Source organism: Heloderma suspectum, chromosome 3 (genome assembly GCF_057233095.1).
Source record: "Heloderma suspectum isolate Gila_16-S chromosome 3, 16-S_ref, whole genome shotgun sequence".
NCBI classification, from domain to species: domain Eukaryota; kingdom Metazoa; phylum Chordata; class Lepidosauria; order Squamata; family Helodermatidae; genus Heloderma; species Heloderma suspectum.
The window spans coordinates 292957509-293029597 of NC_139460.1; the positions used below are offsets into that span (position 1 = coordinate 292957509).

At 45.2% G+C, this 72089-nt stretch overlaps 1 protein-coding gene across 1 annotated transcript; it reads left to right on the top strand.

Moving 5' to 3' along the window:
* The first annotated feature begins 1419 nt into the window (after positions 1-1419).
* AADAC (arylacetamide deacetylase) lies at positions 1420-52325 on the top strand. Its single transcript, XM_084842045.1, has 5 exons — positions 1420-1625; positions 42642-42864; positions 45677-45746; positions 48543-48714; positions 51499-52325. The coding sequence occupies exons 1-5, from the start codon at positions 1488-1490 to the stop codon at positions 52105-52107; spliced, it is 1212 nt and encodes a 403-aa protein (XP_084698171.1). The 5' UTR covers positions 1420-1487; the 3' UTR covers positions 52108-52325.
* Positions 52326-72089: the final 19764 nt, after the last annotated feature.

A 72089-nucleotide genomic window follows, 5' to 3' on the forward strand; every position in this document is an offset into this window, starting at 1 on the left:
AGTTAGCCTAGCCAGATAGCCTCCCTTTCAAACTGTGGGCAACTTTCGGTGATCCCATTTGAATCCCCAAGAGGCATTCCTTTGATCTGCAACTTTCTCAGCGTAGCCTAACAATGCTTGATTCCCAGCACAGACACCTGTAGTTTAAGGCAAATAGAGCTCCACTTCCCAGGCACATCTGAGACTCTGATAGTGGGCGCTATTTGTAGTGGGCCCTATTTAGTGTAGTGGGCGCTATTTGCGTTCCTTTTTTATTCGCCATTTTAGCCTACGTAAATATTTACGTAGGCTAAAACGGTGAATCAAAAAGGGACGCAAATAGCGCCTGCTATGCTATTTGCGTTCCCCTTTGTTTTCGCCATAATAGTCTACGTAAATATTTATGTAGACTAAGACGGAGAAAAATAAGGAACGCAAAAGGCGGCGGCCGTAGCCACCGCCATTTGCATACGCGTTTTTTTTTTTTTTTTTTTTACCCAGAGCCCTCTGCGGCCGGAAATCAGTCTGCGGACGGCTCTGTCCTGTCCTGGGCTGGGCTGGGCCTGGCTGGCTGCTCCGCGGAGCCGCCGCGGAGCACAGCCGGCCGTCGAGGATTCCGGGGGGGGAGGAACGGATCGCCTTCCCCCTGTTGAGGATTCCGGGGGGAGGGACGGAACACTTCTCCCCCACCATAAACATAATCCACGGAAAGGTAAGTGACTTTCGTACATCCTTACATGTTACATGACTTTGCAAATGTATAGAATTGCTTAAGAAGGTCTTTCTGCAGGAATCCAGAATCATTAAGTTCAAAAAGATGAAGCAGCATTACTTCAGGACTTACCAATAATCTAATTGAGCTTTTAACAGGAAATCCTGATTATGTTACCGAATGTTAAAGGTCGAGTGACTGCCAATACAACAGAAGCATATAGGTATTGTCTCATAAAGCTTTTATTGTAGTTTACTAGAGCGAGCATGATATAAACTTTTCTACCCACCCTTGGGTTGTAAATCCTGCCATACTGGTTTCTCTCATTTGCTCTCTTCCCCACCTTGCAATCCACATTCCCTTTTTTGCTAAATGAAGGAGGTTCCCAGAACAAATTAGTTTCAAAATCATAATTTGCATATTTTCTCAGTTTAATTTCCCCAATCAGCTTCAAGCCTTCAGAATCAGGAGAGCGATTCTGCCTGACAGAACTAATAACTGCAATTTTTTTCTTTTGTTTTGCTTTGATATTGAAACTTAAGCACTGAATAATAAAGCCAAGTCAACTAATCCTGTTGCTGGTGACTGAATGCATGCTAAAGGATTACATGTTCTTTTGGCCTCTGGCATAAAAGCATAATTTTTTCCCTAGCAATCAAAGGAGAGCTGACCTCTTGGGCATGATCTGTATGTAACAGCTGACTAACTTTGTTGCTGTCAGCTGACTTGTCACTGTTAAGACTGGTTGAGACTATTCAATGGGAGTCAGTCTTGAACGACGTGAGTATAGTAAAAGATGGGAAACAAATCACTGTACCTTCTGATTGCTTCTATTTTGGTTGCGTATTACATTTACAGCCCCATTCCAGAGAATGTGGAGGAACGCTGGAAACTGATGTTAATCGGTGCTGGCTTTAGAACTGTAGGACATGTGGTAAGTTTAGACATTTATTTATTCTAGGCATCTGCACCTGAGATTGCTCTGATTCAAAAGATGTATGTTTAGGGAATTCAGGCAACAAGGAACAAAGAAAGAACGCAGAAGATTGGGATTATGCAAAATTAGACACCAGGTATTATGACACTAAACAAATTAAAAGATATACTAGAATGTATATGTTTATATCTCTCTCTGGACCTAAATGTTCTATAAAAACGAATATAAAAGGAAGGGAAGCTACCTGTTTGTTAGACTGTATAGCTTTACGTGATACTGCAGTCTGTTTGCTCTCTTAATTCTAGAGCTGTTTTAGAAATATGAGCGTCCCACTTTTGAGGCAGAGAAATTCAAAGCAGTCTTTGATAATGGATATAATTACCACGTTTCCCATTTTATACACATGCTTTACTCTGCATGAGTGTTGCTATAAATAAACAGTGCTAATTCTAGAAGTAATCAATCAAATGTAAAGCTCTTAGAATTTTCCTCAGCACTGATGTAATTTCTAATTGAAATCTTGTGTGTGTTGGAGAGGGGAAGTAACTCTGCTAATATGCGACATGCCAGATGCTGCAATTATGGCTATGCAGCAATGGAGTATAGGTTTAAATTACTTTTCTCTTATGTATCTGTTTGAGTTACATACATTTACCATTTTCACCAGCTTGGTATAGTTTCCCACTTCTCAACTGATAGTATGTGGAAGTTGTTGAGCATTTTGCCTCTGAGTTATATCTTGTTCACATATGCAAAAAAGAGGATCTGATTGTTGTTGTTGTTCAGTCGTGTCCAACTCTTCGTGACCCCATGGACCATAGCACGCCAGGCCTTCCTGTCCTGCGCTCTCTCCTGGAGCATGCTCAAGTCCATATTCATTGCATCAGTGATGCTATCTAGCCATCTCATCCTCTTCTGTCCCCTTCTCCTTTTGCCTTCAGTCTTTCCCAGCATCAGGGTCTTTTCCAGAGAGTTTTCTCTTCGCATTAGGTGGCCAAAATATTTGAGCTTCAGCTTCAGTATCTTTCCTTCCAATGAGCACTCAGGCTTGATTTCCTTTAGGATGGACTGATTTGACCTCCTTGCAGTCCAGGGGACTTGTAAGAGTCTTCTCCAGCACCACAGTTTGAAAGCATCAATTCTTCAGCACTCAGCCTTCCTTATAGTCCAGCTCTCACAGCCATATGTTACTACTGGGAAAACCATAGCTTTGATTAGACAGACCTTTGTCGGCAAGGTGATGTCTCTGCTTCTTACTATGCTGTCTAGGTTTGCCATAGCTTTCCTCCCAAGGAGCAAGCGTCTTTTAATTTCATGGCTACAGTCACCGTCTGCGGTGATCTTGGAATGGATGCCAAGAAAATAAAATCTGTCACTGCTTCCATTTCTTCCCTTTCCATATGCCAGGAAGTGATGGGGCCAGATGCCATGATCTCAATTTTTTTAATGTTGAGTTTCAAACCACCTTTTGCACTTTCCTCTTTCACCTTCAACAAGAGGCTCTTTAGATCCTCTTCACTTTCTGCCATTAGGGTGGTATAATCTGTGTATCAGAGGTTGTTGATAATTCTCCTGGCAATCTTAATTCCTACCTGTGATTCATCCAACCCGGCGTTTCTCATGATGTACTCTGCATATAAGTTAAATAAGCAGGGCGACAATATGCAGCCTTGTCGTACTCCTTTCCCAATTTTGAACCAATCGGTTGTTCCATGTCTGGTTCTTACTGTTCCTTCTTGACCCTCGTACAGGTTTCTCAGGAGACAGGTAAGGTGGTCTGATACCCCCATCTCTTTCAGAATTTGCCACAGTTTGTTGTGATCCACACAATCAAAGGCTTTAGCGTAGTCAATGAAGCAGAAATAGACGTTTTTCTGGAATTCTCTTGCTTTCTCCATGATCCAGCGAAAGTTGGTGATTTGCTCTCTAGTTCCTCTGCCTCTTCGAAACCCAGCTTGTACTTCTGGTAGTTCTCAGTTCGCATACTGCTGAAGCCTAGCTTGTAGGATTTTGAGCATAACCTTGCTGGCATGTGAAATGAGCACAATTGTACTGTAGTTTGAACACTCTTTGGCATTGCCCTTCTTTGGAATTGGAATGTAAACTGATCTTTTCCAGTCTTGTGGCCACTGTTGAGTGTTCCAAATTGGTTGGCATATTGAGTGCAGCACTTTAACAGCATCGTCTTTTAGGATTTTAAATAGCTCAGCTGGAATACTGTCATCTCCGCTAGCTTTGTTGTTAGTAATGCTTCCTAAGGCCCACTTGACTTCACTCTCTAGTATGTCCGGCTCAAGTTCAGTGACCGCACTATCATGGCTATCAGGGACATTCAGATCTTTCCTGTATATTCTGTGTATTCTTTCCACCTCTTCTTAATCTCATCTGCTTCTGTTAGGTCCCTGCCTTCTTTGACCTTTATCATGCCCATCTTTGCACAAAACGTTCCCTTGAGATCTCCGATTTTCTTGAAGAGATCTCTAGTCTTTCCCATTCTATTGTTTTCTTCAATTTCTTTGCATTGTTCATTTAAGAAGGCCTTCTGGTCTCTCCTTGCTGTTCTCTGGAACTCTGCATTCAGTTGGATATATCTTCCCCTTTCTCCCTTGCTTTTCGCTTCCCTTCTTTCCTCAGCTACTTGTAAAGACTCCTCAGACAGCCACTTGGCTTTCTTGCATTTCTTTTTCTTTGGGATGGATTGAGTTGCTGCCTCCTGAACAATGTTATGGACCTCCGTCCATAGTTCCTCAGGCACTCTGTCTATCAGGTCTAATCCCTTAAATAAATTTATTTATTTATTTATTTCATTTCTCTACTGCCCAATAGCCGAAGCTCTCTGGGCAGTTCACAAAAATTAAAACCAAACAACACACAATAAAACAATTTAAAATATATAGAACATTAAAACCACAATATAACAATACAACCACAATAAAACCTAGCAGCAGTGCAGGGGTTTAAAATACAGATTTTAAACAGCAAAACTAAAAATTTAGAAAGCTAAAATGCTAAAATGCCTGGGAAAATAAAAAGGTCTTCACCTGGCGCCGAAAGGAATACAATGTAGGTGCCAGGCGAACCTCACTAGGGAGCTCATTCCAGAGCCGGGGTGCCACAGCAGAAAAAGCCCTCCTCCTAGTAGCCACCCGCCTCACTTCCTTTGGCAGGGGCTCACGGAGAAGGGCCTCTGATGATGACCTTAAGGTCTGGGCAGGCACATATGGGAGGAGGCGATCCTTCAGGTAACCTGGCCCCAAGCCGTTAAGGGCTTTGAATGTTAACACCAGCACTTTGAATCGGGCTTGGAAATGCACTGGCAGCCAGTGCAGCTGAAAAAGTACTGGCGTAATATGAGCTCACAGGCCAGTCCCTGTTAACAATCTTGCTGCCCTATTTTGGACCAGCTGAAGTTTCCGGACCGTTTTCAAAGGCAGCCCCACGTATAACACGTATAAATCTATTCCTCACCTCCACTGTATATTCATAAGGGATATGATTTAGGTCATACCTGAAAGGTTTAGTGGTTTTCCCTACGTTCTTCAATTTAAGCTGAAATTTTGCAACAAGAAGCTCATGATCTGAGCCACAGTCAGCTCCAGGTCTTGTTTTTACTGACTGTATGGAGCTTCTCCATCTTTGGCTGCAAAGGACATAATCAATCTGATTTCGATATTGATCATCTGGTGATGTCCATGTGTAGAGTCGCCTCTTGTGCTGTTGGAAAAGAGTGTTTGCTATGATCAGCGTGTTCTCTTGGCAAAAATTAGCCTTTGTCCTGCTTCATTTTGTACACCAAGGCCACGCTTGCCTGTTATCCCGGTTATTTCTTGACTTCCTACTTTAGCATTCCAATCCCCTATAATGAAGAGGACTTTTTTTTTTGGTGTTAGTTCTAGAAGGTGTTGTAGGTCTTCATAGAACCGATCAACCTCAGCTTCTTCGGCCTCAGTGGTTGGGTCATAGCCTTGAATTACTGTGATGTTGAATGGTTTGCCTTGGATTCGTACTGAGATCATTCTATCGTTTTTGAGATTGTACCCCAGTACTGCTTTTCCCACCCTTTTGTTGACTATGAGTGCTACTCCATTTTTTCTAAGGGATTCTTGCCCACCGTAGTAGATATGATGGTCACCTGAATTAAATTTGCCCATGCGTGTCCATTTTAGTTCACTGATTCCCAAGATATCGATGTTCAATCTTGCCATCTCATGTCTGACCACCTCCAGCTTACCTTGATTCATTGATCTGACATTCCAGGTTCCTAAACAATATTGTTCTTTACAGCATCAGACTTTCTTTTCGCCACCACACACATCCACAGCTGAGTGTCCTTTCGACTGAGGCCTAGCCACTACACTCTTTCTGGCGCTACTTGGAAATACCCTCTGCTCTTCCCCAGTAGTATATTGGACACCTTCCGACCTGAGGGGCTCATCTTCCGGCGTCATCTCTTTTAGCCTTGTGATACGTTCCATGGGGTTTTCTTGGCAAGAATACTGGAGTGGGTTGCCATTTCCTTCTCCAGTGGACCACATTTTGTCAGAACTCTCCGCCATGACCTGTCCATCTTGGGTGGCCCTGCACGGCATAGCTTATGGCTTCACTGAGTTACGCAAGCCCTTTCGCCACAACAAGGCAGTGATCCATGAAGGGGGAGGATCTGATACCTGCATTTAATCACCATCTATAAAGCATCAGAGAGGTATGGGAATCCTAAAGTGAGGATTTATTTCTTTGTGCTCATTTATTTTTCTTTTGCTTTGCCTGCTGATTTCCAACCAATGCAATAAACACTGAACAGCTATTTGCATGCTGTTGAGAGAACAGCTTTCTGAGCACTTGCTGAGGTGTGCAAAAGAGCCACTCTGGAGTTGCATGTGCAGTGTGGCGTCAGCTTTCATGTGATGGCCTGGGTTCCTGGAGTGTCTGCCCTATCTCAGGAGGTCATGAAAACATACCCTTAGGAAGTGGAAAACAAAGAACCTAGCAAGGAGTGACATGGCAGAGTAAGCAAGAAAAGGCCAATTCAAAGCAAGGCAGGGGGAATCAATACATAGCCAGGCAGAGGATATTTGTATAGGTAGGTGTATGACAAAATAAACTAAGGAGAAGTAGTAATAACTGACCTGGAGGTGGAGGCGGGATAGGTACATAGGGGTTAGGTGGGATTGCCAAATTCCATATGAACAGAGAGTGCCTGTGTTTGGAATAGTTGTGTTAAAAGGAGAATTTTGGTAGGTGCTTTCCCTATATACTATATACTATGATGGAAGAAGCAGTATGTGTCAGAGTTCTCTTTCCACTAAGGCACAAGAGCCATAAAGGGCATAGCAACTCTAGGGAACAAGCGAAAGAGGGTCCAGTTCCACTATGGGACAGAACTCCTGTTCCTTTAGGGAGAACTTTGACAAGTCCAGCTTTTCCTATCATAACTCTTGCTGTCTCTTTAACCTTGACTATTGAATTAAGGCTCCACATATTGGAAATGTGTTTTTTAACATGGGTTATGTATCTGCATGGCAGTGTTCTTAACACAGGCCTGCATGTGGGGTTCTTCTAGTCTAAGGAGGAGTGATTCTGAAGGCTGAGCTTACCTAAGGCTACTTAAGATACAGGACACAGTTAATTTGTTATGTTTGAACACTGTGGAAGCCCTTTTCATATTTATTTTTTAAATATCGCAAGCACAATGAAGGCATGTGCGGGGAGAGGGACAGTGGCATCATGGTAGCAGATTTAGGGATGGACAAATCTCTCAATTTCTTTTTCTTTCAGTTTCTCACTTTTCTAATTTTACGTTCAGCTTGTCCTAAACTTGGAGAATTTTTCCAACTCAACTTGGGTTTGTCTTGAACTTTTAAAAAACATATGCACAGAAATGTATATACATTTCTCCTAATATGTGCATTTTTATACACAATTTTGCTTAAAATACACATTTTTGCAAGCCGTTTCCCTAAAATAGTGCATTTATGTGCATATTTTTTATTGGACAATCCCACTGCACAATTCAGAGAGGAGCGAATTTTGAAGGATAGCTGAGTTTTGGTTCACATATAGATTCAAAAGTGCAAAATTAGGTAAGTTCACATTAAAATGCCAACAGAACAAATTTCTCCCCCATCCATTATGCAGCTGTATTCAAAGAGGGGTCTTCATGCATTTGGCAGCCTTGCATTGGCCATGCTGGTTGGGGATGATGGGAGTTGTAGTTAAGACATCTGAAGAGAAGACTGCCAAGCAAACATCAAGCCCTGCCCTTAATCTTTGCCCCAGTCATCTTGTACACTGACAGTTTTGTAGCTAAAGTGTGAATACCTGTTCCTCAGGTATTCTATAGGCAAGGCACTAAAGTCATAGATCACTGGGACAAAAGGAACGGGTTGTTCCTGCCCACTTGATAAAACCACTTGTCACATTGCAGGGAGAGGCTACTCATTGTAAAAACTGTGTATGTGTACACCTGCAAGTTTGCTTTGTTCCAAAGCTGGCTCATCCTAAGCATGTTTATTCAGAAGTAAGTCTTGCTGAGTCCAATAGAGGTTACTTCTGGCTGAGTATGCTTGGGATTGCAGTCTTTCCCTCTCTTGAAGGGTGTCTCTGTGCATGACTAGTTTCTTTTGCCAAAAAATGCACATTTGTTTCTCATTTATTGTGCGCAGTCCTCAAAGGCAAGCTTCAGCCTATGGGGTGTTGGCACTTCTTGCATTTCCCAAAGAATCAAAGGGTGATATATCTCCTGCCTGGGAAATTGTTGTATGCAAAGCAGCACATTCATTGTTGCTGTGGTTGCACAAGCATGACAGGCGCCTGTGATGTCCTTGGGAGGAGCCCTTAGGCTCCCCATGTCTTCCAGTCTCCTCAAAATTATTAGTAAGCTAAGATTATCCATGCAGCTGGCTTAAACCTGTCTCTCTCATACAAAAAGGCTAAAATGGCCCACCAATTTGCATAGCTTTGCCATTTATAACAGGCTGGGTCTTTTTTTAGGGCTGTGTTTGGACCCCCTGATCGGACTTGGAGGCCACGTCAGAGCTTCTGAGACAGGCCCAACTTGCTTCGGGCTGATTCAGCAGGCCCCTGACTGGCCTCAGCCTACGAAGATGAAGTGAGATTTGAACATCTGAATCCCACTGTCCCCCAACACGCCGCCCAGCCCCCAGCTCCTTCCCTGGGCCCTTAGGCTTGTTCCATGTGTGTGTGTGGGGTGCCACCGGGGGAGCCACTGCCACTGGCACTGCTGGGGGGAGCTGCTGCTGACACCAGAGGAGCCACTGCCAGGGTCGCTGGCACAGGGGAGCCACCGTTGCCGCCGCCACGGGGGGAGCCATTGCTGCCACCAGCTCCTAAAGCCCTCTGGACATATGCCAGCAGCTGTCTTGTCGTTCGGGGGATGTGGGGAGCCATTTTTAAAATGGCAGCTCCCTGTATTTCTCAGAACCATGTGGCGTTGCTATGTAATTGCATAGTGAACTATCTACACCTTCTCTATGTGTAGGATGAATGGAGGGGGGAGTCAGATGAGCCAGACCACACCCCAGATTTCACATGCTACTGACCCCACCCCTTTGTCACCCGTAAGTTCAACACAACTTCTTGAAATGGCTGCTTACGCACTTGAATGCACATAGACAATCAGGGCTCCTGACTGAGTGAGGTTTCTATACATGTTTCACTGTAGCTGTTCAGAGGTTTCACATGGACACCACCTTCATCCTGCCAATCAGTCTTGACGACAGCAATCAGTATGCAGAAGCCAGTCTGAAATTTGGAATTCAGCTGAAGGCCTCAGTCAGCAAATTGTGCTGGGAGAACAAGTTGTGTCATTTTGTTGTTGACATTTCTGTAGCACCCAATAACCAAAGCTCTCTAGGCAGTTTACAAAGATTATGCAACCCCATGCATGTTTAGACAGAAAAAACGCCTACGACTCCCAGCATGCCCCAGCCAGCAAGGGATTGTGCCCTTAGATGCACATTGCCCGAGCCCCATCTTCGCAATCAGGTGTCCTCCAGATGTCTTGGACTACAGCTCCCATCAACCCCAGTCAGCAATGGTAAATGGTCAGGTATTATGGGGGTTGGTCCACAACAACTGGAGGGTACCAGGTTGCTTTCATGTTCCCTAAAGGATCCTTTTAAGTGTGATGGCAACCACCATCTTGAGGCATAAAGGACTGTGGGGTAAACTGGTTGTGTGTACAGATGTAGTCTATCCATATTGCATTGTTTGTAGTCGATGGTGCATCCCCCATATACATTGGGATGTGCAGTTGAATGACAAGGAATGTGACATGGCTAGAGAGCATCACAAATGTACAGCGAAGTGTACCCTTTCCCCAACAACATGCCATCTTTTCTTACACGCCCTTTGATCACAAGTTCTTGATAATGCGTGCCGAGGTGACATCAGGAAGTGTTGCCAGACAGGCCTATGGTTTAACCATCACTTTTTTCTAAGCCTTGTCACATGGATTCTGGACTCTAGGATTGCTGGCAATTCTTCCAGGCCTTGGATTGCAAAGCAACTCTTTCTCAGTGCTGAAACAACATGCCTGATGTTGGACAAATGTTTTCTATGCTTCGGTTCTTGTGTGTAAATAAGATTGTTTCATTCATTGATGTTGCCTGTGCTACCAGCAGGATGATCTAGGGATGGCGGAGAAATCTGGCCCCCTGGAGTCCGTGGCAGAATGGACTACCCCCCTGCCACCCCCCAAAATCCCCCTGGGACAGAACCTACCTGGTGGTGGCTGGTCCAGGTCGCCATCTTCGTTCCGCAACCATCCGCCGCTAGGCTGCGGAACAAAATGGAGTCTGGCGTAGGGGACGCCATTTGCATCCCTGCCGTTGGCCGTGATTGGCTATGTAAATATTTACGTAGTCTATCACGGCAAAGAGCAGGGACGCAAATGGCGTAGCGGACACCATTTACGTCCCTGCCATTGGCCATGATTGGCTGCGTAAATATTTACATAGCCAATCATGGCCAACAGTTAAAGCTAGTGCACCAGCTGTGACTGTTCCTGAGCATCCAGGCTCAGGGTTGAATCCAGAAGTACACCCAAGCTATAAACTTGTGTCTTCAGGGGGAGTGTAACCCCATCCAGCACAAGCTGAATCTCTGTTCCGTGATCTACCTTTCAACTGACCAGGAGCACCTCTGCTTTGTCTGGATTAAGCTTCAATTTATTTGCCCTCATCCCGTCCATTACTGCTGACAGACACCCATTTAGCAGTGGCACAGCTTCCTTGGAATTAGATGGAAAGTAAAAGTAGAGTTGGGTGTCATCAGTATACTGGTGACACCGAACCCCAAAACTCTGGACAACCTCTCCCAGTGGTTTCATGTATATTTTAAATAGCATGGGGGGAAAAATAGAACCTTGAGGAACTCCACAGGCTAATGGCCAGGGAGTTGAACAGAAGCCCCCCAGCACCACCTTCTGGGTCTGCCCCTCCAAGAAGGAACGGAGCCACTGTAAAACAGTGCCTCCAAGCCCCATCCCAGCAAGACAGCCCAGAAGGATATCATGGTCAATGGTACTGATAACTGCTGAGAGGTCCAGCAGAATCAACAGGGACACACTCCCCTGTCTAGTTCCTGGCATAGGTCATCCACCAAGGCGACCAAAGCTGTTTTTGTCCCGTAACCGAGTCTGAAGCCAGATTGAAATGGGTCTAGTTAATCTGTCTCATCAAGGAATCCCTGGAGTTGGGAGGCCACCACGCGCTCCAATATCTTGCCCAGAAATTGAATACTGGAGACTGGCCAATAATTATCCAATATGGTTTGGTTCAGGGAGGGCTTTTTAAACAGAGGTCTGACCATCACCTCCTTCAGACAGGCTGGAACTTTGCCTTGACTAAGGGAGGCATTCACCACTCCACTTACCCACTTGGCCAGTCTACCTCTGGCTGCTTTTATGAGCTGGGAAGGGCAAGGCTCTAGAACACAGGTGGTGGCTCTCAACTCTCCCAGGATCCTGTCCACATCCTCAGGCTGTACAAATTGAAAAGTATCTAACAACACTGGACAAGCAGGGGCCACAGTTACATCCACTGGGTCTGTATCAACTATAGCATCCAAGTCAGAGCAGATCCAAGCGATTTTCTCGGCAAAGTGCTCAGCAGGCTGCTGAGAGGTTTAAATTCTCCTCTTGTGGGCTAGTGAATAAAAGACCCCTGACCACTTGAAACAGCTCCACTGGATGGCTCTTTGCAGACGCAATAGTGGCAGAATTTTTGTTGTTGTTGCCTGTATTGCCACAGAGTAGGCCTTCACAGAGTAGGCCTTCGAATAGGCTCTAGCCTGTGCTCGATCGGATTCACTCTGAGTTTTCTGCCAACATCGCTCTAGTCATCTTCTCATGTGTCTCATCGCCTCCAGCTCTCTAGAAAACCAGAGTGCTGCTGTGGCTCTATTTCATGAGAGAGAATGCTAAGGAGCAATTGTGTCCATGGCTCTGGTTGTTTCTCCATTCCAGAGATTGGCCAGGGCTTCAACAGAATCATCTGCCAAGCTGAAGCAACAGGAAAATCCGCAACAGCCATCAGGAAACTATTCGGATCTATCAGCCTCCTGGGGCAGACCATCTTAATCAGCCCTCCACCCCTGCAGAGGTTCCAAGTGCCAGCAAGTCTAAACCCCACCAGGTAGTGATCTGTCCATGGCAACGGAACTATACAGAGTTCCTCCACTTTCAGATCACTATCAACCCCATCCAGCTCAGAAAACGAGGTCCAGAGTGTGCCCAGCAGCATGGGCGGGGCCAGATACCTTTTGGGACAGACCCATGGTTGTCATGGTGGACATGAAGTCCTGAGCCACTCCCAACAGGGCAGCCTCAGAATGGATGTTGAAATCCCCCAGCACGGTTCTCCAACACCAACCTCGAGACTACCCCAGCTAGCTCAGGAAGGGAAACTGTTGAGCAGCGGGGTGGACAGTACACCAACAGAATCTCTATTCTGTCCTGGGCACCCACCTTCAAATACACATACTTGAACCCAGCAGACTGTGGGATAGGGCACCTGGTCAGGGGGGTCGAATCCCGATAGACCACTGCCACTCCACCTCCCTGCTCCCCAGGTCTTGCCTGCTGCTGGACAGAGAATCCTGGAAGGCAGAGCTGAAAGAGATTACCCCTCCCCACTTCATCCAACCAGGGCTGGATCTACACTTACCGCCTTTTTTCGCTTCCAATGAGGTTTCACCGCTCACCTTTCACACTATGCATTAGCCACCTCGAATTGGAACTGGAATTTCCCACTTCCATGCTCCCACTTTCAATACCCTAATATCCCAGTATTTCCCCTTAATGTGCTCTGATCTTCCGCCTTTGCTACTGTTTCTGGTTGTAGTCCCCTTCCCCGCATGTCCATATATGGCAGTGTTTGTATTTCTCTCCTGTCCAATCACAGCTCTCGACGGCCCCATGTCTTCTTCTGGCTACTGATTGCATCACGTCCTCAGCAGCCCCCGTTTCCTCAGCAACAAGCAAAGGGCTGGATGTGCGCATGCTTGTCTGATCTTGGAAGCTAAGCGGGGTTGGTCCCGGTCAGTGCTTGGATGGGCGACTACCTGGGAATCAGGCTTCCTGCCCTGAGCAGGAGGTTGTTGTATCCCTCCAAATAAGATTAAGTTTTACTCCCCCCTATCCCCCGCTCTGGATGTTTTGTTTTGTTTTTAATTCAGGTGTTATCGTCGCAGAATCGGGGCTTCTCCGCAATGTTTTTTTTCCTAATTGAGGTATGATCTTCGAAGCTTCCACCTTGTGAAGCTTCACAGCTTCGAAGCTTTGAAGATCATGCCTCAATTAGAAAAAAAATTGCAGATAAGCCCCGATTCTGCGAGGATAATGCCTGATTTTTTTTTTAAAAAACATCCAGAGTGGGGGATAGGAGCTGGTAAAACTTAATCTCATTTGAAGGGATACAACAACCCCCTGCTCAGGGCAGGAAGCCTGATTCCCAGGCGGTCTCCCATCCAAGCACTGACCAGGGCCGACCCCACTTAGCATCCGAGATCAGACAAGCGCATGCAGGAAAAGGGCAGGAAAACAGCACAGCACTCGAGTGTGAACCGAGCTCACGCATTCGATGAAGCACTGCAATGGGGAAAATGGGTGAGTGTGAATAATCACATTTTAATGCGAGAGCGTTTAACCCGATGGGACACCGAATTCATTGCGATAGCGGGCGCAATGTAGATCGGCCCCAGGTCTCTGTAATACAGGCCAGGTTGGTGTGTTCATCCAGGATCAAGTCCTTCTTAGCAGTTGTTTTACCATTCACCAACCTGGCATTCAGCAGGCACAGTTTCAACCCAGGGGGTCTGTTGCCAGGGCCATCCAGGTTATTTGAGTTGGGAGACAATTTGGGGACAGTCAGCACTCTATTGTTATACATTCTGCCTTTAGAGTGTGACTGTCTTCCCCCTCTGTATCTGCCTCTGCCCTGTAGAACTGTGACGGCTGCTCCTTGGCTCCCGACACCTTCTCCCTTCTTTAAAAAACCCATCTCTACTGCAGGCTGTCCTGTAGGCCACACTGAGGCAAACAGTCCCCCTCCCTCCTTTCAAGCAGGGGGACAGGCCCTCACCCTTGTGTTCCCCCAAAATGGTTCCCCCAAAAGGGAGGTTGAACCCCAGCAAGGTAGCAGCAGCAGAAGCACTGGGTCTTACTTGCCTTGCAACACTGTAGAGCTTCCTCCCCTTTGCAAGCAGTGATGGAAGGTTGTTGGGATACTAGGCCATTCCTATGCTGAAATAACAACCATGTCATCCATGTAATTTCTTTTAGATTTATTTTCTTCCTCCCATTGCTGTGGAATTTATCTCCCCCTTAGCCTATGAATGAAAAATCAGATTGGAGACAGGGAACTTTTGATCTTAGAAAGGACTGGAGGATAAAAGGTTAATGGATGTTCCCTGCCCCCCCTTTCAGTCAAAAACAGCTGAGGCCAGGCTACTTTAGGGTAAAAAAACATAGAAAAAAGAATGACAGCACTCCACTTAATCCTGTAGTTTGAGCCTGAGTTTACTGAAGAATTAGGAGTTATTTCTACAAGTTTCAAGAGTCACATTTGGGCATTATCTTCTCAAATGATTAACATAACCTGAGGGAGATAGTGGGGCAACACCCTCAGGCCCCACCAACCTTGCCACCCTCACCATTCATGGTTTGTGGGGGAGAAGGACTAAACAGGGGAGCTTGGTCATGTCTCCACCCATAGGCTCCCCCTGTGATGTAGAAGTTCGCAAGAGTTCCGACCTTCTCCCCCCAAAGTGTGGATAGCAGGGGGTAAGACTGGTACATCACAATGGTGAGGGTGGGATAATGCCCCCAGAGGGCTAAATTCTCTTTTGATGATATACTTTGGGCTTGTATTGTCAATTTGCATCCCACTACAGGGCCAGACTGATTGTTTTGTGCCTTACAGAGATGATGGATTATAAATTCCATAATTCCTAACCATTGGCCATGCTGGCCAGGAAGCACTTTGCTGAGGACTCCCTCAAGCCTGCACAGAACATTCGGTGCCTTTCCTCCTCATAGAAAGCTGAATATGAGCCAACAATGTGATGTGGCTGCAAAAAAGGCAAATGCTATTTTGGGCTGCATTCATAGAAGCATAGCTTCCAAATCCCGGGAAGTACTAGTTCCCCTCTACTCAGCACTGGTTAGGCCTCATCTGGAGTACTGTGTCCAGTTCTGGGCACCACACTTTAAGAAGGATGCAGACAGACTGGAAAAGGTTTGAAGGAGGGCAACAAAGGTGATCAGGGGACTGGAAACAAAGCCCTATGAGGAGAGACTGAAAGAACTGGGCATGTTTAGCCTTGAGAAGAGAAGACTGAGGGGAGATATGATAGCACTCTTCAAGTACTTGAAAGGTTGTCACAGAGAAGAAGGCCAGGATCTCTTCTTGATCATCCCAGAGTGCAGGACACGGAATAATGGGCTCAAGTTACAGGAAGCCAGATTCGGGCTGAACTTCAGGAAAAACTTCCTGACTGTAAGAGCGATATGACAATGGAACCAATTACCTGGGGAGGTGGTGGGCTCTCCCACACTGGAGGCATTCAAGACGAGGCTGGACAGCCATTTGTCAGGGATGCTCTGACTTGGATTCCTGCATTGAGCAGGGGGTTGGACTCTATGGCCTTGTAGGCCCCTTCCAAACCTACTATTCTATGATTCTAAGCTAAATTAGACATTTTGCAGGGACAGAAATCTGGGAACCCAGTTCTCTAAGACCTTAAAAGTGGCAGGGAGGGAGCTCAATCTGGAGGAAAGCAGCAGCAAATGTCAGAGGGGTGTTTACATTTCCCCCCAGTAGTGACTTCTCCCCTGTGCTTCCCTTCTGCAACTGTCCTTCTCCCATCTACAGCAAGCATGACAGTTTGGGAGAGGCAGCTGTGTGAACAGGGTTTAGGTGAGAAGTGGCAGGTGATGGAAGGGTTCAGAAGCCCTTCCCAGATCTGGGTCTGTTTCGGAGCATCTGATTTGGCCCTGAGTTAACCACAACAAACCTTCCATAGCCCTTGAACAAACACCATAAGAAAACAGTTCAGCTGCTGCAGCTTCTTTCAAATGCAAACAGCTGATTAGGAGTTCATTTTATGCTTATCTCAGCGACTCATACTATGTCAAGAAGACAATAAACATAATGAGATAAAGCTCCTTCCCAAGACAAAAACACAGACACCTGGTCAGAGCCATAATCAGCCTTCCTCAACCTGCTGCCCTCCAGATGTTGTTGTTGTTGTTCAGTCGTTCAGTCGTGTCCGACTCTTCGTGACCCCATGGACCATAGCACGCCAGGCCTTCCTGTCCTGCGCTCTCTCCCGGAGCGTGCTCAAGTTCATATTCATTGCATCCGTGATGCTATCTAGCCATCTCATCCTCTGCCGTCCCCTTCTCCTTTTGCCTTCAGTCTTTCCCAGCATCAGGGTCTTTTCCAGGGAGTTTTCTCTTCTCATTAGGTGGCCAAAATATTGGAGCTTCAGCTTCATTATCTGTCCTTCCAATGAGCACTCAGGGTTGATTTCCTTTAGGATGGACTGATTTGACCTCCTTGCAGTCCAGGGCACTCGTAAGAGTCTTCTCCAGCACCACAGTTCGAAAGCATCAATTCTTCGGCGCTCAGCCTTCCTTATAGTCCAGCTCTCACAGCCATACATTACTACTGGGAAAACCATGGCTTTGATTAGACGGACCTTTGTCGGCAAGGTGATGTCTCTGCTTCTTACTATGCTGTCTAGGTTTGCCATAGCTTTCCTCCCCAGGAGCAAGCGTCTTTTAATTTCATGGCTACAGTCACCGTCTGCGGTGATCTTGGAGCCCAAGAAAGTAAAATCTGTCACTGCTTCCATTTCTTCCCCTTCTATATGCCAGGAAGTGATAGGGCAGGATGACATGATCTTAGTTTTTTTAATGTTGAGTTTCAAACCAGCTTTTGCACTCTCCTCTTTCACCCTCAACAAGAGGCTCTTGAGATCCTCTTCGCTTTCTGCCATTAGGGTGGTATCGTCTGCATATCGGAGGTTGTTGATAATTCTCCCGGCAATCTTAATTCCGACCTCTGATTCATCCAGCCCGGCATTTCTCATGATGTACTCTGCATATAAATTAAATAAGCAGGGTGACAATATGCAGCCTTGTCGTACTCCTTTCCCAATTTTGAACCAATCGGTTGTTCCATGTCTGGTTCTTACTGTTGCTTCTTGACCCTCGTACAGGTTTCTCAGGAGACGGATAAGGTGGTCTGGTACTCCCATCACTTTAAGAATTTGCCACAGTTTGTTGTGATCCACACAATCAAAGGCTTTAGCGTAGTCAATGAAGCAGAAATAGACGTTTTTCTGGAATTCTCTTGCTTTCTCCATGATGCAGCGAATGTTGGCGATTTGATCTCTAGTTCCTCTGCCTCTTCGAAACCCAGCTTGTACTTCCGGTAGTTCTCGGTTCTCATACTGCTGAAGCCTAGCTTGTAGGATTTTGAGCATCACCTTGCTGGCATGTGAAATGAGCGCAATTGTGCGGTAGTTTGAACACTCTTTGGCGTTGCCCTTCTTTGGAATTGGAATGTAAACTGACCTTTTCCAGTCTTGTGGCCACTGTTGAGTGTTCCAGATTTGTTGGCATATTGAATGCAGCACTTTAACAGCATCGTCTTTTAGGATTTTAAATAGCTCGGCTGGAATACTGTCATCTCCGCTAGCTTTGTTGTTACTAATGCTTCCTAAGGCCCACTTGACTTCACTCTCGAGGATGTCCGGCTCAAGTTCAGTGACCGCACTATCATGGCTATCAGGGACATTCAGATCTTTCCTGTATAGTTCTTCTGTGTATTCTTTCCACCTCTTCTTAATCTCATCTGCTTCTGTTAGGTCCCTGCCTTCTTTGTCCTTTATCATGCCCGTCTTTGCACAAAACGTTCCCTTGAGATCTCCAATTTTCTTGAAGAGATCTCTAGTCTTTCCCATTCTGTTGTTTTCCTCGATTTCTTTGCATTGTTCATTTAAGAAAGCCTTCTTGTCTCTCCTTGCTATTCTCTGGAACTCTGCATTCAGTTGGGTATATCTTCCTCTTTCTCCCTTGCTTTTCGCTTCCCTTCTTTCGTGAGCTACTTGTAAAGCCTCATCAGACATCCACTTGGCTTTCTTGCATTTCTTTTTCTTTGGGACGGATTTTGTTGCTGCCTCCTGAACAATGTTACGGACCTCCGTCCATAGTTCCTCAGGCACTCTCTCTATCAGGTCTAATCCCTGAAATCTATTCCTCACCTCCACTGTATATTCAGAAGGGATATGACTGAGGTCATATCTGAACGGTTTAGTGGTTTTCCCGACGTTCTTCAATTTAAGCCGAAATTTTGCAAGAAGCAGCTCATGATCTGAGCCACAGTCAGCTCCAGGTCTTGTTTTTACTGACTGTATGGAGCTTCTCCATCTTTGGCTGCAAAGGACATAATCAATCTGATTTCGATATTGACCATCTGGTGACGTCCATGTGTAGAGTCGCCTCTTGTGCTGTTGGAAAAGAGTGTTTGCTATGATCAGCGTGTTCTCTTGGCAAAACTCTATTAGCTTTTGTCCTGCTTCATTTTGTACACCAAGGCCATGCCTGCCTGTTATCCCGGTGATTTCTTGACTTCCTAGTTTAGCATTCCAATCCCCTATGATGAAGAGGACATCTTTTTTTGGTGTTAGTTCTAGAAGGTGTTGTAGATCTTCATAGAACCGATCAACCTCAGCTTCTTCGGCCTCAGTGGTTGGGGCATAGACTTGAATTACTGTGATGTTGAATGGTTTGCCTTGGATTCGTACTGAGATCATTCTATCATTTTTAAGATTGTACCCCAGTACTGCTTTTCCCACCCTTTTGTTGACTATGAGTGCTACTCCATTTCTTCTAAGGGATTCTTGCCCACAATAGTAGATATGATGGTCACCTGAATTAAATTCGCCCATGCCTGTCCATTTTAGTTCGCTGATTCCCAAGATGTCGATGTTCAATCTTGTCATCTCATGTTTGACCACCTCCAGCTTACCTTGATTCATTGATCTGACATTCCAGGTTCCTAAACAATATTGTTCTTTACAGCATCGGATTTTCTTTTCACCGCCAGACACATCCACAGCTGAGTGTCCTTTCGGGTTTGGCCCAGCCGCTTCACTCTTTCTGGCGCTACTTGGAAATACCCTCTGCTCTTCCCCAGTAGCATATTGGACACCTTCCGACCTGAGGGGCTCATCTTCCGGCGTCATATCTTTTAGCCTTGTGATACGTTCCATGGGGTTTTCTTGGCAAGAATACTGGAGTGGGTTGCCATTTGTCTCCAGTGGACCACATTTTGTCAGAACCCTCTGCCATGACCTGTCCGTCTTGGGTGGCCCTGCACGGCATAGCTTATGGCTTCACTGAGTTACGCAAGCCCCTTCGCCACAACAAGATGTATTGGAGTACAACTCCCATCATCCCTATCCCTGCTCTAACAGTACCGTGTCATATTGTTAGAGCAGTACAACAATGGAACCAATTACCTAGGGAGGTGGTGGGCTCTCCTCTCCCACACTGGAGGCATTCAAGATGAAGCTGGACAGCCATCTGTCAGGGATGCTCTGACTTGGATTCCTGCATTGAGCAGGGGGTTGGACTCGATGGTCTTATAGGCCCCCTTCCAACCCTACTATTCTATAATTCTGTGACCCCCACCCCAGCACAGCATGACAGGAGCTGTATTCCAAGATGTTTCAGCACCAGATTTGGGGAAGACTACGGCAATCTGTCTGACCCGGGGCCATATCTTAATGTTCTAGATCTTGTTTAGGCATGAAAAGGTTATGGAATAAAACAAAGCGACACACTTTGTGAAAGTACAGGCTTGGTCATTGTTGCATGTTCAAAGAGAGGTCAATCAGCGAGCAAATAAGCATGTGCAACGGCTCTTTTCTTTATGAGGTTTAAAGGACTAACCTCCTGCTGGGAAATGCTGAGTCAGCACAGTTGCCTGGGAGGCAGTTTATACTCCTCAAGATGACCTGGAAATATTTTCAGCCAGTTCTATCAATCTTCAAAGCTTTGGACTGAAAATGACCACTCACCTGAGGTTGGGGGTGAGGGAGAAATTTGCTTGGCTTGCATTTTAATGCAAATGCACCTACTTTTGCCCTTTTGAACCAATATGCAAACCGAAACATTATCGGTTAACGTTAACGAAACGAAACGTTATCGGAAACATTATCATTAACATTATCTAGATTCCAAGGTTTTGGAACGGGTTTCTTCTGCCAAACCTGATAGGAATCCTTTCCAGCAGAAATATTATTCCTAAAGGAGATTACAGAACATAAAGCATCACTGAAAGTAATTCAAAATATCAACATATAATAAGACTAGCATTGGATTATATAGGAATTTGCTAGGGAATGTAAACTGTTCTTTGTCAAGTCCTTAGATTGGGACCCTTCTGACAGTCAGTTTAAATATTATAGCTTTCATGTTTAAAATGCTATTAGCCTGCTCCCAGCTATACCAGCAAATAGGTGTTGAATGTATATGAACTGATGCATAGGGCTAGAGCTTTTAAAGTCTTATTCCTATCGTGTGGAGCATCAACTCATGTGATTTTCAATACCTTCTACATGCAGAATCATAATATTTAAATCAGCCTTATTTGTGATTCTAAGGGCCGGTTCCTTTATGCATCCTCAACCAATGGTATGGTGCGTCTCAAAGAATCTGCTAAAGCTTAGTCGGAGATTGTAGTGATGAAGTGTGCATGGACTGGTTGGGTAAAATGACCCCCCCCCCCAATTTACTCTGTCCCTCTTCTCCCTTCTCCAGGATTTTTTTTTTTTGGTGGGCCCCTACACTTCTAATAATACTACTTTATACTTGCTGAGCACCTAAAATGGGGTATTGTATAGGACTACTGCAATATCCTCTTTCCTGGCTATCCACCCTACTATACCTCCCCTGTTCAATTGTTTCAGAACTGCTTTCCCCAGCTGGGTGTGTTCCAGTTGAAGTTTTGGACTTCAGTTTCTATTAACCCCAGCCAGCATGGCCAAGAGGCAGGAATGCTGGGAGTTGTAGTCCAAAACTTCTAGAAGGCACCAGACTGAGGAAGGCTGTTTTAGAATATGTCTGTTAAACTCCTCTTTCTCCTGGCTCCTGTCACTGCTTCCCCTTGGCTCTGCTCTATACTGCCATAACAGTCTTTGCCTCCTGCTGAACGGCAGCCACCATCTCTGCTTGATGCTTCCATTTCATTTTGTTGATGCTGCTGCTGTTAAGAATTACTCCTCAGCTCTGGCCTTTCCTACAGACTCTGAATGAAGAACATCAGTGATGAATAGCCCATCTGGGGCTTTGAAATTGTAGCTGACTTGCAGCCCTGTAAAAGCAAACAAGCACCTGCTTGTCGACTGAGGTTGCCCTGTGTTGCTGGAGGCCAGAGTTTGATGAGTATTGGTTGAGTCATGTGATAATATGAAGACATCACAGGAATCTGGTTAGAAAAATGTTGACCTTTCATGATGACAAAGGTGAAATCCAAAGTTCTTAAAAAGGAGATCTAAAAAAAATTGCACAACCAGTTGCAGAATTTCTTGTGCAAGCAGCTCTGCATAACGTTGTACATAAAATTGTACAAGCATAATGCATAAGCACTTGCACAATGGAAAAGTTTGGTGGAGCTCCGCTAGTACTATCTGAGTTTGTGGAAGCACACCATGTAAAATGTAGTTGGGGAGCACTTATTGTTTGGATAAACCCTTATATGTAAAGTTGTTTGACTTGTAAATCCTAACAGCATTAACTGGAATATGTTGCTCAAGCCTGTTCAATTGCATAACAAAATGAAAATTCTCTTTCAGTAAAATGCAGCAATTGCATGTTTAATTATAAGTCTGCAATGGAATACTTGATGTATTCAATGAAAACATTTTAGACAGTATGCAAAGGGGAGTTTTTCTTGTTTCCGTAGTATTGAATCACAGAATCATAGAATCAAAGAATCATAGAGTAGCAGGGTTAGAAGGGGCCTATAAGACCATCGATTCCAACCCCCTGCTCAGTGCAGGAATCCAAGTCAAAGCATCCCTGACAGATGGCTGTCCAATTTCATCTTGATTGCCTCCAGTGTGGGAGAGCCCACCACCTCCCCAGGTAATTGGTTCCATTGTTATATTGCTCTAACAGCCAGGATGTTTTTCCTGATGTTCAGCCGGAATCTGGCTTCCTGTAACTTGAGCCCACTATTCCGTGTCCTGCATTCTGGGATGATTGAGAAGAGATCCTGGCCTTCCTCTCTGTGACAACCTTTCAAGTACTTGAAGAGCACTATCATATCTCCCTGTTAGATAAAAAGTTCTTGCTTTCGGTTTAGAAGAAAAGGATGCCAGGCAGGCAGCAGTGGATCCAACACTATTTTATTGAAACGTTTTGCAAAATGGGTGCAGAGCAGTCTGGACCCCGAGACACGTGTGCAAAAGCCTTTTATACCATATCACTTCTATTGTTCTTGCCAGTAACCAATGAAACAGTCAGTACATCAGCTTACCAAGTTAAGAGCCAATAAACAGTCAGTATCAGCCTACCAAGCCATTAGTCATGAGCGTGTCATTATGGTTCTCCTTTTTGCTCCGCCCACATTTTTCCTGCCGCTCGGGCTCCTACGTAACTGAGGCGCCAATGGTTATGGAGTCTCTTTTTCTAACAATTCCCTCCTTTAAGTCTTTACTCACGTCTTAAAGCGTTTAAAACGGAGCCTCTTTATTGGTACAATAAAGCAAGAGCATCTGTTTTGACAGAGCGGTTTCTATCAATCGCTGGGATAAGCCTCTGACACAGGGGATAATGCAGCAACCAAATAATACCAGAACTCCTACCACCACTACAAGCGAGATAAGGATTGAGGCTGCTAGGTGCTTCCATTTTCCAAACCACTTTTCTAGCCAGGCAGTCAGGGGGTTGTTAATCCCTGAATTCTCAGCTAACTCCTCAGATAAGGTGGTGAGACCTTGTAATGCTTTTGTTACTGTGCCGTCTGGGGCAGTGTTGTTAGGGATGAAGGTGCAGCACCGCCCACCTAACATAACGCATACCCCTCCTTTTTCTGCTAACATCATATCAAGAACACGCTGATTTTCCCAGGCCATTTGGCTAGTGGCATCTAGCTGCTCAGCCAATCCTTTTACAGCATCACGGGTATAATTTATAAATCTTTGTTGATTATAATAAATGTAATTGATCCAATCTACATTTTTGTTAATGGTCGCCCACCAAAACAGGGTAGACTCAAATCCTGCAGCGATTTGATTTCTCCCTTTGAACTCATCTGGCCCTCCCCTTGGCACCCCTATAGAGTCAATGTATATTCGATTATCAAAAGGGGTTACCGACCGTTTCTGTTGGGGTTGGCTAGTCTCCCTTGTTGGATGAAATGCGATTGAAAAGAGGACTGCCAACTGGACCAGTCCACAAACTCCTGACCAACTGAAGGGCAATACTTCATACAACTCTAGACCCCCGTAATACCACCAGAGATCAGCCCGTGGGATTGGGAGGGAATCATTTTTAAAGCTAGTGGAATTAACACATCTCCATTTGTTTGTCAGGTTCCCTACAGGCTCCCCTCCCCCTATAAGATTTTGGTATATACATCCAGTATGTTTTCTTTGTTGCACAAAAGCTACAGGGGGTATAACACGATTTTCTAATTTGAGGGGAGGGTCAACTTATTGAGAGTCTGGCACTCCTCTTCTCCCCATGCGTTAGGGTGCTGGAACAAATGGATCACACAGGTGAGGAGGGAGGGAGTGTCCCATCCCAGAGGAAAAGGCAGTACCCTTGCTACCGATCTTCCTGCAGCACAAATAAAACAGTCAGACTTATTTAAGGACTTGGAGGTGTACTTTACCCATTCTAGCCACACATTATCAGTTTCTTCTGTTATTGGGACCCCAATCTGGCTTTCCAGGGGCGCTTCTCTATCTCTGGGATCTTTATTAAGGGGGGCAGACGTGGGGCTGCAGGGGTCAGCCTGGCTTGCTGTACAACTTGCTTAATGGTTGCAAGTTGTACAGCATTAGATTGATGGAGCTTAACTGTGGCTCCATCAATCTAATCCCCACTGCCCTCCCTTTGTGAGGCAAACTTTGGCCCCTAGTGGTAGTTGGCTTTTCCGAGTACCAGTATAATAGGTGTAGGGTTTGGTTAATTGTATCTCAAAAACCTTCTTTCCTAAGCAAGTGATAGACTTCATGGATTTGTAGCATTCTGTCCCTAGAGAAGTTCTGAAGACTGTGTTTCCCCCTTCTTGGCAACAAGATTGTTTTGATCCCATTACTCCATAGGTAAGCAATGTTAGGATCCACAGCCACTTCATTTTAGCAAGAGTAGCTATTCTATCAAGCCCGATTAAGTCGGATCTTGGCCTTTCCTAGGTGCTGGGATGTATAGACAAGAGGCGATTGTGGCTCCTGGATGGCTTCTTCGCCTGTGTCCCTGGCAGCTTCCTGGGGGGTGCCAGGGAACAGAGGACCGTTGCCCGTGTCCTCCTGTTCTCTCCGGGTGACAGGAGGAGGCAGGGGTCGCCTAAATGGCTTCAACCGGCTGCAGTGTGTCCACTTGCTAGAACCTACAAGTTGTACACATGAATGGCTGGTTGGTCCCACTAGGTAGGGTCCTTCCCACCCTTCCTTTAAAGCTTCTTTATTCCACTTTTTCAGAAGTTCTTCATCTCCCGGTTGGAAGAGATGGATAGGAGCATCTAGTGGCAATCTCTGGAATGGGACAGAGTAGGCTTGTAGCTGTGAAAGAACAGACTGTAGAGAAATCAACTGGCCCCTTAACTTCTGATCTCCCATTTCCCATTTGACCTCCTCCCTCCTTCCGCAGTGTACCGGAGGCGGGAATCCAAACATTAGTTCAAATGGGGACAGCTTTATGTCTTTTCTTGGCATTTTTCGAAGCTTTGTCAAAGCTATTGGCGGAGCCTCAACCCAAGTGAGTCTTACCCCTTGCTGGAGCTTGGTTAGAGTCTCCTTGAGACTCCAATTGGTTCTTTCAACTTGCCCACTCGCCTGGGGTCTCCAGGGGCAGTGTAAGTGCCACTCTACCCCCAGAGCTTGTGCCAACGCTTGCGTAACAGCTGAAGTGAAATGTGAGCCCTGGTCGGATTCTATAACTTCAGGCAAGGAGAACCTGGGCACCACCTCCTGTAACAATTTAGCAACTACAGTTTTTGCTTGACAGTTCCTGCATGGGAACGCTTCTACCCACCCCGTCATTTGACACACTATTACAAGCAAATACCTGTAACCCCTACATGGTGGCATTTCAACAAAATCAATCTGTACCCTCTGGAAGGGATAGTACACCCATGGTAGCCCTCCTTTTGGTGGAGGGGGGGCTCTGCGGGAATTAGTTTTCTGACAGACCTCGCAGGTTGTGGCTAGTCGATGGGCGCGTACAGTTAGGCCAGGGGAGACAAATAGCCTTTGCAATAGTCAATAATGGCTGATGCCCCAGGGTGTCCAAGAGAGTGATGCACTTGTTCCAGGATAGCTCCCTGCAGGGTCTGTGGAAGAAGCAGCCTTCCATCCGTCATCTGGATCCATCCATCGTCGCGAGGACTCACTTTGTGTTCTTGTGCCATTTGCAACTCAGAGGGGGAGTATGTGGGGCGCTCCCCCCTTCTGGGTAAGACAAGGAATGTTCCTTGGATTCCTTCCCTGGCTGCTCTCTTTGCAGCCTCATCAGCTCTTTGATTTCCTTGCCTCCACTTTTCCTCTTTTTCCTTTCCATGGGCTCGGACGTGGATAACTGCCACTTGTAAGGGTAACTGGAGGGCATCCAAGAGGTCTACGATTAAGTCGCCATTGGCAACTGGGGATCCATTTGCTGTAAGGAATCCCCTCTCTTTCCATAACTGTCCGTGAGCGTGCACAACGGCAAAAGCATTTTTACTGTCAGTGTAAATATTTACCCGCCTTCCTTTGCCTGCCTGCAAAGCTCTTGTCAGGGCCACCAGTTCAGCGGATTGGGCAGAAAAATGAGGAGGCAGTCGTTCTTCATGGACACTCTTGCTATGGTTGATGACAGCCGCCCCTGTATAACGCTTCCCATCTAGCATATAACTGGACCCATCCACAAACAGATCTTCGGCCCCTTCCAACGGTTCATCTTCAAGATCTGGCCGACCCTTGGTGTCCAAGTCTAGCACTTCAAGACAATCATGATCTGGGAGCCCCGGCCCACGTGTGGCCTGTATTGCCGGTAACAGGGTGGCGATGTTGAAGCTAGAGCAGGCTTTGAAAGTGAGGCTTTCGTTTGTTAACAAGCCTATTTCATAATGGGAGTGCCGAGCCAGGTTGAGGAATTTGCTTCCTCCCCCTGACCCTAGGATTTGCGGCACCCCATGTGGCACCCAGACCTCGATGGCCCCTCCCATTGTCATTTTTTCAGCTTCAGTGCAGATCAAGGCTGCCGCTGCTACCGCTCTCAAGCAGCTCGGCCATCCTCGTGCTACAACATCAAGGACTTTGGAGTAGTAACCCACTGGCCTCCAGGAAGGGCCCATCCATTGGCAGAGCACCCCCGAGGCTACGCCCTTATTTTCATGCACATAGCATCTAAACGGTCAACTGGGATTTGGCATGGCAAGGGCCGGTGGTGACACAAGGGCAGCTTTAAGGCTGAGGAAAGACTTATTCATTTCTTTAGTCCATTTCCATTTGTCTAATTTATCCTTTTGCAGTGCCTCATATAGCGGTCGTGCTATTTCCCCATAGTCGGCTATCCACAGCCGACAGAATCCAGTCAATCCCAGGTAGGCCCTTAGCTCATGGGGGGACGTAGGGACAGGAGTGTCACGAATGACTTCGACTCTTTCTGATCGCAAGCTTCGGGTCCCCTTGGCTAAGTGGTAACCTAAGAATTTTACAGTTGGTCGGACTAGCTGCACCTTCTCCCTTGACACTTTATAGCCTCTCTCTGCTAGATGATTAAGGAGTAATTGTCCCATTTAGGCACATATCCTTAGCCTTGGCTGAGATCAAGAGGTCGTCACAATACTGGAGGAGATGCACCTCAAGGTGCTGATGGACCCAAGGCTCGAGGTCCTTTTGAAGTTGCTGACCAAAAACGACGGGTGCAAGATTGAGCCCCTGTGGGATCACTGTCCATGTTAGTTGAACCTTTGACTCACCCTCTGGGCTTTCCCACTCAAAAGCGAACAAAGGCCTCGAATCAGCGTGGAGTGGGATGCTAAAGAAAGCATCTTTTAGGTCTATGACAGTAAACCATGCATGATCTTCTGGAATTCTTACGAGAGGGGTGTGTGGGTTAGGGACCACAGGGTGGGGGGCCTCGATTTGCTGGTTAATGAGGCGGAGGTCTTGCACAAGGCAAAACCCTTTGCCCCCCCTTTTGATACAGCAATAATGGGCGTGTTGTAGGGGGACATTATCTCGATGAGTCGGCCTTCCTCTCAGAGCTTCGTTATTACTGGTTGTAGACCCAGCTTCCCTTGGCGGGAAAGGGGGTATTGTTTCATATGAACTGGTTTTGCCCCTTCCTTGAGAGGAATTTTGTATGGTGCCGCTGATTTGGCACGAGAGGCCCCTCCAACCCCGGCCCAAGCCAGTGGGTTGACTCTGTTTTCTATTAAGCACCAGTCTTCATTTGCCTCTGAGGTGGGTTCCTCCATGGCTTTAAAAAGGGCCATTTGATAGTTGCTGCTCTGCTGCTTGGGAAGTCGTACTTCCATTCTTCCATCAGGGGTGAAAGTGATCTCAATTTGGAGCTTAGTCAATAAGTCCCTCCCTAACAATGCCACCGGACAGGACGGGGTACAGACAAACGCGTGTTCTAGGTGTGTTTCTCCAATTTTAGTAAACAAAGGACGAGAAAGGGGCACTCGCGTTGCCCTTCCCTCGACCCCCATTATGGTGGTAGTTCCCCCACTTCCCGTTGGTGGCCTGTTAAGGGGGAGTATGGACAAGGCAGCCCCTGTATCCACAAGGGCATCATAGGAGCGACCCCCAACTTTAATTTTGACCATGGGGTCCTGTCTTGCCTTGGAAATGGCCAAGAGGGGTCCGGGCCCCGGTCTGTCCTAATCTCTTTCTTGTTCATACAACACTCTTTGTTCTTCCCCCTGCTTTCTTTCTCTTTCTGTTTCAGGGCTTCACAGTCTTGTTCCCAATGCCCAATCTTCCTACAGAAAGCGCACTGATCTTTTCCTAAGGGAGGCCCTTTTCTGTTCCCCTTTCCACCCTTCTTAGTCCCTCCTTTCTCTGGCTTGAGAACGGCAGCAAGTAGTTTTGCCTACCTTTTATCTTTTTCCTTTTCTTCTTCTTCCTCTCGTCTTTCATAGACCTTCTGGGCTACCTCAACCAGGACTCCCAAATCAGCCGCCAGTCCTCCTTCGACTTTTTGTAACTTCTTTCTAATATCTTGGCAGCTATTTCCTACAAACTGCGTTGTGAGAATTCGTAGGTTATTTGGGTCATTCAGGTCGATGTCAGTATATTTAGCAAAGGCTTCTCTCAGCCTTTGGAGGAAGATGGCAGGGGGCTTGCTTTTGTCTTGTTTTAACGTCAAGACCTTTTGCAGATTGGGGGCCCTTCGAGCGGCCTGTTTCATGCCCGCTAAAACAAGCCAAAAGTATTCAGCATGTAATTGCCTTTGCGCTGCCGTGGCCACTCCCCAGTCAGGCCTCCCAATAGGCAAAACCTCTGCCATTTGCTCCTCAGTCGCCTGGGGGTTCTCTTCTCTAAATCTAGTTCGCGCCCCCGCAAGAATAGTTGGCTTTTGACTAAGGAAGCAAGTGTTTAACAACATCTGTGTGTCATCCCAGGTAGGATTGTGTGTAAGCCTCACATTTTCCATTAAGGACAACAGTGGACCAGGGTCCTCTTCAAAGGGAGGATTGAACTGTTTCCAATTGTACAAATCAGATGTCGTAAAGGGAACGTAAACAAACATTGTCCCCTGTGGGTGCTGGGCGGTAGGATCGGGGACCTCTCTAATAGGGAAAGTCAATTTTACTGGTGGCTGAGGGTCCTTTTGTAAATTGTAATTAGGCCCTCCTTTGGTTTCCTCCTCTTTATCAGGCAGCTTTTCCTGGGTTCGAGGCCCCCAAGCACCCTTCATCTCTTTGAAATTTTTCTCAAGGGCGTTCAAACCATCTTGGAGAGTGTCCTCGAACTCAGTCATAGACCCAATCTCAGGAATTTTTAACGGTTGCAACTCTTGGGCAGGCTCCTTCGATCCTTCGAAGTCGATCCTTCGTAATCTTAGTTCCATAATCCTGCTTAAAATGTGACCAGTTGCGCAAACAACACTCCAAGGGTGTATGGGACTCTTCCATGAGCCTGGATTGGGACCCGCCCATGACGGTGGGATTTCACTCAACAAATCTTGCGCTTCGCCCTCCTCTGACCCAGCCTGTCGCCGAGACAAGGAAATGCAGATCGGGGCTCCTCACTCGCTTTGCCCGTAGGCGTCTCACACAGTCACAAACACACCACCGTCCCGTGTGTATCCCCTAAAGTAAGCTGTTTCACTTACCCCGAGGCCTCCTCTGTCCCGCCCGCAGCCGCGTCCAGCTGCCTATTGATCCACTGCCGGTGCCAAAAAGGAGTGATCACGTCTCCCTCTCCCTCTGGTGTTGGTCCCCAAGCACCTCCGCCGCTGCCGTCGTGAGGAGAAGGCAGTGTAAAACAACCGCCTGTGGCCACTTCTCCTCCGCGGCCCCTCGGCTCAGCGCGAAGGGAACGCGCCCCGAAGCAGGATCCGAGTCACGGCACCAAATTGTTAGATAAAAAGTTCTTGCTTTCGGTTTAGAAGAAAAGGATGCCAGGCAGGCAGCAGTGGATCCAACACTATTTTATTGAAACGTTTTGCAAAATGGGTGCAGAGCAGTCTGGACCCCGAGACACGTGTGCAAAAGCCTTTATACCATATCACTTCTATTGTTCTTGCCAGTAACCAATGAAACAGTCAGTACATCAGCTTACCAAGTTAATAGCCAATAAACAGTCAGTATCAGCCTACCAAGCCGTTAGTCATGAGTGCGTCATTATGGTTCTCCTTTTTGCTCCACCCACATTTTTCCCGCTGCTCGGGCTCCTACGTAACTGAGGCGCCAACGGTTATGGAATCTCTTTTTCTAACATCCCCTCAGTCTTCTCTTCTTAAGGCTAAACATGCCTAGTTCTTTCAGTCTCTCCTCACAGGGCTTTGTTTCCAGTCTCCTGATCACCTTTGTTGCCCTCTTCTGAACCTTTTCCAGTTTGTCTGCATCCTTCTTAAAATGTGGTGCCTGGAACTGGACACAGTACTCCAGATGAGGCCTAACCAGTGTTGAGTAGAGGGGAACTAGTACTTTCCAGGATTTGGAAGATATACTTCTATCAATGCAGGCCCAAATTGCATTTGCCTTTTTTGCAGCCACATCACATTGTTGGCTCATATTCAGCTTGCGATCTACAACAATTCCAAGATCCTTCTCACTTGTAGCATTGTTGAGCCAAGTATCCCCCACCTTGGAACTGTGCATTTGGTTTCTTATTCCTAGGTGCAGAACTTGGCATTTATCCCTATTATATTTCCTTGTTCCTTTATTGTTCCTCTTGTGCAGTGTTCTGTTGCCTTCTGAGACTTTTGAAGTCCTTGTTTCTTTCTGTATATTTTATGTATTCTGAATATATTCTTTGTACCTTTTCCTTCAACCTCTTTGATGAGTTAACTATATTGCCAATCCCTCCCACCCTGTATATGTAACACATCATTTATATAGAAATTAATCACGTCTTTAAAAAATGAAGCAAATATGTGGAGAATATGTCCATGAAAGATATTAGCTACAATTATTAAATGGAGTCTTTAAGGGTGAATACCTTTCTATACTTGATGCTGGGGAAACAAGAGGTAAGCCATCACCTTTTATGTCTTCCAGATGTTTTGGACTTCAACTCCTATTAGCCCCAGCCGGCATGGCCAATAGTACCTGGCCGAATGACACAAATGTTGGGGCCCACCACTACTGTCTGTCCAGTAAGAGAGACCAGTCTGTCTTAAACAGTTTTTAAACTTAAAAACAAACACAACTGGCACTCTGAAGAGAAGTGCTAAGTGAGGTGGCTGCAGCCACTGTCATCAATTTCCCCAGAATGCCTCTGGCTATGCCTTTGGGTCATGGAGGGGGAAAGGGAGAGGAGGGTGGAAAATGGAATGGATGAGGCTATGGGGTTGTGAAAGGAGAGAATGAGGGAAGCCAGGGCCATTGGGAAAGGGTGAAAACATGAATGAGTGAGGCTGTAGGGGGCAAAAGAAAAAGAGAGCAGAGGGGGCTATGGGGGAGGGAAGCCAATGTCATGCGGGTGTAGGGAAAGTTTTGTTGGGGAGTTGGCTGGCATGCAGAGAAAGAGAGATTTGGGTGAGTTGGCTGGCACAGAGAAAGACAGATTTCAGGACAGAGTTGAGACAGAGACAGAGAGATCTGGGTGAGGTGAATTGAGTGTCATAGAGTAGGGTGGGCAAATTGAAATTATGAATTGCCAAAAAAGAGAAAATGAGTCACCAAAAAAGAGGACAGAGAAGACACCAATCTGCATACAATTTGCACACTATTGTGTCTGCTTTGAGTTAAGTATATCATACACACTAAAGAGGAGAAATGGCCTTGAAGTACATTGGCCCTCTATTCACCTAATACTTTGAAAATTATTAGCTGTGACACTCACAGCTCCTGCACTGAGTACATGGGTTGTGTTTATACGTTATAGAACAGATCAGGATAGAATAGAGTAGAATAGAATAGAACAGAACAGAATAATTTCAGAACTTAAAGCATATTTTCATTGTGCTGAGAAAAGCTTCAGTCTTGAAGACTTGCTGAAATCAGGTTTCATTGAATGTCTGTCTCCAATGAAATTATGGAAGGAAACAGTCAGACCCACAACTCTGGGTTTTTTCAGTGCCTGCCTTACTCAGCAGAGGCTTCACCTGCTCTTACATCTGTCCTTGGAGATTCCAGTTCTTCTGCTGTCCCTGAAGTCACCATGCCTGCAGTTCAGTTGAGAGGTACAGCCGATCTGGGCTTTCTTGCTATCTCCAGTGCAACATGCCCTGTCCTTCCTGTATCTGTATTATCTGGCCATACTCAGAGTTTCCATTTTCCAATTCACAATGAAACTCTTATGCACAAACAATAGGATAGTAAAACATGCCCCACCTGCAGGCACTCAGAAATTGAGAGAAGCAAGAGGATGGTAATGCTGGACTTAACATTAGACATGCTGGAGGAATCTGGGTTTGGGTTGGGGGTAGAGCTTGGTGAGTTTTGCCAGCTCAACCCCCGCCCCCTGGACTCTGACCTCGAGTTGGGACAGCTGGTGGATTTTCCAGATGCGTGACAGCGAGGGCAGGACTGAAAGGGGAGCCCCTGCTGGCCCCAGCTGTTTTATGTAAGTGTCTGAAGGAGACACTTACATAAAATGACCAGGACCTGTTCCCACTGCTGCCACAGTAGCAGAAATGGGAGGAGGATAACATAAGAACATAAGAAGAGCCCTGCTGGATTAGACCAAGGGTCCATCTAGTCCAGCATTCTGTTCACACAGTGGCCACCTAGCTATTGACTAGGAACTCCCAAGCAGGGCATGAGTGCAACAGCACCCTCCCACCCATGTTCCCCAGCAACTAGTGTCCATAGGCTCACTGCCTCTGCTACTGGAGGCAGCATACAGCCATCAGGACTAGTAGCCATTGATTGCCTTCTCCTCCATGAATTTGTCCAACCCCCTTTTAAAGGCATTCCAATTGGTGGCCATCACTACATCCTGTGGTAGTGAATTCCATAGTTTAACCATGCGCTTTGTGAAGAAGTGTATGTAATATCAGCACAATAACCTTTCACAACTGAAGCAACTGATGAAAAAGCAAGCATTTTAGCATCACTAAGTTATTAACCCCATAGTGGGATTGTTGTTGTTCAGTCGTTCAGTCGTGTCTGACTCTTCATGACCCCATGGACCATAGCACGCCAGGCCTTCCTGTCCTCCGCTCTCTCCCGGAGCGTGCTCAAGTTCATATTCGTTGCATCGGTGATGCTATCTAGCCATCTCATCCTCTGCCGTCCCCTTCTCCTTTTGCCTTCAGTCTTTCCCAGCATCAGGGTCTTTTCCAGGGAGTTTTCTCTTCGCATTAGGTGGCCAAAATATTTGAGCTTCAGCTTCAGGATCTGTCCTTCCAATGAGCACTCAGGGTTGATTTCCTTTAGGACTGACTGATTTGACCTCCTTGCAGTCCAGGGGACTCGTAAGAGTCTTCTCCAGCACCGCAGTTCGAAAGCATCCATTCTTCGGCGCTCAGCCTTCCTTATAGTCCAGCTCTCACAGCCATACTTTACTACTGGGAAAACCATAGCTTTGATTAGACGGACCTTTGTCGGCAAGGTGATGTCTCTGCTTCTTACTATGCTGTCTAGGTTTGCCATAGCTTTCCTCCCCAGGAGCAAGCGTCTTTTAATTTCATGGCTACAGTCACCGTCTGCGGTGATCTTGGAGCCCAAGAAAGTAAAATCTGTCACTGCTTCCATTTCTTCCCCTTCTATATGCCAGGAAGTGATAGGGCCAGATGCCATGATCTTTTTTTTTTTTTAATGTTGAGTTTCAAACCAGCTTTTGCACTCTCCACTTTCACCCTCAACAAGAGGCTCTTTAGATAATAGCTCCATAGTGGGATAGGGAGCTATTATCATGATTTGGGATAGATGTTATATGTCTCTGTCTGTCTCTCCCTCTCTGAGCTTCTTAATAAATTCCCTTTGAAATACCTGTGTCAAGGAATGACCATTTTCAGGCTAGCAGCAGAGTTTCATGGGCAGTTAAAATGTTTTCCCACTGGTTTCTGAATATTGCACTTTCAGATGTCAGATTTGTGTACACTCATTCTTTTGCATAGAGACTGACTTGTTTGCCCTCTGTAGAATGCAGAAAGGCATTGTTGGCAGAGAAGAGCATTTATTTATTTATTTATTTATTTCTATACCGCCCAATAGCCAAAGCTCTCTGGGTGGTTCACAAAAATTAAAACCAAACAACACACAATAAAACAATTTAAAATATATAGAACATTAAAACCACAATATAACAATACAACCACAATAAAACCTAGCAGCAGTGCAGGAGTTTAAAATACAGATTTAAAACAGCAAAGCTAAAAATTTAGAAAGCTAAAATGCTAAAATGCCTGGGAAAATAAAAAGGTCTTCACCTGGCGCCGAAAGGAATACAATGTAGGTGCCAGGCGAACCTCGCTAGGGAGCTCATTCCAGAGCCGGGGTGCCACAGCAGAAAAAGCCCTCGTCCTAGTAGCCACCTGCCTCACTTCCTTTGGCAGGGGCTCACGGAGAAGGGCCGTTGACAATGATCTTAAGGTCTGGGCAGGCACATATGGGAGGAGGCGATCCTTCAGGTAACCTGGCCCCAAGCCGTTAAGGGCTTTGAATGTTAACACCAGCACTTTGAATCGGGCCCAGAAATGGACTGGCAGCCAGTGCAGCTGGAAAAGTACTGGCGTAATATGAGCTCACAGGCCAGTCCCTGTTAACAATCTTGCTGCCCTATTTTGGACCAGCTGAAGTTTCCGGACCATTTTCAAAGGCAGCCCCACGTATAATGCATTGCAGTAATCCAGACGAGAAGTTATCAGAGCATGGATAACTGTAGCTAGGCTATCTCTGTCCAGAGAAGGGCGTAGTTGGTATACCAGCCTAAGCTGATAAAAAGTACTCCGTGCCACAGAGTTCACCTGTGCCTCAAGTGACAGTTCTGGATCCAAGAGCACCCCCAAACTACGAACCTGATCCTTTAGGGGGAGTGCAACCCCCTCCAGAACAGGTTGAATATCACCTAGCCGGGCAGACGAACCACCCACTAACAGTACCTCCGTCTTGTCTGGATTGAGTTTCAGTTTATTGGCCCTCATCCAGTCCATTACCATGCCCAGGTACTGATTCAGAACAGCCACTGCCTCACCTGGTTTTGATGAGAAAGAGAGGTAGAGCTGGGTGTCATCTGCATATTGATGGCACCTCAGCCCACACCTCCGGATAACCTCCCCCAGCGGTTTCATGTAGATGTTAAACAGCATGGGGGATAAAATAGAGCCCTGTGGAACCCCCTGGCACAATTGCCATGGCACAGAGCAATAATCCCCCAGCACCACCTTCTGGAATTGGCCATCCAAGTAGGAGCGGAACCACTGTAGTGCAGTGCCTCCAACTCCCAACCCAGACAACCTATCCAGAAGGATACCATGGTCGATGGTATCGAAAGCCGCTGAGAGGTCCAGGAGAATCAACAGGGTTGCACTCCCTCTGTTCCTCTCCTGGCAGAGGTCATCCCACAGGGCGACCAAGGCAGTTTCCATTCTAAAACCAGGCCTGAAGCGCGATTGAAATGGATCTAGATAATCCATTTCATTCAACAGTGCCTGGAGCTGTCCTACAACCACCCGCTCAAGCACCTTGCCCAGGAAGGGGATGTTGGCCACTGGCCTATAATTGTTAACATCCTCTGGGTCCAGGTTAGGTTTTTTCAGGAGTGGTCTAATTACCGCCTCTTTTAAAGCGGCAGGCACCACTCCCTCTCTCAAGGAGGAATTTACAACCTCCTGGACCCAGCCAGACATCCCCTCCTTGTTTGATTTAATAAGCCATGAAGGGCAAGGGTCAAGCACACAAGTGGTTGATCGGACTTGGCCAAGCACCTTGTCCGCATCCTCTGGCCTCAGTAACTGAAACTCATCCAATAAAACTGGACCAGACAGTGCTCTCAACGCCTCTATCAATGGAACTGCATTAATGGTGGTGTCCAATTCATGACGAATCTGAGCGACTTTATCTTCAAAGTGCCGTGCAAACTCGTCATAGCGTGCTACCGAGGGTTCCACCATCTCTCTCCCTGGCTCAGAATGTAACAGGCCGTGAACCACTCGGAAAATCTCTGCTGGACGACACTGAGAAGATGCAATGCTGGTGGAAAAGAACTGCCTCTTTGCCACCCTCACCGCCACAGAGTAGGCTCGATAGTGGGCTCTTACCTGTGTTCAGTCAGACTCAGCACGAGTTTTCCTCCACCTGCGTTCTAGCTGTCTCCCCTCTTGCTTCATTGCCCTCAGCTCAGGTGTATACCAAGGAGCTGGCCGGGCTCTGCTCAGAGGGAGAGGGCGCTTGGGCGCGATCGTGTCAACCGCCCGAGTCATCTCTACATTCCACAGAGCGACCTGGGCTTCGACAGGAGCACCAGCCATACCAGCAGGAAAATCCCCCAGAGCCCTCTGGAATCCATCGGAATCCATTAATCTCTGGGGGCAGACCATTTTAATAGGTCCCCCACCCTTGCAGAGGGAAAAGGCCGCCAGAAGTCTAAACCTCAGCAGGAAGTGATCTGTCCATGACAAAGGGACAGATGTTAATCCCTCCACTTTCAGATCACCATCCTCCTGCCCAGTCGAGAAAACCAGATCGAGTGTGTGTCCTTTTATATGCGTTGGGCCGATAATAACATGTTGGGACAGCCCCATGGTTGTCATGGTGGCCATGAAGTCCTGAGCCGCCCCGGATACAGCGGCCTCGGCATGGAAGTTGAGATCCCCCAGGACCATCATCCTGGGGATCCTCAACACCAAGTCCGAGACCACCTCTGTCAGTTCAGGAAGGGAGTCTGATGGGCAGTGGGGTGGGCAGTACGCCAATAGAATCCCTAATCTGTCCCGGGTACCCAACACAAGGTACAAACGCTCAAGATCTGCACTCGAATGAGCAGGAAGCCTGGAGAGGGAGATTGAATTTCTATAGACCACAGCAACCCCCCCCCCCCGACCCTCAAGTTGGTGTTGGTGCTGCACCGAGTACCCAGGAGGGCACAGCTGGGAGAAAGTGACCCCTCCCAGTTCCCCCACCTAGGTCTCAGTAATACATACCAGGTCAGCCCCCTCATCCACAATCAAATCATGGATGAGGGAGGTCTTATTTTGGGCCGACCTGGCATTCAGCAGCAGCACCACCAGACCCGAGGGCAGACTGGTAAGGCTGCCAGGAACCATCAGGTTGGGGGAAGAACCAGAAGAGGGGACAGCTGTAAGGTGTCTAGCCCCTCCTCTCCTCAGCTGGCCTGTTTATCCCCCAGCGCCATACCTCCCCCTGCCCGTGACCACAGTTATAGTGGCACCTCCCCAACCCCGAGTTGCCCAATAGTCCTCCCAGGCACATGTTAAAATGTTAGGATATAAAAATGTTCAACAGTGTAAAAGAATATAAAGGATAAAAAAAGAAAAAATTTTAAAAGAGATAAAAGAGAACAGCAGCTAAGAAGGAGCAGATAAAGTCCACGTTTGCCCCTTTCTCCCTCATCTTTAAAGCTGCTGCCCTCTGCTGCTGCTATTTGCTGCTGGTATTTGTGGCTGCTGGTGTCTCTGGAGAGGCAGGTGGGTGGGTCTTCAAGTCCTGTTCTACGTGACTTGAAGTGCGAAGCTAAGTGCGCACTTAGCGTCGCACTTGGCGCGACGCCGAAGCTCTGCCTCTGGCAGCCCCACCTTAAGTACCTGTTTGGCGGGGGCAGAAGCAGGCTCAGGATCCGCCTGGTGCAGCTGCTGGCTGGTCCTCCTTCCCCCAGGCTCCTTCCCTGTCTTTCAGTATATCACATTGAAAGAGGAGCAGATGACTAAACTCTGAATGTTGTGGCTGATATTATCGGTTCCTATAATCATGTTACCTTCATAGATATGGGGACAGAGTTGGCATCTGGAATTGTTTCAGGGTCTGATCCCTGTGAGATTTTCTGATTGTGTGGTGCTCTATGGTCATGTCCAGCAATTTATACTTTAGATGTCTACTTCCTGTGGTGGTCTGGGGTGAGTTTTGTTTTGTTTTGTATTGTATTTGAGAGCCAGTGTAGTGTAGTGGTGAAAATGTTGGACTGGGAGCTCAGAGCTCTGGGTTCTAGCCCCACTCGGCCATGGAAGCTCACTGGGTGACTTTGGGCCAGTCATACACTCTCAGCCCAACCTACCTCACAGGGCTGTTGTTGTGAAGATAAAATGGAGAGGAGGAGGATTATGTATGCCACCTTGGGTTCTTATGAGGAGAAAAGGTGGGATATAAATGCAATAAATAATAATAATAATAATAATAATAATAATAAATATTTGTGGTGCTTCCTCACCACACATTCCAGCAGCTGCAGTTTCTAAATACATGTCCAAAATCACCCAAACCCTCCTAAAAGTTTAGGAGTCTGAAATAGAGGTCTGATGATTTTACTGATTTTGGCATCTGGAGGGTTATTGAAGCTGTCAGCTGTGTTTAGAACCCCCTTCTGAGCAGCCCAGAACATAAACTCAGCACAAAAAAGAAATTGTTCAAGAAAAGCTAGTAGCGTGTCTTATTTCTTTCTCCCCAAGACCATGACAGCTTGGAAGAACCACTTGATGACCCATGGCTAGTTTTGTTCTTTCTTTTACCCCCTATCTGCACTAGGAAGAAAAAAAAGTTACATGTCGGGCAGAGGCTGTGAGATTTATGGTGGGAAAATAGCTGTGGGAAAAAAGTGTTTTTCCAACATTTAGCTATTGTGTTTCATGGAAGTTAATTGAAACTTGTGTTCACAATGGCCTGAGAGAGTATATGAGACTGAGTCTCCCCAGTAACCCACCCAGTAAAAGACAGCGCATAAAGTGACATCATCGCACTCAGATTTCCCTGTCCCCTGCAAGCAGCAGCCAATGAAGTGGGGAAGGAAAACTCTGAGCATAATGATGCCATGTATTTTTATACAGCAGTGTTATTTCACTACCAAAGAAAGAAAGAAAGAAAGAAAGAAAGACAGAAAGACAGAAAGAAAGAAAGAAAGAAAGAAAGAAAGAAAGAAAGAAAGAAAAGAAATAATGAGTGGAGATCACTTGTTGACCCCCTCCCCGCCCCGCCCCGGGAACAGGAACTGACAGAAGGGGGAATTAAGAGAGGCTATCCATGAGACAATTATTCATCAGCAATCCCACTGCTGTACCTAACAGGAAGCAATCAAAGAGGCAGAACTGGCAAGCAGGAAGCTGCTGAATGGGGCTTTCTTCTAAATAACCATTATAGAAAGTCACTGGGAATGGCATTGCTAGATAATATTGCACTATATTAAGTGCTGCGTGGAACCACAATTTTAATTCTGCTTCCATCTGATTGTGGAAAACTTGTGCCTCAGCAGCACCTCATGTGTGGAGGGATGGCTCCTGCACAGAAGCAACAAAGGGTGGAACCTGCTCTCCGCACCCTACACTGGATGATCCAATCCAGTGCAGTTCAGGGTGGTGCAATAGGTCTTTGGGCCCAGAGTACAAAGGCACTCTTCAATCTCATGAACATCTACAATCTACAAGCCATCCCTCCGCACCTTTTGCTTGTAAGATTCTTCAGAGACACAGGAAAATGCAGTGAAGCGTTCAAGGCAGAGTATGGTTTTATCAAAACAACTTTAGTATGAACAAGAAGTTAGGGCGAGTCCTACTGGAATGTTTCATGCTTGTGGAGAGGGGGATCCTAAGTAAAACTTGGGCTTGAACTCTTCTGAATCCTGGTATTCTAGAACTACTATAAAAATACAGAATAGACTTCTAAACGTTAAACCTATCACAATGATTGGCATTTTCTTACCATTGACAGGTATGTGCCCTTACACTTGGGAGGTAGGAGCTCATTCTCAGCTCAGCTATAATCTCCCTTGTTAATGTGGGAATGATTTATTATTGATGCCTCCTGTTAGAAAGGCAGTTAGCAGAGAAAAACAAAAGGCAGAACAGAATGAGCATTTACTAGTCCCACATGCATGCCAGGCTAAAATGGAGACCATGCCCTTCTTTAATGAAAGAAAGATAGACAGCTTTAGTCAGAATATAATCTTGCATATAATATGCAGGTACAGCATACAGTTTCAAAGAACAGTTCGTTCAATCCATTTGTGTTCTATCACACTGGCAGGAGCAAGAGAGCAAACACAAGTACTCCCAGCAATGGAGGAGGTCAGAGAGAGAGAGAGAGAGGGAAGGAAGGAAGGAAGGAAGGAAGGAAGGAAGGAAGGAAGGAAGCGGAGGAGCACAGTAAGCTATAGAGATCCTAAGGCTAGCTGTGGTCAAAATTCCCATGAATTAACTAACCACAATAGTGCTCCCTTCCAGCAACTTGCAGACAAGGTTGCAATATTCTCAACAATTAACTGCCAATAGCCATTCCAGAAGTTTGAAGCAAAGGGAGATAAGTTGGGAATCGGGGCCATTCCACCAGCCCTGCTGAAAGACGACTGAATTTTTTCCCTCTTCCCTCTCTGTTCTTTTCCCCTTTTTGTGTGGTGTCCTTTTAGATTGCAAGTGTGTGAGCAGGGACTGCCTTGTTTTAATTGATCGTATGTAAGCCATACAATTTGGGAGCCTTTCAGGGCGAGGAGCAGGAGAAAAATGCAGGAAACAAACAAGCAAGCAAGCAAACAAACAAATGTGAATACAAATACAATGCATTATACGATGTAAAATTTACATTGTGTGATGCAGACGTAAGACCTTTTGTGGTGGGGAGAAACCGCGTGTCCTCCCTGAGTTTACCCAGTCTGCCTGAACCTCCTTACCAGCTTGTGGGGTTAGGGGTCACAGTGGTCTCCATCTGCTGAATGCAGCCCCATGGGAGGTGGACTCTTGGACAGCTGCCACAAGGCTGGGCTCATTAAAAAATATAGCAACAGTTTCTGGTGGTGACTAGCTCAAGGGAAGGGAAGGGGCAAGGCAGTAGAACAAAACTTCTGGGTCTGTCTAGTTAAAAGGACCCTCTCTCTGCAGGATCAGGCAGCTGGAGAGATGAGAGGAGAGGGCAGAGCTGAGTGGGGGTACTTACCTACCTGAAGCCACTAAGGCAGTGCATGGCCTGCAAACCCAGGTGAGAGGAGAGAGGCTTTGGGTTTGCCATCAGAGCTTGGCTGTTTCCACCTGCCTTGCCAAACCCCTGGCCCTTGGACCCTTCATAAGGGAGTTTCTGCTACCTTTGGGTGTGTGTGAAGGTGTTTTTGTGGTCTCTAGATCAGCCTGGGGACATCTGCCCAGGGAAAGGCTTTTCTCCCCATCTTGCCTCTCCTGGTGCTCTGCTGCTATGAGACAGCCAGGAGGAGAGTTGCTGTGAGGATGAGGATAGAGATGTCACAGGAATCTGTTTGGGGCATAAAGCTCAATGAACTGCCCTTGGTTTGGCCCCCCAGACTTCGGTCCAATTTCCGCTGCAGAGCCCAAATTGATCTGCATCGAGTTGGGCCAGTTTGCTGATTCTCCATATTTTTCAATTGTGCAAATCATGGCTGAACTTCGTGCAATGTCATGTAATTTGCACAAATTGTGGCTGCAATGTGTGCAAATCTCTATTACGGCTCTCCACAAAATAAAAATATGCAAAAAGTTCCTGGAATTCGGGAAAAAACCATGGCTCAACTTGCAAATGCAAGCCAAGTTGGGCAGAAAGAGAAATGGACATCCCTAGATGAGGATGCCCTTTCTTTCCTCAGGACATGGGACCCTGGTGAGAGGAGGGTCCCTTTCTGCTGCTTGATGGTGAACCATGTTTGCAAGGCACTAAAAAGCACATTGATGCTTCCCCAATGGCCATTAATCATATATTTTAGAAGACGTTTCTTGAATGGTCGATGATGGCAGGAGAAAGAGCGCTGGTCTAGGACACACCTCCCAGCCCGGGACAGAGAAAAAACCACTTTGGTGAGATGCAGTGTAGGTGGCAAGAGAGAAACAGGTCTGAGTTTTGCATGTGGTTGCAAGAAGGAAAATTGCAGAGGGAACAACTCCAAGAGGATACTGTTGCTTTGGGGAAACTGTTGTTACTTTACAGAAACTCTAACTTTACAGAGCAATGCCATCTCATCTGGGTGGTTGTTTATTCCCTTATGCATAATGTGCATATTTATAAACAAATAGATAACACACCATAAGTGTCGAGTGCTCTTTCATGCAAAAGAAAAATGAACCTTGCAGCACTGTCCTGGAGCTTCTTGCTCCTCTGGGGAGAGGGGAATGCATAACTTTATCAATTCTTGATGGTGATGTGCATAGAATCATAGAATAGTAGGGTTGGAAGGGGCCTACAAGGCCATCGAGTCCAACCCCCTGCTCAATGCAGGAATCCAAGTCAGAGCATCCCTGACAGATGGCTGTCCAGCCTCGTCTTGAACGCCTCCAGTGTGGGAGAGCACACCACCTCCCTAGGGAATTGGTTCCATTGTTGTATTGCTCTAACAGTCAGGAAGTTTTTCCTGATGTTCAGCATGTTGAACTTTTTGGATCAGTTTTTAATATAAAGTTGGAAAGGAGGCATTGATGAACATAGACCAGTATGCAGCTTGTGCCTTGCATAATGCACTAATATTAATGTCCCACTTGTTTTCCAGGCTGCAGTTGCTGAGAAGCTGGGTCTTGCGCACTACATGGACATTCTGATGATGATCACACATATGGAATATAGAGCACCAGTGTCTGATGAAAAGGTCACTGTGACAGACACGGAATTTAATGACATTCCGGTTCGTTTGTACTTTCCTAAAGGGCAACCTGATTCATTGAAAAGGGCAGTAATTTACATTCATGGGGGTGGATGGTGTGTTGGAGGATCAGGTAAGCATGAATGCTTGTTTTCACTAATGTGGGTCTTCAGTGAAAAATAAATGCATCTTGTTATTGTAAGGTCACAGGGGTTTCACTGAAGTAGAATTTGTGATACAATATGGCATGGTGTTGGCCGCTGCTAGATGGCAAAAATAAAATAAAATACAGAAGAGACTTAATAAGACACTTTCAGCAAACTTCTAATTTCAACTCAGAGGAGCCATAGGGACAGCACTGCAAATATGGAATATGAAAATGTTAAGCTTAAGAACATAAGGAAACCCCTACACAGTAGGGCCATATCTGGCCCACAGACTGGAAGTTCCCCATTCCGGTAGGACTTACTGGATTGGCCAAAAGCTCCATCTAGTCCAGCATCCTGCTTCTCACAGTGACCAGCCAGATGCTTCTGGGAAGCCCACAAGTGGGCTGAAAAGATGATAGCTTTTCCCTATTCACCCCTTTGTTGACCCCTAGTAACCGGTATTCAGTGGCATACTGTCTTCTGCTATATGGCAAGTTATATGGCAATTATCTTGGGGTATAAAATGAAATTTATTGTAGAGCTGGAAAAAGTGCAGAAAAGAGCAACTAAAATGATCAAGGGGCTGGAGCATCTCCCCTATGAAGAAAGGTTACAACAGCTGGGGTTGTTTAGTTTGGAAAAGCTGAGTAAGGGGAGACATGATAGAGGTGTACAAAATTAGGCATGGTGTGGAGAATGTGGATAGGGGGAATTGTTTTTCTCCCTCTCTCATAATACTAGAACCCAATGGGGTCATCCCATGAAGCTGAGTGGTGGGAGATTCGGGACAGATGAAAGGAAATAATTCTTTGCACAGCACATGGTCGAACTATGGAATTCAGTACCACAAGACATAGTGATGGCCAATAATTTGGATGACTTTAAAAGGGGGTTAGACAAATTCTTGGAGGAGAAGGCTATCAATGGCTACTAGTTCTGATGGCTCTATTAGGGATGTGTGAACACACCCCAGCTCAGGTTCTCCAGGCACCCGCTGAAGCGCCCCCCCACTTGCCCCCCCTGGACCCACGCTTGAGCTCCCATGAGCTCAGTGAGTTGCCTGTACTCACCCCGGGCCTGTCTGCCAGGTGCCTGCCATTTTGCTGCCTTTTTTTTTTAACAGAATAAAGGGAGTAAAAAAAAAAATGCACATATTTAAATATGCATGGTTTGGGGCTGGGAAAGCTTAATATGCACAATATTAGAGGCATAATGCCTTTTTTCTGTAAAAACTCTTTTTTCTGTTAAAAAAAAAAAGGCAGCAAAATGGCGGGCACTTGCCAGATGTGTTGCGGTGAGTCCGGGAGGGCGCGAGCAGGAGCAAGTGAGGGCAGGGGCACAGTGGGTGTGGTCCAAGGATTGCGGGCTCCTGGACCCAGTTGGGCATCTACAACATCCCTAGGCTCTATGCTACTTCCAGTATATCAGAGGCAGAATGCCTATGTACATTGGTTGCTGGGGAATATGGGCGGGAGGTTGCTGTTGAAGTCATGTCCTGCTTGTGGGTTTCCTGTTGACAGCTGGATGGCCACTGTGTGAACAGAATGCTGCACTGGATGGACCCTTGGTCTGATCCAGCATGGCTCTTCTCATGTTGAATTTGATAAAGCAAAAATAATACTGTTAGTTCTTAGGAAAGAATCACTTAAACCAGGTAATTTTAAGCCAGTTGAAATCATGTGACTATCCATTGAAATACTTGGGCATATTTTAATGTAGGAACAGTGATATGTGGGGTGTTTTTTTTTTAAAGGCAATTTCTCTGCTTCCAACATGTCCCTTTTAGTTAGTATCTTCAAATAAGTTTTCTGAACATACAAGGAAGTATGTTATATTAATACCGGTGACAGAGTATTAGTACACTAGGTTCTAAAATATTCTGAAAAGTGTATAAACGGATTCAAAATATGTATAGTGAATGGAAAAAGTAGAATTTGCTGAAGTGAGAAAAGAATAAAAAGGCACAGATATTTTGGGAAATGGAAATGAAAGCATGTCGGGCCCAATACATTTTTCTACTTGAGGCAAAAGACAAGATGCCCCCTTCCCATTCTACCCACAGAAGTTGACTGGACTGTCCGTTGAATCTTATGCAACCTGAGGCAACTGCTGCCTTCTGCCTAATGGTGAACAAAAGAAATTACAAATGTACAGCTATAGCATGACCCATTAGTGTGCCTTCTAAACTTTGTAAGAATGGAACACCTAAGTACAGGCCTGAGCTAGTGCTTCACATCCTGGTAGCAGTGATGTGGCTGGAATAATGTATCCTAGCCACTAGAATGAGCATGTAGAACCACCTAAAAAGAAATGTAAATGGAAGATGTTTAAAATGGTGAACTTAGCAGCATATAAGAAGCCAAGCATAAATAAGCAGACTATATGGCACTCTTGTGCTACCTGATGTCCTCCAGGTGTGTTGGACTACAACCCCCATAATCCCCAGCCAGCATGGCCATGGAAGTTGTACTCCAGCACATCTGGAGGGCACAAGGTTGGGGAAGGCGGCTAGAAGGGATATATGGACTCCAGTTGTTAGATATATTGTGGTAGAATATTCAGTTGAGGATAACGTTCTATATAAGCATATTGGGTACAGCAATATGTATATTGGGTGCTGCTCCACTGCGGTAACACCTCACAGATATTAGTGTAATGTCAGTGAAGGTCAATCTTCAAAGATCTGAGATTCATGGAAAGTGCTCAGAAACCCCTGTCAAAAGAAACTGAGAACAGTGTTTATACATTTGTTTTGGAAGAGCAATAAAATATGCCTTGTCACTGATTTTGTTGCAGCCATGGAGCCCTATGACCTCCTGTCGAGATGGACTTCAGAAAGACTAAATGCTGTCGTCATATCAGTCGAGTAAGGGAGGACAGTTCAAACAGATGCTTTGGGGAATGTTTGTTCCTTCTTGCTTTTTTTGTGCATGTAACGGATACCGATTGATCAGAAACAGAAAATTAAGTATAATTGCAACAATCCAACCTGTGCATGGACATACAAAAACCCATTGACTTCAGTGAGCTTTAGCATACTTAACTCTGTCCTAGACTGAGACCAAAGCTGACTATTTTTTTATGGTCTGAGTTGCAGCACTAGGCTTCTCTACAAAAAAACCAGCAAGTCTTAGACCTAGGCTTGGATTGTGGACCACGGGAGGAAGAGAGCTCTACAGCTAAGGACATGCACATCTCAGGTCTCTTGGGGGGAACCGCATAGCCATCTACTCCAATTCCACTACCCAGTGAAGTGAGACGATAACCCCTCCCCTACATTGGGTTCTATGCTAAGTTTTCCCAGCTGTGGGTGGAGGAAGCAGGAGAAGAGAGCAGTCAAAACTGATGGCTAAGCTGGTGTACATTCATTTTTCCTTGTCCCACCAGATTCTTTTAACATATGTCACTGAGCATGCTCAAGCACACTGGAGCATGCTCAGTATTACAAAATGAAACCTTGATCCCTTCTTCTGTCCACACTTCTGATCAGATTTCATTACTGTATTCGAAAGGTTGACAAAATAAATCTAAATTCCATAAAAGAGGACCAGATTCCATTCCATGTGTTGTTTACCACCCAGATAAGTCTTAAGTACAAAGAGGGAAAGAGTACAAGATTGTGTTAGGAGAAATCTACACTAGTGCAAAAGACCTGCAGAGCAGGCAAGAAAAGAGCATGCTCACTCTCTCCCTTTGTAGTAAGTGCCCTAATCCTGCCCATATTACTGTTAGAAAAAGTTGTCTTTATCCCCAAACATCAATACAAGTTCGGTAATGTTGTGCATGTGATTGGACAGTTATTGAACTCACCTGAGGAGAAGGAAAAGTGACTTTTTACCTCCTTATTTCGAGACTGTGCTGTAGTAGCTGACAACGTGCATGCAGTTGAGGGTGTAGAGGAGGCCTAAGTATTCTTTAGCTTGGAACTGAATACATGCTGTAATTTGAAGGGATAGTTGCTATGTTAGAGGCTGGCAATGGGTGTCCTAATCAGAATTGAATGGGTGTAAAGCCTCAGACCATCTACAGGAAGATGGGGTGGTGATAATGAATTCTGACAGATAGAGGAATGTGATGGCCTGTCCATCAGGGGACATTACCCCATCAGAATAGTTTAGGTGTGACCAGCTTAATGGATTGTGACAAAACCAGAAATTTGATGGCCCAGCCATCAGTAAAGTTTACCCCAGTGTTGAAATGTGACTGGATGGAGATAGAGATAGACAGACAGACAGATATGTTCATGGACCATTTGAAAACATTACTGTTAAAGAAGTCTGATGGGATAAGGGGAAATGATGTTACACTGACATTTGATGCACTGGTATGCATGTCTGTTGTTCCATTTTCAAATTAGAAGGAAGCTGCTCTGAGGCCTCTTTTTGTGTTACTTTTGTCTTTATGCTGTGAGCAGTAAGCATTGTGGCTCATAACTGAGCTGAGATAATTTGGTTTCTAAAGTCCTTTTATATATACTCTTTCCCCATATGTACATTCAACATGTGGAAGGGGAAGCAGGACTGTGCCAACCGGCTCTGCTGTGGACATGATGTGCCCTGATCCAGATGCTGCAAATTCTGTAAAGGGGAACTATGCTAGTAGTTGTACACATGTAGGCTTCCCTCTACAGACATCCTGTTGAATGCACTGATGATGGCTCAGGGAAGATTTGGCTTCCCCCTCCATGTCTTAAGTGTATGCGTGTGAGGTTCATATGATCACGGTATTTCTTGTTCATCTATATTAGGGATGGACGAAAGTTCCTTACCTGATCCCGAAGCTTGCTTCGCAGTGGGGGGGAGGCGCTCCGTCCCTCCCCCCGAAATTCTGGCTGGGGGGGAGGCGCCCCGTCCCTCCGGCCGCGAAACCTCCTCTCCTGCCGGGATGCAAATGGCGGCGGCCGTAGCCGCCGCCATTTGCGTCCCTGCAGTCAGCCGTGATAGGCTATGTAAACATTTACATAGCCTATCACAGTGTTTTTTAAAAAATCTAGCCGTGATAGGCTACGTAAATCTTTACGTAGCCTGTCATGTTTGTTTGTTTGTTTGTTTGTTTTACTTGGAAATGGCGGCGGCAGCTGGTCGGAAGACTGGCCGCCGCAGCTGCCGCCGAACCGCCGCCACCGCCTCCAGGGACATTCAAACAAGGTAAGTCCTGTCCCGGGGGGGCGGGGGCGGGGGGGGCAGACCGTTTCTCCACCAATTTTGGGGGAGAAATTCTGAGATTCGTGGAGAAATTCTCTGACATCCCTATTCATTTTTCATGGACAGTGGCTTAGAACACTGGCCTACCTTAGAGGCACTGGATTGTTTTGTAAGCTTGAAACTGTGATGAATGATCATGGCTTGTTTCAATAAAGTATAGTTAATACTAACCACAGTTCCCGGTTCAGACATAACAAACTGTGGTTACTTGAAAATGGAAGCAAAAGCTTCCAATCTTCTTCTCATGGCCAAGGAAGAAACAGGGTTGGATAGAGCAGAGTCTATGAGTCCAAGACTGAAATGTGTTGAAGCAAGTCAACTTAATTGAGGGGAGAAATATCTATAACACCATGGTTATGGTGTCATTACATCATGGTTATAAATTAGATGAGAAATATTTATTTTGTTTTGCCCAAGCAGGAAGTGTAGTTCATGCTGTCTCCTTTTTTTTAACAAAGGTACAGACTGGCACCAAAATATCATTTTCCAGTTCAATTTGAAGATGTGTACACCGTCGCGAAGTACTTCCTGCAAAGCCCTGTCCTTGAGCAATACAACGTGGACCCAAGCAGGGTGTGCATTTCAGGAGATAGTGCAGGAGGGAACTTAGCTGCAGCAGTAGCACAGCAGGTGAGTAGTAGACATTTGAAAGTAAATGAGTCCCAATTGGATGGTCACTGTCCACTGAAATTAGACATGTATATAATATTTGTCATATAATTGAATCTTTGCTATTTGAAGTTATCCCGAGGCCTGTTAACCTTGGGACGAAACTCAAGGCCAACATCAGCACCAGGTAACACTGGGTAGCTTCTGAGGTCTCCCACATAGGGTGGCTAAGTCTTGTGAGCTGCCATTTTAAATTTCTCACAAAGCCACTACATTAGATGCCCCAGGGTATTATGGTGCATTTTAAATGGTTGTGTCCCACCCACACACCACTGGTCCCAGGTAAGCCTTCTGAAGCCAGTGGGGGTGGGGTGGGGGGGTGGAACTGATGAAGGAGGAGTCCCACTAGACTTTGCCAAGGACCTAGAATCATAGAATAGTAGGGTTGGAAGGGGCCTACAAGGCTATCCAGTCCAACCCCCTGCTCAATGCAGGAATCCAAGTCAGAGCATCCCTGACAGATGGCTGTCCAGCCTCGTCTTGAATGCCTCCAGTGTGGGAGAGCCCACTACCTCCCTAGGTAATTGGTTCCATTGTCATATTGCTTAACAGTCAGGAAGTTTTTCTGATGTTCAGCCCGAATCTGGCTTCCTGTAACTTGAGCCCATGATTCCGTGTCCTGCGCTCTGGGATGATCGAGAAGAGATCCTGGCCTTCCTCTCTGTGACAACCTTTCAGTACTTGAAGAGCGCTATCATATCTCCCCTCAGTCTTCTCTTCTCAAGGCTAAATATGCCCAGTTCTTTCAGTCTCTCCTCATAGGGCTTTGTTTCCAGTCCCCTGATCACCTTTGTTGCCCTCCTTCAAACCTTTTCCAGTCTGTCTGCATCCTTCTTAAAGTGTGGTGCCCAGAACTGGACACAGTACTCCAGATCAGGCCTAACCAGTGCTGAGTAGAGGGGAACTAGTACTTCACATGATTTGGAAGCTGCAGATGGTATAGTGTGAAAGCACATCAACAAAGTTGTTGCAAAGTTTCAGTGGAGAAAAAAATTATCCCTCTAGTTTTAAATTAGGAACATTCTACTATATTTGGTTTTCAGACTGTGTTCCAGAAAATATGGGGATTTCTCAGATGCTACTGTGTTTCCTCACCCCCAAACAGAAGGTCAATAATGGCAGGTAACCTTCCCTGAAAGACAGGGAACCATCACTACTGATCTTCTCCAGCAATGTTCAGGTGTGGGAGAATGTCACATCTTCCAGAGCAGGGGTGGGCAGACCTCAAGCTTGTAGGATCTACTTTGTTTTTACTAGAACCCTGAGATCCACCAACTGGAGCCAGGTGCAAAAGACAAACACTTAGAATTAAAGAATTCAGTGCCCAGGAATTTGTTTTGAATATCACAACTGAGCAGATGGGTTGACAAGGAAAAGCTCCCGTAAAGAAAGGAATCTAGTAAACGTCTGCCTTATCACCAGGTATTACTGTAATTTTGTAGGCCATATATAACAAATCCCTATGCCTAGTTCTGAGGAGTTTCTTTCAAGAGATGCTAAAGATATTGTTTCAAAGTAAAAAAAAGGGGGGGGGAAAGAGGGGGCACTTTTGGTGTCAATAATTTCAAAATGTGTCGCTTTAATATCCAAACCCCTCACTACTAATACTGAGTTAGCCATCAATGTAGCGGTTTGGCAGCTGACTGTGTAGATGTGAAGATATTAAATGTTCTAGTTCCCATTAGATTTATCAGATCTATCAGCTTTCATCACTGTTCACTCTTGCCCTATGCTTAGGGGAAAGTAGATGAAAAGAAAAGTGGGAGCTGAGATATATGAGTCTTCAACATAGCTTTAAGGCATTAGAACAAAGACTACTAGAAAAATAACAGTAGATGACTCTCCATTGATCCCTAGAGGTACAGCAAACCTAAGCTTGTTTACTTGGAAGTGCAGGAGAAAACAAATATGTCAAGTTTGCTTTTCTCACTTTTGCATTTTTAAAAGCTCAAGTTCTTTCTCTCCCGAACAGGAAGAACTTTGCAAATAAATTCTTAACAAAAATGAACTAAATTCTCACCCATCTACACCAACCAAATTCAATAGGAGCAGCTATTCTGAGCATAGAAAGGACTGTGATGCACCTGCCTGCCATATAGCTGTTAAAGAAGAGCAGCGTGTTAGAAAAAAAAAAGAGATGCCAACCCTAATTAATCACTAACATAGCTGAATACACAGAGCTAAGCATTCAAAGCCCAGGGCCTGGAAGGATGAATCTGTCGGTTTTGGTTTCTCCCACATTAGAACTTTGCAAATTTGTCTAAACGCTGATCAAAACCAAATTGAGACAAAATTCCCACCCATCCCTACTTGGACTAAACATGGATAAGTGCTATTGAACAGTATGGCTATGTTCTGAGTAAACATACTTAGAATTATGCTGAACATCACACTATAGGGACTTTGAATGCATACAGCTGGGTGTAAGACACTTTGTGGGGAGAAAATTAGAGACAATCTTGACCTTTCACTGGCAACTGCCTATGCATCCAGTGGAAAGCCCAGTGGATGTGAATAGATTTTAAAAGTTGAACTCATTAAATGGAAGATAGTGTAAACACTGGAGGGAATCAGCCTGTGTAGGTTCCAATGAAAGAGGCAGGCAATCTATAAACCTGGAATATCTACTCTCCTTTCTGCTTGTATTGTAAAATATTAAGCATGTTTTCTGGTTAGATTGCCCATCTGTCATGGAAATTTTTTTCCCCAATCATTAATTACACATTTCCCCCCATTTTGTTATAGCTTCTAGATGACCCTGATGTCAAAGTTAAATTCAAGATCCAGGTTTTACTTTATCCAGCTCTTCAGACCATTGATCTGGATTTGCCATCCTATCAAGACAATGAAAACATGCCAATTCTGCCGAAATCATTAATGCTCAGATTCCTCAGTGAATATTTTACGACTGACAACTCTCTAAAGAAAGCGATGGAAAGCAACCAACATGTTCCTCCTGAACTAAGCCATTTGTTTAAGTTTGTAAACTGGAGTAACTGGCTACCTGAAAGGTTTAAAAAGGGCCATGTTTATACCAGCCCGACACATGGAAATTCCAAGCTTGGACAGAAATACCCAGGGTTCCTGGATTCAAGAGCAGCACCACTATTGGTTGATGATATCAAGTTGCATGGCTTACCCCTCACATATATTGTCACATGTCAATATGACGTCTTGAGGGATGATGGAATCATGTATGTCTCACGACTTCGGGAAGCAGGAGTTCCAGTAATACATGAACATGTTGAGGATGCTGTTCATGGGGCTATACTGTTTACTGCGGGCCCGTTCATCCTAGCTATGGGGCAGAGGGTGGCAAATAACTACATTGAGTGGCTGAATAAGAACTTATAAAGGGAACAATATCTATAGAATGGCATTGGCTTTGATTCATTTGGGATGGGTTTCATACTGTTTTTCAAGGAAGAAACTATCGTTTTGGTGAATAATTTTGATATTATAATTCTATGGATATTGCAATTGATATAAAATCCTTTCCTCCCTGTTTGGACAGACTGAATGTATATGTTTTTATCTCTACCAAATTGTTATTAATTTAAAATAAAACTTTGAAACAAAAGGTGTATTTCCTGACCATTCCAGGTGAGACTGTGTGGAATCTGTATGTTGTTTGTGCTTGGGGTTTCATGACTTGTCTCACTTGGTATGATTCAACCTGGCTCTACTAAGGGCCCTTTTGATCATTGGCTTCTACAATTTCAGCCTGATCACTCTTACTGAAGGCACTTTTATTTTTTGAAGGACTCCATTTAATACTCTAAATGCCTATATGTTTGCTGTCCCCTGTCTTTTCAAGATACCCCATCCAAGGGTTCTGCTGCTGTCTGTCTCACTGTCATAGAAGTCACTGATTATCAAGGAGTCCTGTCCTTCCATTCTGATAGGCTAACTGGTGTTTGACAGGATGAGCAACAACATATCAAATGAGATGGCAGGCATGTCTATGGGATACGGCCATAAAAGCTGAGATTTACTGTAACAGAGGCCTTAACCCACCTTTGTCAGTAACGTCTTGTGCAGATTAGCAATCCTAAACATATATACAGGCACCTACACTCCAGAACAGCCTTTCCCAACCTGGTGCCCTCCAGATGTTTCGAACAACAACTCCCAGGATTCCTGACCATTGTCCATGCTGTCTGGGACTGATGGGACTGATGGGAGTGAAGTCCAAAACATCTGGAGGGCACCACGTTGGGGAATGCTTCTCTACAAAGTGTGCTTAGCACAGGGGTATGAAAGCTGTGGCTTCAGCCTAGTTTCATGTGAACCTTGGCCCACTTTGCACCCACTTTGAGTCTGGCTGTGCCCACTTTTGTCTCCAGTCATGCCCACTGTATGAATATGGATCCCGACAGACTTTGACTGAGGTAATATGGACCTAAACTGGAAATCGTTTCCCCACCCTTGGCTTACAATCACAGTCATGGGAATTTAGGAAGCTCTCTTATATACTGAGTCAGACCGTTGGTTCATCTAGCCCAGTATGTCGACACTGACTGGCAGTAGCTCTCCAGAGGCAAAGGTTTTCCCTGCCCTACCTAGAGGTGCTGCAGATCAAACCTGGGGCCTTTCGCATGCAAACTATTTGCCCTTTCATTGAGCTACAGCACCTCCCCTCCGTTTAGTAAAGTTTCAGTATAACATACTTAATTCAGTATAACATTCTTAATGCCACCATTGGTGGTGGCAGTTTACATGTGCCATAATACTAAACTGAAGGTAAGTTTAGATTTTTATTTATTTATTTATTGCATTTATATCCTGCCTTTAGTTTTTCTTTCAAGGAGCCCAAGGTGGCATTCATAATTCTCCCTCTCCTCTCCATTTTATCCTCACAACAACAGTTCTAAGAGCTAGGTTGGGCTGAGAGGCTGTGACTGGCCCAAAGTCACCCAGTGAGCTTCCATGGCCTAGTGGGGTCTAGAACCTGGATCTCCTGGCTCCCAGTCTAACACTCTCACCACTACACCACGCTGGCTCTCTCATTGTCATTACTTGTCGTTACTTACTCCATGTGCATGGTGTGGGAAAGTGTGTACTCATGCTGATGTCGTACATGAGGAGCACAGTGTTCAGATGTGTCTCATCACATACCCTGCCAGTGGTGGGACTCGCATTCCAATACTGTATGTGCTGGCGGTGCACATGCATGCAACTTCCCATATGCAGCTTCAGCATGAATAAACGCTTTCCAATGGGCTGTACATGTGGTGAATGTTAACATCTCAACTTGCCCTTAGATATATGGCTTGAGTTAAAGGTAAGGGTTTGGATAAATGGCAGAGACAAAGGCTTCGATCAAAATTCATAATTGAGACCATTCGACAGTTCTGTATGAGTTTGTCAGGACTCTTTTGGATAGCCCTTTCTGAGCTTTTCTTCTCAACAGACCATCCTGGTTTTCTTAACTGGGATTTGAACTTGCCACAAGTGCTCTGTGCTACATCTTGTCTAGGAATCTTAACTTTACTAAACGGAGGGGAGGTGCTGTAGCTCAATGAAAGGGCAAATAGTTTGCATGCAAAAGGTTTTTTGTTTTCTACTGAGGGGAGTGATGTTTATGTTGTAAGTAGTATTGAGTGCTGCAATACAAGACAGGATTTTTAGAAGTTCATGATCAAATCCTGACAGCATCACCATATGTTCTTTCCTCCTCTCTTGGTTTACATCAGGAATGGGGAATGTTTTTCAGCCCAAGGCCCACGCACTCCACTGTGGGAAACCAACGGTGGTTAGAAGGTGTTTGTTCTTTCCTCATCAGTCAAATGCAGGTGTTAGCCACCTGCAGCTCTTCAGCTGAGTGCGTTCTCAGCCTAAAGCCCACTTGCAAGTGAAAGTTCAGATCTCTGGGAAGAGTGATCTGTTCCTTCCTTGGCAGCCCATTGGATGGGGAGGAACAGGAAACAAGAGCGGAGTGCGGGGAGAGAAGCGTATGTCAAAAAGAGAGTGAGAAATAGGGGTTGGAGAAAGAGAGAGATGGGGGGGAGGGAGAGAAGGGGGCGGCAGAAAGAGAGAGAAAGCAAAGGAGTGGCTCCACCCACTTTTGGCTCTGGCCTTGACTACTGCTGGCATGCTGCCCCCATCAGATGACCCACGAGGAAATGCAGCCCTGACCAGAAACAATGGGTAAAAGCCAACCTAAATCCTTCTTAGAGCCCTTTGACTCTACACACTGTAGACACATTGACATGAATAGGAATGACTAACACAAATCCCATTCATTTCCAAGGGTTTACTTTAAGTAGGCCTTTTGTTGGATTTTACCCAATGTTCCCCACCCATAGTATAATGCCTATTAAGCATGACATTGAATAAACTATAATTAAAGTTATCGTGAGAACCGAAGTTCCTGCTGGAGTCACGGCCGGTTTGAGGGGGCACTGAGCAAAGTAGGTTTATCAGGCCATGGGCACTGGTGAGTGGTCTAGCAGCAGTGAACAACCTGGCAGTGGTACTGACAGGAGCACAGGCCCTACGCGACTTGCCTTGCACTGGCCACCATTTTAATTCATGCACAATGTAGTGCCATTCGTGCATATGGCATGACATAGTGGAAGAGTCAGAATTGTGGCATAGGCAAGTCCAGCCATGGAGACTTGGCAGTTTGGGGGCCTCCGCATTTGCCCAAGGGTGCTCTGTACTGTTGCCAGGCCTGGCTGGAGCAAGCTATTGCTATTTGACAGTGTAGTTCCACATGCACCCCTCATGTTTATCAAAACCCCTTGTTGTTCTTACAATATGAACCATTTAAACAAAATGACTTCATGAACAAAACTACCATGTTAGCTGGTGGATTTACATTCTACAGAGCAGCCATCAATGCTGTTCTTGGAACCCACACAGCTCAGCTCTCTTCCATTGACCCAAGTGCAGTTTAACTATAATTAGATATGACTGGAAAACAAGGCAATAAGAGGAAACTTGGGATTCTGTTCACAGCCAATTGTAATTATCCATCACCCAGCTAGTGTATTGCAAATAATACAGCACTTCATTTTTCTGACTTTAGGCAGGGGTGACATTCAGCACCAGCTCTTGCCCATATGTATTAGATGTTCATTGTATTGACCGTCCCAGGGTTTCCTGAATTGTAACTTCCCAATTTTCATAATGTCTGGAACTGTTTTAAAACAGAACGGTTGCTCATCACAACCAGTCACTCCCCATGCCTTTCCACATTGCTGTTGGATACAAGCAGCTCTCTCTCTCTCTCTGTGTGTGTGTGTGCGTGTATGTGCGTGTGTGTGTTGTGGGATAATGGGGTGCATGCACCATCCCGGAAAGGTATGCACCACTTTTTGTGAATAGTTTTCACAAAATAGGTTTTTCACCCTTTCTATTCTGTTTGCTGTTACGGTTTCCCCAACCCGTTTCTTCTGTTTATTTCTCCATCCTGCATTAGTTCTAAGGATAATCTCCCAGCGAATCAAGAGCCATGTAGAGAACAGGATAACTTCATGACCATGATGATATCAGTGAAGGCAAATGAAGTTAATTGAGAGTGGGGACAATGCTTGTGGGATTAATTCCATGGATGATCCCAGCCAATCAGGCATTGTGCAGTGAACTGGGTGACATCATTGAGCTACATAGCTAATCAGATCTGACCATTTGTTGACATCGCTGAGGGTATATGAAGTCAGTTGAGATGGAGAATAAGAGGGGGCACTGTAAATGAACAAGCAAACATTTTCACAAGCAGTGCCAAAAATGGACAGAAAAAGGACATGTACTTTTTGACATTGCCAAAATAATCTCCCATACTCAATGAATAGTTTACATTTAATCCTGCGTTTTGCAAGAAATATCTCAACAAGGTGGCATTCATAGGATGCAGACTTGTGAGGACAAAAAGCTATGCCAGAATTCATTTCCAGAGAAGAATTCTAGAATGCAGAAGGAAATTATACTATATCACTGGGACAGTTAGTTATATTTTAATGAAAAATTGTAGTGTGCATGTAGGGTACTCTTTCTGAAACTAGCAGTATGACTAGTATTACAGACAGATGGTGTACTATTGCAAAACTGATATTGGGTTTGTTCTGACACCCTTGTTCCCTGAGTGGTTGGAATGGTTATGGATATTCTGTGCCAACATACCAGCTCAACCAGGTGATGTATCAAACTACACTACAACAAACACAAATAATACACTATAGATTGATCCATACAGAGGGGTCACAAAGGTCATTCCAATGTACATTTGTATGAATATTTCTTCAGGGACAGCCTGCCTATTTCAAATGAAATAGTGCTGTCAGTTGAATAATGGGAGGAACAAAGAATGATACCAACTTTGTCTGCTAGACAGAAGTCCTGTTAATACAGTGAATTGGTCTGATTGGTTCACCTGAGCATAGCAGATCAGGATGAGTCTGTTTGAACCACGGGATGACACAAACCCATTGTGAACAGGTCATTTTAATGCTAGCTTTTGTTGTCATGTGATCTTTTTCAAATAGCCAGATTTGGTGGTTATATAAATCCCACCAATTTGTAAGGTTACTGATGTTACAGAATTGCGTGTTGTTTTTCTGCCATCTAGTGGACAGTGGAGTGCTAGCAGATGGCAAAGTATTTGGATGCCATGTCATCCATCACCTTCATAATGCCTTCTGTGCATGAAGGAGCCCATTCTCAGTTGACTGTAGATGCCGTGATTGGACAATAAGCAAGGAGATGGTCCCTAAAGTCTGTCTAGCTCAAACTGATTGGAGCTTTTAATGACTATTTTAGGTCAAATTCTATTGAACTGTGCTTCAATAGAAGCTACGTGCAATCTCACTGTGACATATCAACAGTGACTCAGGCTCATCAAGAGACAAGCTACAGGCTTCTACAATAGTTGCAGCCTTGCACAGAGAATCCATGTGATAAGTACTTTTGAATGTTATGGTTGGACTGGGAGTAGATGTGAGAGACCTGGGGCCCTTTTCAGCAACATCTCTAAGGCAAATCTAAAATGTGCTCCAGCTTGAAATGTAAAGAGGAAATACCAGAGAAATATAACAGGCACTGTATGATCCAGCTTTTATAGCCCTGAGAGTATGGAATTGGTAAATATTCTCCCAAGCTCAAAGGCTTACCAAGTAGACTGTAGAAGTTGCCTATACTCCCAGTAGAGAGTACAAAAAACAGAAGAGATCAGTAAATCAGGCAGCTGTATGAAGAAGCTGTGAATACAAGGACATTTTCAAGCTTCATACAGATGTGGGAAGAGAATGCACATGCCCCCCTCCCAGTCAAATGGCCAGGCATAGCATGAGCGATATCTGGCTGGGCAGTAGTACATGTGAAAAGGATCTGGGGAGTTGAACAAGCTGAACCAGCATCAGCAGTGTGATGTGGCTGTGAAAAAAAGGGAGGCTAAGGGTGCAATACCATACATGTTTAGACAGATAAAAGTCCTAGTCCCAGCATGCCCCAGCCAGCTGTGCAATTTTAGACTACATTAATAGACCCATAGTTTCATAGAATCATAGAATTGTAGGGTTGGAAGGGGCCTATAAGACCATCAAGTCCACTGCCCTGCTCAGTGCAGGAATCTAAGTCAAAGCATCCCTGACAGATGGCTGTCCAGCCTCGTCTTGAATGCCTCCAGTGTGGGAGAGCCCACCACCTCCCTAGGGAATTGGTTCCATTGTCATATTGCTCTAACAGTCAGGAAGTTTTTCCTGATGTTCAGCTGGAATCTGGCATCCTGTAACTTGAGCCCATGATTCCATGTCCTGCACTCTGGGATGATCAAGAATTGATCCTGGCCTTCCTCTCTGTGACAACCTTTCAAGTACTTCAAGAGTGCTATCATATCTCCCCTCAGTCTTCTCTTCTCAAGGCCAAACATGCCCAGTTCTTTCAGTCTCTCCTCACAGGGCTTTGTTTCCAGTCCCCTGATCACCTTTGTTGCCCACCTTCAAAAGTTTTCCAGTTGGTCTGCATCCTTCTTAAAGTGCAGTGCCCAGAACTGGACACAGAGGCCTAACCAGTGCTGAGTAGAGGGGAACTAGTACTTCACGTGATTTGGAAGCTATACTTCTATTAATGCAGCCCCAAATAGCATTTGCCATTTTTGCAGCCACATCACATTGTTGGTTCATATTCAGCTTGTGATCTACAACAATTCCAAGATGCTTCAAAGTCACAGGAAGTAACAGTTCTGCTTTATTCCACTCTAGTTAGACCTCATCTAGAGTGGTGTGCCCAATTCTGGGCACTACACTTTAAGAAGGGTATAGACAAATGGTAACAGGTTTAGAGGTGGGCACTGATATAAAAACAAGCTAAATGAAGGAGGGTTGAAGGAACTGGGTATGTTTAGCCTGGAGAAGAGAAGAGTGAGGGGTACATGACAGCACTCTTCAAATACCTGGAGGGCTGTTGGGTAGAAGAGGACAAAGACTCAATCTCTGCTGCTCCAAAGGGCTGGACTAAATGTAATTGGCTTAAGTTACAGGAGGCTATCATCATTTTAAAACCTAAGAAGTAACTGGGCATATTTATTTACTTACTTAAAACATTTCTCAGTTGTCTTTCTTAAAGATAGCCATAAAAAATATTGGCACTGAGCCAAAATGTGTGAATGCTGTGAAATCTTTTATCAATTGTGAAAGCGTCCCCACCCCCTCTGAAGATTTTTCAGGAGGGAACTTAGACTCTTTACCCATTCAGAGCAAGGTCAGAAAACATCATCTTCATTCTGAACTGGCTTTGAGTGGGATCTGTGGCTACATGGAGTCATGATTAGGGATGTATGAGAATTTTGTTTTTGCTTGCAAAATGTTCAAAGCTTGGAACATGCATCTGCCGAAAATATTAGCAAACTGTCAAACACTTGCTCATGTTTGTCTTGTTCCTGATTCCCAGTTTGATTTGCCCAAATTTCCTCAGCAGGCTGAATCAGCCCTACTTTAGTCTATGGAGGAAATTTGTACAAATGGGGGAAATTGTGCAAATTTGGAGATTTGTGCAAACCTCCCATTCGATCACTGCTCAGTTTGCACAAGTTTCCCATTCACACAAAGCAAGCAGTGATCGCAAACGTGAACAGGAATCAAACACAAAATGAGCAGCGAGACACTGTTCAGAGAATCCGGCAATCTCAAACCTCTCTCGTTCACCCATCCCTGATCATGACAACCTCATGCTAACTATGACAACCCTAATTAGGGCGGAAATCCTGTCCACCCTGGGAGGAAGCCTCATTGAAGTCAATGAGGCTTCCCTCGGAATGGAATAGAATACATTGCAAAAGGAAGAAACCTCCATTTGAAATTATAGTACCACAGCAGCTGCCAATTGCGCAGCAACTGCAGTGAAAAGGTGTGTGAGTGTGTGTGACTTCGGTACACCTTAAAGCACTAATTTGGAACTGAAAATGTTTACATGTGAACATTTGGCACTGCTTTAACAAAATGCAAAACCAATAAAAGTCAAATAACTTTTATTGATGCAGCTTTTACTGATGTGAAATAATAACTTTAAAAAAAAAACCCTGCAAGGGGTAAACATTAGAGACACCAGAAAACTGTTCAAACCCCTAACTGGAAGCACATGTACCAGTTGTGTTAACCCACAATACATGGTGCATCTTTAGCGCATATGCTTGTGCTTGAAATAAATTAGGAATCCACAAAAGGACCCACCTTCTTGAGCAGTTTTCCCCAACTTGGTGCCCTCCAGAGATTTTGGACTTCAACTCTGACCACGCCCAGCCAGCACGGCCAATAGTCAGGAATGCTGGGAGTTGTACTCCAAAACATTTGGAAGGCACCAGGTTGGGGAAATTTGTTCTAGAGCACTAAAGGCAGACAGAACTTGTTTTATAGTTTGCTTAGGTATGGGCAAATGCACGATGTTTAAGATTGTTAGGATTCTCTGAACATTGTCTTGCTGCTCATCATGTGCCCGATTCAAGTTCAGCTTTGTGACTGCTGGTCGCTCTGTACAAACAGGAAAATTGTGCAAATCAAGCAGCAATCAAATGTGAAATTTGTGCACATTTCCAGAAATGTGCACAAATTTCCTAATTGGAACAACTTCCTTCTACAGATGAAAGCGGGGCTGAATTGAGCCTACATGTAGATTGAGTCTACATGGAAATTTGTGCAAATTTAGAAACGTTGTGAACATTTTTGGCCTATATGTGCTTGTGCTCATGTTTGGGGGTAGCTGGCATATTTTGTGAGCAAAAGTGAAGTTCCCATACGTCCCTAAATTTGCTAGGCCCCAGGGGTAGGGGACTGAATGGAGAGATGGTCTCAGAACCCCTCCCTCCATTTTTTCCATTCTCTAAAGAGCTCCGGTAGTACTGGATGATTTAGGACATCACATAATACTACAATTGATAGAGAAGTTATACATTCAATATGCTTGCCTCCTTTATAGCTCTTTCCATTTAAGGCTTGTGAGGGAGAAAGGAAGAGGAAAGGCCGGCTCTGTCTGTGATGTAAACCCAAGTGACTTGTCATATTCGATAAGCAGTTGCCAGAAGGGTCTAAATACGGTGATCTAGATTTCTTAAAAAGGGAATGTGACTCAGCAAAACCAGAGGCAGTGATGACAAAATCTTTTAAGTATTGACTTGATACAATTTTGTGACTGGAAGAACATTTTTTTTGGTCAAAAATAATTTGGTTGATATTATTTCCTTTTTTCTATGCTGTGACCAATGCTGTCCCCTACCCTGCAGTGACTCAGCTTTCCATTCTTATACTCTACTGTTCATTACATATGGCTGTACGTGTCCTGTCAGATTTCTCTGATTAGGGCTATCAGTGTGGGTTTTTCTGAGGCAATACTTTGCCAGCTGCTTAGACTTGACAAAACAGTGTTAATAGCCCTGGTGTTCTGGTGATGTGTCTCCATGGCAACTAAAATGGCCCAAGAAGACTAGGCGATGGTTGGAGGGGGATTACCCCACTTGAGCCAGAGAGAGGGGGCAAGCTCTCTCTCTCTCTCTCTCTCATTCATATGTGTGTGTAGGTGTAAGGAAAGGGAAGAGCGACTGGAGTTTAGATAGAGACAGAGCTTTTCTACATGAAGCGTTTAGTGTGCACTCATCATTCTCTACTCATGGTTATTTATGGGTTCATTAGATGACATCATGGCCCTCCAGTTTTGCTTTGGTTTTAAACAGTTGGTGATTCTTTTTTAGAGTAGGGGAATGTGGTATTATTTGTGAAAGTGAAAGAAAACACTTTATGAATTTGTGTAACTGCACTATTCTACTACACCATAGTGCAACCTAGAGCTTATGTAGTGGAAAAGCAAGAAAGGAAACTCATTTCGTGTAGTGCTTGGATCTCAATTCTGCGACAAAACCAAAAATAGATACAGGCTCATGTAGTAAGGATATGCTGATGACAAAACAACTCCTCCCCTTCCCATCTTCTGGGCCCATTCTAAATTCAGTTTGATGAATCTTGTAAAAATAACCACATGTGTATAACACCATATTAGCTATAACAACAATCGATGTATTATTCAGTTAGGAGACAAGTGGAGAGAAATCACACTTCCATTTTGAACCTTTCAATCATAGGCCACAGTTGTGGCCTTATGTTACGGGTGAATCGGCTGAATTGCATTTCACCATTAGAACCAGAAAAGGGGGAGGGGTGTAGTTCTACAGAAAAAAATATTAACAGATTGACCTGAAACTTGGCAGTGTACAAGAGGTTGGTATGATGATGGTCCGTGGTGATGTTGATGTAGAAAAGGTAAGAAATGGCTCATTTTTAGAACTTTTGATGAATGACCTCCAGTAATTTGACAGATATTTCCTAAATAATGCATCTGTTAAGGGTATGGTCTTTAACAGCTGTAATTTCTTTAACAGCTGTAAAGAAAATTAATTTCTGTAATCTGTAAAAACAGCATTTTGGAGCTTGAGTGAGCATGGAGCACCCTTACCAAAACACTTTTCTTTTGTGTTTTATTTGTTTGTTAAATGAATGCTTTGATAAACTATGCAATCATATTGTTCCTTCTTTATCAAACTCATTTAAAAAAGAAAATGCTTTTTCCCAGCCACCATGCCTTGTTGCATTCAACGTTCTCCCCTGCTTTGTTGAGTAGGTGGCGAGTACGTGGGAAATTTCTAAGAAGGATATGGAAGCAATAAAAAGGAAGTTTCCCAATTAAATGGCACTGTTGATTTCAACATTCTTAATGGTACTGCTAAACCCAACCTTGATTAGATGAGCCAAATGATGTAAGCATCTAGACCACATGGTTGTAGGGGTGGATTAGTCACAGTGGCTGGCTCAGTAGCACTGATGGGGGCCAATTTCAAATTCTTCCAGTTCGAAACACTTCACCCCCAATACGAGGTGAGGCTTAGCCTTTCCAAATTTGGACAACCTGGGGTGGTAATTCCTCATATTTTGGGTGGCTAACACCACTGGCCTTTACTGAAGAGGAGCCATGGAGAACCATATTACCAAGGGCTCGTGGCAACTGGGACACTGTTCTTATACTATTCTAGGCACTGCACAGAGAGAGATGGGGTGGGGGAGAAGAGAGTGAGAGAGCAAGAGAGAAAGACTTTGTTGGCACCCCTGTTAGCCCTGTCCATGGCCAGGTAAGTCTGGGAGTAAGGAAGGGAGTGGCAGAGAAAGAGCATGGGGAGTTCACTGGATAGGGTGAAGGGAGGGGAGGGTGGCCATGTATCCTCTTTCACAGAGGACAGCCTTCTATTTGAGGGCATCTTGTACTTGAAGGGCTGTCCTGTCCAATTCCCATTTCAAGATAAAGAGGAAGGAAGAGCAGGGACCCTGAAGCGGCCCATCAACAACTAACAGCACCTGGACAGCAGAATGAACAGGCAAGTACACAGGTTACCTGTTCACAGTCTTCCCCACTATGGTAAAATTGTATTTCTATTTAAATGATAATAGTTATTTCTAAATGTGCTTCTGTACCTATAATTAGCATATGATTTTTTTTAAAAATACAAGTCATTCTCCACTTTCGTCCCACCTTTTGGTGATGCATTTCCTTTTTTGGGGTGACGTGTAAGTGGCCACCCTAGGATTGCCTCATCCACTCCCATTTTACAATTGAGAATGTGCAGATTGGTCTAAAGTTTTGGGGGTTGGAGCTCACAAGGAAAGGTTGCAAAACAGCAAATAGAAACTGAAATAAGCCAAGGTGGAGTTCGCCAAACAGTAATCAATGTGAATGCAATTTGGTGTATAATTTTTCAAACTCAAACTACTCTACAGTAAACTTCAACATGCCAGTATAGAATGTGAAAAAACCTTAAACTTTAGATCTTTCTTTTTCTTTCTTTCTTTCTTTCTTTCTTTCTTTCCTTCCTTTCTCTCTCTCTCTCTCTCTCTCTCTTTCTTTCTTTCTTTCTTTCTAAGATCTACCTCTATAGAGTAAGAAAACCGAGATGAAAGATATTCTTTCAGAGACAGCAGTGGCCCAGTTTCTATTTGGAATTCCATTAAGCATGGACAAAAGTCCCTTACCTGGTCCCGCAGCTTGCTCCGCGGTGGGGGGGAGGCGCTTCGGTTCTCCCCCCGAAGTTCTTGGCGGGGGGGGAGGCGCCCTGCCCCTCCCGGCCAAAATTCAGGCTGGGGGGAGGCGCCCCATCCCTCGCCGCCGAAATTCAGGCTGGGGGGGAGCGCCCCGTCTCCCCGGCCGCGAAATAAAAAAAGTAAAGTAAAAAAAAAACACACACACACGTGATAGGCTACGTAACGATTTACGTAGCCTATCACGGCTAGATTTTCAAAGTCAGCCATGATAGGCTATGTAAATCTTTACGTAGCATATCATGGCTGACTTTGAAAAAAAAAAAAAAGCGCGTACGCAAATGGCGGTGCCCATGGGTGCCGCCATTTGCTTCCTTGTTTGGGCAGGGGTAGTCTACATAAAGATTTACATAGACTACGGCGAAAATAAGGGCAACGCAAATAACATTGCCCTTATTTTCACCGTAGTCTACGTAAATCTTTACGTAGACTACCCCTGCCCAAACAAGGAACGCAAATGGCGGTGCCCATGGGCACCACCATTTGCGTACGCGCTTCCCCCCCCCAAAGTCAGCCGTGATAGGCTACATAAAGATTTACGTAGCCAATCACGGCTGACTTTGAAAATCTAGCCGTGATAGGCTACGTAAATTGTTACGTAGCCTATCACGTGTGTGTGTTTTTTTTTTTACTTTACTTTGTAATGGCGGCGGCAGCAGCCTGTCGGAAGACCGGCCCCTGCCCCCGCCGAAACGCTGCCGAAACGCCGCTGGGACCCGCCGCCGAGAGGGACATTCGAAGGAGGTAAGTCCCATCCCGGAGGGGGGTGGGGGGGTGGCGGAGAATTTCACCACCAATTTCGGGGGGCCGAATGCGTTGGCATTCGGCCTCCCTGAGATTCGTGGAGAAATTCTCTGCCATCCCTAAATTCCATTGAAGGAACATCTATTATGCCCTTCTTGTATATTTCACAGGGAAATCTGCCTTACTGAACACAGCAGCTTTCCTGAGGAATGTCTGAGGCATTGCCATGGGCCTTGTGAGCTTAGAGAAAATCCTATGATAAAAGCAGCTTCTTTGCACTGACATCAATGCACCAAGAATACAAAACATGAAAGTGAATAGTTTACTGCTGCTTAGATAAGAAGGTTGGTTGGCTGGCATTTTCACATACAGTTCTCGAAAACATATTTATAGTAGGGGCAGATCCTTTGAAAAATAAGCACCATATTTCTTTTGAAATGGCTGGCCTCCTTTTATGAACAAAGATTACTGGTATTGACATGGTAATATATTTTGGCTGTTTATATGCCAGCATAACAGTGTACAGGATTGCAGCCACTGTAAATTGATGTTGTCATGCTTGCTTGATATGCCACACAATCTATGCATGTTTACTCTGAATTCAATGGGCCTTACTCTGAAGTAAGTGTGCATGGGAATGCAGCCTAAGGAACATTTTGGGGACATGGTAAAGTAACTGCAGATTGAATTTTACTCATCATTTGTTTATTGGTATGGTGATTGTTTTTCTTTACATTACGCTACCACCATCAGCTGAGATTTGAAATCTACAAAATAACCTAGGGCTGATGTACAGTATATGAGTTACTAAGAACACACAAAGCAGTTACTTGTTCAGGGTTCCACACATCTCACCATCATGTTTAAAGAGTTAAGTAACAGCCAGTATAGTGTCGTGATTAGAACTAGTGATGCTGCTGAATTTTGTATTTAGTTGGTTCCTTGGTCGAAACTTGTTATGCTCCATTTGTTATGCTCACCTTTGTAGTGAGCCTGAATCGATGTATTACAAATTCACTATTAAGTTCGTAACTGATTGCGAGTTTCAGAGCATGTAATACACAGATCCCACCTAAATATTCAGTCATCCTACCAGCTTGATCCCCCACCCCCAATTTACTTGCAGCAGTCTCATTAGTTACTTCCGTCATTGTTGCAGCCACCACAGCGCTGACACCGGCGATTGGCAACAGCGAGTAAGCATCACATATCATCACGCAGGCAGGCCATATGAAAATAACCAGCCAGAAAGGGGGCGAATAACATGGTGACATGTGACATCACGCCACTCTACAAGATTCCAGCCTACAGCTCCCAAGATGCACCTTGATATGGCGCATGTGCAAAAACTCATATACACGGAACAAGAGTTTGTATTAAAGGAAGACTCTCGTCTGAGCTCACGTGGATGAATTTGTTACTTTCTGAATAAATAACAAATTCAGTCAGAGTAAGTTTGCCCATCACTAATTAGAATGTCAAACTAGGACTGAGGAGAGTGAGACCCAGATTCAAATTTCCACTCAGCCAGAAAGTAGACTGGGTGATTCTGGGACAGTCCCTACCTCTCAGCCTAACCTATTTCACAGGGTTGTTGGGAGAATAAAGCAGGTTGGTGAACTGTGTATGCCAACTATATATGTCTCCTTGGAGGAAAGGTAGGACATCAATGCAATAACTTATTTATTTATGTATTAATTATTTTATTTATTTATTGAATTTATATCCCGCCTATTTCCCTCTTGCAAGGAACCCAAGGCGGCTTACCTCCTCCTCCTCCTCCTCCTCCTCCTCCTCTCCATTTTATCCTCACAGCAACAACCCTGTGAGGTAGGTTTGGCTGAGAGTCTGTGACTGGCCCAAAGTCACCCAGTGAGCTTCCATGGCTGACTGGGGACTAGAATCCAGATCTCCCGGCTCCCAGTCCAACACTCTCACCACTACACCATGCTGGCTGTCTCACACCAATCAAACCGGAGTATGGCTTCTTTACAGGCCACAGTTGCCTGCCAAATGAATGTTGCAAAAAGGATAAGACCCTCTTAAATGTAATGCAGGGCTGTACGAAACCTTGCACGAGTAAGTATTAAGTGCCCATCCAACTCCATATTTAAATCAGTCCAATGTTCTGCAGAACATGGTAAATGTTGAATCTCTCCACATGGGGGTGCTTTCGAAGCAAATGTTCACAATGTTAGAATTACAGGTAAAAGTCACCTTGGACTGATTTGCCATGTTAACAATTAGCATGAGCATATGGACTAAATTTGAAAGCTTGCCTCATTGCTCTTATTCTGTGATTTTACTTGATGCCTCACTGCTGCTGACAGAGCAAGTTTACAATATTAAATGTAATATGTCCTGTTCAGGGTTTTGTCGCAGATGCAAAACCTAAACCTGTGATCCACAGCCTCATGATACATCGCCAATCTATCTTCAGGACATATGCAGGATGTTCTACCAATCCATCTCAATAATGCTGGAATCCAATATCAATCCACAAGAAAATTCTGTTGTTCAGAGGTCAGTTTGAATTTCCTGTGGTAATTTCTGTAGCTTACGCAAGTACCCCGCGAAAATCTCATCTCCTTTCTCTGGGCATTTGTAGATGTATCCATGAATAGTTGTCAGGTGAAGGAGATTGCAACAATTACTAGAGCAGAGTCAGCAACACTAATTCACTTCCAAATTTATTTTCACCACTGCCAAAACTTGGTCTCTGTTCTCAAGATTTGATTGGCAATCAAGCCAAAATGTTCAACCATGTTCATCTGCATTTTGAATAGTGCTGTTGATGTCATCATGTACCAGAAAATGGTCCCTCTTTAGAGAATATTGCTTCTCTCTCTCTCTTTCTGTGAGTGTATACGTCCTACATGTCTAGAATTAGAAATGATAGGGTTAAGTGAATTCCATCCTAAGCAATGTTAGGAAAGGAACTGAAAATAAATTTGCCAATATCATAACACCATTGTTCAAATCTATAGCAAAGCCACAACTGGAATATTATGATCAGTTTTGGTTGCCAAATCTCAAAACTTGAGAATGTAGAGCTGGAAAAATGCAGAAAAAGGCAACCAAAATGATCAGGTGTCTGCTGTTATATACCATCACTGATCACACACAAAGAGAACAGGGGCGAGGGGGAAGGGGTTACACTGGCACAATCCACCAGGGTTTAGGAACTTTTCTCTGGACATTCCAGCCCCTTCTGTTTGACCCACGAGGAAAAGTAAAAAGAAAGACAGATGTTTCAGTGTCAGAGGTGGTATGCCTCTCAATTCCAGTTGCTGGAGAACACGAGTGGGAGGCATTTGATTGCCCACTGTGGGAAATAAGATGCTAGACTAAATTCAGCTGGGTTCTGGTTAATCTTTTATAACAGCAAGCATGAGACCTCTGTTTTCAGAAGCAACAGTGGCGGCTGGTGGCTCCAGGTTTGGTGGGGCTATAAATCCATTCTGGGTATCAGTCAGAAGAGCCAGAACTCTAAAGGAGTAATCCAAGGTGCTGAACCTATTTTGGGTTCAGCATCTTGGATAGCTCCTTTAGAATTCTGGCTGGTTCTGACTGAAAGGCCAGGATGGATTTACAGCCCCACCAAAAATGAGAGCCACCAACCCTCACTGAGAAGCAACTCATAACTCATAGAATCATAGGGTTGGAATACCTCTGGTTGCTAAATGCTGTGGATAAATGACAGGGAATCACTATCCAGCCTTCCCCAACCTGAGGTCCTCCAGATGTTTTAGACTACAACTCCCAGCATTCCTGACCATTGGCCTGGCTGCCTGGGGTTGATGGGAGTTGAAGTCTAAAATATCTGGAGGGCTCCAGATTGGGGAAGTCTGGGATTCTCTATCCTTTCCTGTTTGTAACCTCCCTGCCCTATCCAGAGGGCAGAGATGGAAGGAGAATGCTGGACTAGGTGGACCCTCAAGGCAAGTCTTACTAGGTGGACCCTCAAGGCAAGTCTTACTAGGTGGACCCTCAAGGCAAGTCTTACTTTGTTTTTCAGGAGGAAGCAATTACAAAAGTGCAAGGCACACCACATGGCTTCATTAAATTGTTACCCTTTGTCAGATGCCATACCTTTTGTTTAAATTATCATTGCTTGATGAGATTTATATGCTGACAGTCATAAACATTTTTATTGTCCCTTCATAGGGTAGTGCCATAAATCTCACAGAGATGTTTTTGTGTCTCTTTGAAAAATGTTTTCTGGAAGGAGTTTTGTGATTCTGGCAACAGCAGGAGGTGGGTGGGAAGAGAAGCTACAGAGAAGACAGAGCATGCTCATAAGGAGGAGCATGATAACTAGGAGAGCAAAAGATGCTACATAGAATCATAGAATAGTAGGGTTGGAAGGGGCCTACAAGGCCATCGAGTCCAACCCCCTGCTCAGTGCAGGAATCCAAGTCAGTCAGAGCATCCCTGACAGATGGCTGCCCAGCCTCGTCTTGAATGCCTCCAGTGTGGGAGAGCCCACCACCTCCCTAGGGAATTGGTTCCATTGTCGTATTGCTCTAACAGTCAGGAAGTTTTTCCTGATGTTCAGCCTACATCCGCTGCAAGCAGAACAAACTCTGAATATGAGTTATAGCTGAGTGCGATCAGTGTCATGCAGAAACAATCTGCATTTTCACAGGAGAGAAGGAACATAGCTCAGGGATACAGCTCATGCTTTGCAGGCAGGAGGCCCCAGGTTCCAGTGGAGGCTGGTGGTTGGGACTGTGAATCCATCCTGGGTTTTTGTCGGAACCAGGCAGAATTCTATAGGAGAACATAAGAACAAATGAAGAGCCATGCTGGATCAGACCAAGAGTCTATCTAGTCCAGCATTCTGTTCACACAGTGGCCGACCAGCTGTCGACCGGAACCCCACAAGTGGATATGAGTGCGACAGCGCTCTCCTGTCCAGGTTCCCCAACAACTGGAGTACATAAGTGTATTGCCTCTGATACTGGAATTAGCATAGGTTCAGTACCTTGGATAGCTCCTTTAGAGTTCTGGCTGGTTCTGAATGAAACTCAGAATGGATTCACAGCCCACTGAAAATCGGAGCCACCAGCCTCCACTGCCAGGTTCAGTTTCTGGCATCTCTAATTTAAAAAGATCAGGTAACAGGGGATGCAAAATATGTCTGCCTGAGACTCTGGAGAGCTGATGTCAGTTAGTACTGTGCTAAGTGGACAAATGGTTGACCTAGTATGAGGCAACTTCCTAAATAAGAAGTTAATCATTCTGCCACTCCCTGAAGGAACACAATTGTGCGATTTGGATTGGGAAACCTGCATAGGGGGAAAGTGTTAATGCCCTGCAATATATAATTGTCTTCATTTTTATTTAGCCTTTTACGTTTCATCTAATTGTTACATGCAACGGTATGGAGGAAAAGTCCAAGTTCTAACAGCCTGTTTCCTTGCTTTAAAGCAGCTTCAGAAGGAGGCAATTTGGAGTGGGAAAGCAGTCAGGGAAAAGTTACTTAACCTTTCACCACCCCAATACATAATGTGTATGCACATTAGCCTTCCCATATATGCAAAACCAGAATACAGCAATACTAGGTGTGGTGCAAGGAGGCTGAAGTGCGCCCTGAAAAACTAGGCCTCCACGCTGGATGCATCTGCCACTCTACCTGTTGGAGCAGGGAGGTTCCATATGGCATTGATTTATTTGATTTGTATCCCGCCTTTCTACCAAAAAAATGGCACTCAAGTGGCTTTCATAATAATTACAGGAAAAAATTAAAAATTAAAAACAGCATTAGTGGAGGCTGGTGGTTCCAATTTCGGTGGGGCTGCAGATATATTCCAGGTTTCAGTCAGAACCAGCCAGAATGCTAAAGGAGCCATCCAGGGTGCTGAACCATATCCCCCAAATAGATTGAACACCTTGGACAGCTCCTTTAGAGTTCTGGGTGGTTCTGATTGAAACCTGGAATGGAGTCACAGACCCAACAAAATTGGAGCTACCTTTCTCCACTGAACAGCACCCAACCCAGCAGACCCACTTACAGACCAAAGGCCTTCTTGAATAAAGCAGTCTTTGCTTGCCAGTTGAAGGACAGCAGAGGGGGAGTGACCTAGCCTCCCTTGGGAGTTCCACAGTCTGAGAGAGGCCTCTCTCAGGTCCCCACCAAACATGCCTGTGAAGGTGGCGGTCTTGAAAGAAGGGCCTCTCCAGAAGATCTTAAGGACCAGGCAGGCTCTTTTGAGAGAAGGCAGTCTTTCAGATAGCCTGATTCCAAGCCATATAGTGCTTTATAGGTCCTAACCAGCAGTTTGAATTCTGCCCAGAAACAGACCAGTAGCCAGTGAAGCTGCTCTAACAAGGGAGTCTTGTACTCCCTGTAACTGGCCCTGGTCAACAGTCTGGCTGCAACTTTCTGGATCAGCTGAAGTTGCTGAACAGTTTTCAAAGGCAGCCCCATGTAGAGCTTGTTGCAGTAGTCCGAATGGGATTTAACTAAGGCATGCGTGACTGTGGCCAGATCAGATCTCTCTAATCTGATGTATACCCTGATCTGACTTTGGCCAGATCAGGATATACCACACATTGATATCTTCTCTCTCTCTCTTTCAGCCAGCATATGGAAATACAAGGTTGTCAGAGCTTTTAATATTATATCAATATTTATTTGCATCATCTGTAGGCCATTGCAATTAATACATCATACATAAAAAATGGAATACAAGCATACGGGGATATGTGATTCGATAGCTGACAGATACAATCCCAGAGACATCACCATTGCTTAAAAAGCAGATGGAGTGGGAAATGGATGGTGAGATAAATTGTGCTATTTCATAGTTTCAAGGTGGATGCCTGCCCATTGTTCTGGGAGGTCACGAAGAAAATATATACAGATGCCATTTTGATGTTGACTGAGGTTGCCCTCCAGTTTTAATCCTGGAAAAAAACCACCCTGTGCCCCAGGTGTCAAACATTTAGGAAAAACACTTGTGGTGGATACCATTTATTTCTGATGAAAGAGACTGGCAATTGTCCTGATTTTAATGG

What these genes read in the sequence shown, in the direction of transcription:
- AADAC (XM_084842045.1), top strand. Translation starts at nt 1,488, where the DNA reads ATGGGAAACAAATCACTGTACCTTCTGATTGCTTCTATTTTGGTTGCG. An exon ending in TTAGAACTGTAGGACATGTG is followed by an intron (nt 1,626 to 42,641) that starts GTAAGTTTAGAC and finishes CTTGTTTTCCAG; the next exon opens with GCTGCAGTTGCTGAGAAGCT. An exon ending in CTGCAGCAGTAGCACAGCAG is followed by an intron (nt 48,715 to 51,498) that starts GTGAGTAGTAGA and finishes ATTTTGTTATAG; the next exon opens with CTTCTAGATGACCCTGATGT.